At 33.2% G+C, this 72,089-nt stretch overlaps 7 protein-coding genes and 1 long non-coding RNA gene across 8 annotated transcripts; 4 read left to right on the forward strand and 4 right to left on the reverse strand.

The window, feature by feature from the left end:
- Positions 1-6,867: 6,867 nt before the first annotated feature.
- On the forward strand, positions 6,868-7,536 carry LOC102663790 (secreted RxLR effector protein 161-like). Its single transcript, XM_006593210.1, has one exon. The coding sequence runs from the start codon at positions 6,868-6,870 to the stop codon at positions 7,534-7,536; it is 669 nt and encodes a 222-aa protein (XP_006593273.1).
- A 3,539-nt stretch (positions 7,537-11,075) lies between these two features.
- LOC112998570 (uncharacterized) lies at positions 11,076-11,576 on the reverse strand. Its single transcript, XM_026124687.1, has one exon. The coding sequence runs from the start codon at positions 11,574-11,576 to the stop codon at positions 11,076-11,078; it is 501 nt and encodes a 166-aa protein (XP_025980472.1).
- A 3,251-nt stretch (positions 11,577-14,827) lies between these two features.
- LOC100806306 (protein HIRA) lies at positions 14,828-22,206 on the reverse strand. The gene is made up of 12 exons (XM_041007570.1): positions 22,045-22,206; positions 21,366-21,536; positions 20,355-20,630; positions 19,898-20,149; positions 19,425-19,822; positions 18,290-19,298; positions 17,264-17,474; positions 16,846-17,086; positions 16,462-16,584; positions 15,927-16,044; positions 15,083-15,430; positions 14,828-15,051 (listed from the first exon to the last, which is right to left on the reverse strand). The coding sequence occupies exons 2-12, from the start codon at positions 21,471-21,473 to the stop codon at positions 15,004-15,006; spliced, it is 3,132 nt and encodes a 1,043-aa protein (XP_040863504.1). The 5' UTR covers positions 21,474-21,536; positions 22,045-22,206; the 3' UTR covers positions 14,828-15,003.
- Positions 22,207-24,141: 1,935 nt separating this feature from the next.
- On the forward strand, positions 24,142-28,366 carry LOC100818767 (pentatricopeptide repeat-containing protein At2g27610). The gene has a single exon (XM_003539417.4). The coding sequence runs from the start codon at positions 24,406-24,408 to the stop codon at positions 27,034-27,036; it is 2,631 nt and encodes an 876-aa protein (XP_003539465.1). The 5' UTR covers positions 24,142-24,405; the 3' UTR covers positions 27,037-28,366.
- A 1,230-nt stretch (positions 28,367-29,596) lies between these two features.
- LOC100806836 (protein SUPPRESSOR OF K(+) TRANSPORT GROWTH DEFECT 1) lies at positions 29,597-36,561 on the reverse strand. The gene is made up of 8 exons (XM_003540192.5): positions 35,857-36,561; positions 35,633-35,738; positions 32,505-32,703; positions 30,712-30,780; positions 30,554-30,628; positions 30,352-30,450; positions 30,107-30,262; positions 29,597-29,949 (listed from the first exon to the last, which is right to left on the reverse strand). The coding sequence occupies exons 1-8, from the start codon at positions 36,335-36,337 to the stop codon at positions 29,824-29,826; spliced, it is 1,311 nt and encodes a 436-aa protein (XP_003540240.1). The 5' UTR covers positions 36,338-36,561; the 3' UTR covers positions 29,597-29,823.
- A 9,056-nt stretch (positions 36,562-45,617) lies between these two features.
- LOC100807363 (zinc finger A20 and AN1 domain-containing stress-associated protein 3) lies at positions 45,618-47,793 on the forward strand. The gene is made up of 2 exons (XM_003540193.5): positions 45,618-46,973; positions 47,087-47,793. Exon 2 carries the CDS (start codon positions 47,103-47,105, stop codon positions 47,577-47,579), a length of 477 nt encoding a protein of 158 aa, XP_003540241.1. The 5' UTR covers positions 45,618-46,973; positions 47,087-47,102; the 3' UTR covers positions 47,580-47,793.
- A 952-nt stretch (positions 47,794-48,745) lies between these two features.
- LOC121173208 (uncharacterized) lies at positions 48,746-51,259 on the forward strand. Its single transcript, XR_005887625.1, has 2 exons — positions 48,746-50,086; positions 50,174-51,259. It is a non-coding gene; the product is annotated as an uncharacterized lncRNA (long non-coding RNA).
- Positions 51,260-66,267: 15,008 nt separating this feature from the next.
- LOC100819306 (zinc finger protein WIP3) lies at positions 66,268-70,583 on the reverse strand. The gene is made up of 2 exons (XM_003539418.5): positions 69,552-70,583; positions 66,268-67,153 (listed from the first exon to the last, which is right to left on the reverse strand). The coding sequence occupies exons 1-2, from the start codon at positions 70,068-70,070 to the stop codon at positions 66,707-66,709; spliced, it is 966 nt and encodes a 321-aa protein (XP_003539466.1). The 5' UTR covers positions 70,071-70,583; the 3' UTR covers positions 66,268-66,706.
- Between the last annotated feature and the right edge of the window lie 1,506 nt (positions 70,584-72,089).

Consider the following 72,089-nt stretch of genomic DNA (forward strand, 5'->3'; position numbering starts at 1 on the left):
TCATCCTCTCTTGATAAAAGTGATTTCACTTAATAGTATGCGTGATCTCTATCTCTATATATACCTCACACATATTAGCAAAACAATTTTACACATCATTATAAAGCTGACATGATGGTTGATTTACAACTCTTATTCTTATATCCCTTTGTATTGATTTACACTTTGGTTTTAGGTTTAACAAAGTTATGTTAGTAATTGTAAATTAACTTTTTATCCCTCTATATTATGACTAGTCAAAACTCAAAATACATAAAATAACAATTTTAATGTTAAAAATGTATAGGTGTGGATACGTATATGAAGCTATCTGAAATACACATTTAATTCAGTTTTGAGTTTGTCATCTTCTCTTTAATATTTTTTTCCAACCGACAAAGACACTAAGTGGCCAAGAGTAAAACAAGTTAAACAATATGTTTTCTTTTTTCAACTGTACATGTAGTGAGCCTTTTTTTTTTCAAATAAAGCATCACATATAATATTTTCATTTATTATAATTAAGTTTATCTTTAATTTCATTTTATAATTGTAATTTATAAGAATAGTTATTAATAGAAGGAAATAGAATATATATATATATATATATATATATATATATATATATATATATATATATGAGACATGTCATATCAACTCTTCTTGCTTCTTGATATGAGAAATGAAAATTATTAATGAGTCATACGTATTTAGTGGTCACATTAACTCATAAAAATGTCATGAGCATTTATCAATCTTGACTATACAAATAAAACCTAATAATTTATATTTACATTTCCCTTTTATTGATAAGAAAAATTCTTATTTGATATATACACATATCTCTCGGTAAGTAAATGTTCTTAGTTGATCAATATGCTAAACCACAAGACCACAGGCACAGCACACACACACGTTTAATCTGCGAATTGTGTAGGCGCATTTTATTTAATTGACTGAAAATTATGAACCTACGACCCGCGCTGACCATATAGATCAAACGGATCACCCGTGCGCCACAACCCTTCTACGTACTCACCCTTTAATAATAACTACACTATGCCACAACAACAGATAAAAAAGAAACAGATATTGTTGAAAGAGTTAATTTATATGAAACGAAAAAAAAGAAAGAAAGAAAATCATGAAGTGATGGATTGATCCGAAAGTACAACACCTAACAAAGTATCGTGAAAACATTAAAAAAGGTCGGTTTCTTTGTGAAGGCTGGAGCGTGAAATTGTTTTGTGATGGGGTATGTACGAGTGTTCCCATCAGACAATCGACATTGTCCCTTCTCACTTTCAATTTGGATTTGTCCAGCAAATTCCATTGCATATGATCAGCGCTAGTCGCTATTAATTAAGAAGTTCCAATATAAACGTTAATGATCATCAAATACTCGAATTCAAATTTTGAGTATACAAATGCATTAAATATTCGAAACAATTAAAATTTGTTATCTATAGCAGTTTCTCCCCGCTCAAAGCAAGATTCCCTTCTGCGGAAAGATACACACATATATGTATAACCGTGTAAATGGCATGAACGTGTAGAGTGTATGCTTCAAATTTAATACTAATGCCATCATGCAATGTTGAGAAATAGATAAGCACACACGTATAGCGGAGATCGACTTCATATTTAGATGTTGGGTTTAGTTCAGTGGGCAAATTGTCATCGTATATTGGCATTATATATTAATAAAACAGTTGGAAGTTACATTAGATGCATATATATTGAACTGGTCTAGTTGAGGATCATTACTTGTCTCTGTACCCTACCCTTAGTCAAGTGTCATAAAAGAAACTTGTTGGGATATAAACCTGTTTGCCAGATATAGGCGAGCGGTCATTTTGGGCTTTAATTGTGGAAATGAATATCAATATCAACTTTTGCATGACAACACAGCCATATTTTTGTTGATTATCATTAGAATAATATTAATCTAGCATCTACCCGTTAGTTTAATCAATGAGTTTAAATACGTTTGCTTTTACTTATAATATATATTTTGTTATATATAAAAATGATTGAAAAATTTAAGCTATCCAAATAATATTTGGGAAGAAATAAATACCTGGATAAGCAGCCAGCAACAATGGTTTGCTTGTCGTTTTAGGAATAATGAAATGTGGTCTATGATCCATGTGCCCTTAAAAGGGGCTAAATGATAAGAAGGTCCTTGAGCAAGCTGGATTTGGAGTTTGGACAATGATAGATGTTTACTCTTGGGTTGTTGCCGGCACATTAATGTTAAAAACTACCCTAGTTACCAATTGTAAAAGGATATTATTAATCTATATTACAAATTAAATTTAAATGTTATATTTATTCAATATATCAGATGATATATATATATATATATATATATATATATATATATATATATATATATATATATATATATATACACACACACACACGTTAAATGTGTATGGCTTTTTATGTTAATAAATTTTATCAGAAAAATATAAAAAAATTGTTGGTTTTTATTATTATTTTGAAAAAAAAATTATAAAACATGTTTTAAATAAAAAAATATCTAAATCAATATTAATATATTACATATAAATTAGTAAGTATATTTAATAATTCAACTCTTAATTTCTAATGTTAATTTTTATTTTTCATAAAACATATTTTAAATAAAGTAACAAAATTCTTACCTTTTACTCCCTCCCGTTTCAAGTACAAGAAAAAAAACTCATATATTTTACTCTTAAATATATATAAATCTCAACTAATTTTACTTTATTTTTTTATGTCAATCTCTAAAATACATTTTATTTTATTGGGGTTTTATTTTAATATATGACTCTTTTCATTCTTGATATCAAATTTTAATGAAAAATAATTCAAAAAATATATCTTTTAATTGAGATTAATGTATAATTAGATGATGTTAACTAGTCTTTTTATTAGTCTAAATTAGTTTTTCTTTAGCTTATTTTCGAGATTGGATGAAGTATTTATATTTATTCACTACTATATTTATTAAGCCATTACTATTCTCGGAAGAAAAAATAACTTGAGTGAGGAACGTAGATTTTGGACAAAACCATGCGAGATGTGAGATTTTGTGTTCTGACATATGCTGGGCAAGATGAGTTTTAGGTTAAAGATGGTTACACAACCTTTGCTGTCATGTGCAGGTGTAATTATTGGCAGATAACTGGATTGCCATGTAATCATGGACGTGCCTGCATAACTGATTAACATAGAGAATGTGAATATATAAATGCTGTCGCCAAGACTATATATTCAAATACTATGTAAATATTGCTCATGCTAAAATAACTCATCCTACGCCTTATATTGATGTTAACAATAGAGGAAATTATCCTCATATTGACCCCTTAATTACTCTGAAGAGGATGCTAGGTGTGGAAGATTAATCTAGATGTAGATATATAACTGGTGGTCCATTATCTAGAGAATTCTATATCTATGGAGATGTTGTAGTGTGTAAAAACTTCTTGATGGATGTAGAAAAATATTTTATAGAAGCACCTAGAACATTATAGAGATGGATGATAGATGAGTCTAAAAGACTCTAGGACTAAGTAGTATAGAAGTGTGTAAAAATCACCTATGTAACCTATATAAATGCATAAGTTGTAGCAAGTCATAGAATGTAAGTCAAGAAGTTAATAAGCACAATTCAAGTTAAGGTGTCAATTTTCTGAAAACTCATCCTCTTCCTACTCCTATCATTTCTATCATACATTTCTACCATATTCTTCCATAAAAAAAAGAAGCATAACCACGTCCCATATCCTAACAGTGGCATCAGAGCAGTGTTGATCCTATGGCCTTTGCTACATCACCTAGCCCACCAACCTTCAACTATAACCAAACCTTATTTCTCATATTTAATGGGGAAGCATATGATTATTGGAGCATCCAAATGCAAACTTTATTCATCTCACAAGACTTGTGGGATGTTATAGAGAATGACTATCCAGTCCCAGAAAGCCAAGAAGAATTGGCTACGTGGACAGCAGCAAAGCAAAAGGAGTACAAGTAAAACAAGCAACATGATGCTAAGGCTATGCTATTCATCCAACAAGGAGTTAGTAGAGAGATCTTTCCAAGAATCATGCAAGCAAAAAATGCAAAGGAGGTGTGGGAGACTCTGAAAAATGAATTTCAAGGCACATATAAGATAATTTCTATTAAACTTCAATCTTTGTGGAAGGATTTGGATACATTAATAATGCGGGAAGATGAATCTATACAATCTTTCTTCTCTCGTGTCTCTAATATCTTCAATCAAATTAGAAGTTACGGGGACACGATTGAAGACAAGAAAATAATACTAAAAATATTAAGAAGTCTTCCCGTAAAATATGATCATATTGTGGTTGCCATAGAAGAATCAAAAGATTTATCTAAACTCGCTCTAGTAGAATTAATGGGCTCTTTAGAAGCTCATGAAGCTAGAATGAAAAGATTTGAGCAGCCACTAGAGCAAGCATTCAAATATAAAATTAATATCTCTAAAAATGATGGGGATAAGAAAAATAACCACGATAATTTTCCTCAAAAAAGAGGAGGAGCATTTACTAATCGTGGTAAAAGGAGCAAAAAGCAATGGAGTAATAATGCTTCAAGCTCCTATTGCAAATTATGCAAGAAAAACAATCATGATACAAATGATTGTCGGTACAAATGCAAAAAGTGCAAAAGGCACCTACACTACGAAAAAGATTGTTTTTACTGACAAAAAGAAGAAGCAAATTTTCTAGAAAATGAAGAATCCCTTGATCATACTTTGTACTCCGTTTTATCTTCTCAAGAATCAAGGAATGTATGGTATGTTTATAGTGGTTGTTCAAACCACATGACAAAAAACAAAAGTTGCTTTGTGTAACTCGATGAGACAATAAAATCCAAAGTTACACTTGGTGATGGAAATGTTCAAACAGTTGAAGGAAAAGGCACCATTGTTGTTAAAACTCAAAATGGTAGCCAAAAATATATCCATGATGTTTTTTATGTGTCAGGTCTTACTCAAAATCTTCTAAGTGTTGGTCAACTTATTCATAAAAATTATAAAGTCATCTTTGATGATGATAAATGTAATATCATTGATAAAAGAAAGGGCCAAATTATTTCTATCAAAATGGCTCCTAATAAAGTATTTCCTCTATTTATGCCATTTGGGCAAAACAATGCATTGAAATGTGAGAATATGGATGAGTCCATACTGTGGCACTTGAGGTATGGTCATCTAAACTTTAATGGCCTCAAATTATTAAAACAAAAAAAATATGGTGCTTGGGTTTCCTTTTATTTCATCTAACCTTAAAGTTTGTGAAGGCTGCATTTATGGCAAGATGCACAGGTTACCATTTCCAAAAACATCTTGGAGAGCTAAAGCTCCACTTCAATTGGTGCATGCTGATATCTGGGGACCATCAAGTACCCCCAGCTTTAGTGGAAGAAGATATTTTCTCCTCTTCGTTGACGACTACACTCAAATGATGTGGGTGTACTTCATCCAACAAAAATCCAATGCATTCTCTTGCTTCAAGGAATTCAAGGCCCTAGTGGAAAAGCAAAGTGGACATTCCCTCAAAATCTTAAGAACAGATTGCGGGGGAGAATTCAATGGGCACATATTCATCAATTTTTGCAATGATCATGGCATCAAGAAGGAGCTAACTGTTTGTCACACTCCACAAAAAAATGGTATCGCTGAAAAGAAAAACAGAACCATTGTGGAAATGGCTCGACCGATGCTACAACACAAGAACTTGCCAAAGAATCTATGGGCAAAAGCTGTTAGCACAACAGTATACATCCTCAACTGTTCTCCAACTAAAGCAGTCTTAAAGATGACGCCATATGAAGCTTGGTTCAACAGAAAACCAATAGTTGATCATTTTAAAGTTTTTGGATGTGTTGCTTATTTGCACATTCCAAAGAAGAACCGAGAAAAGCTCGATGAAAAAGGAGAAAAGTGCATTTTTGTCGACTATAGTGACCAATCTAAAGGTTACCGATTATTCAAACCAATTGATCATTTCAAGAGATGTCATCTTTGACGAAGGAGCAAGCTGGCAATGGAGTACTAAAGTCAATGAGACGCAAGAAGCAACCAATCCAAGCCCATGCACACTGCCACCATCACTAACACAGCATGACCAACATCACCAGCAAGAGGAAGTAGAAGAAGTCCCACAACAACAACTTCAAAGATCAAGAAGGCCACACAAACCGAATCCAAAGTACGCAAATGTTGGATTTTTTGCCTGTGAACCTCAAAAGTTTGAGGAAGCATCGAAAGAAGAAGTTTGGAGAAAATCCATGGTCGAGGAAATCAAAATGATAGAGAAAAATCATACATGGGAGCTCATGCAAAAACCAAAAGACAAGGAGATCATTGGCCTGAAATAGGTTTACAAAATTAAATATAATGAGGATGGAACAATCCAGAAACACAAAGCACTACTTGTCGCTAAAGGCTATTCACAACTTACGGGAGTTGATTTCAATGAGACATTTGCTTTCGTTGTGCGCATGGAAACAATCAGAATTGTACTAGCCTTAGCTGCACAGTTGAAGCTACATGTCTACCAGCTAGATGTAAAATCAGCTTTCTTGAATGGAGAGATTGAAGAAGAAGTCTATGTGGAGCAACCACAAGGATACAAAGTTCAAGGAGAAGAAGACAAAGCATATCGCTTGAAAAAGGCGCTTTATGGTCTCAAACAAGCTCCCTGAGCATGGAACAACAAAATAGACAAATACCTTGTCGAGCACAGATTCCTCAAAAGTCCAAGTAAGCCATCACTATATGTGAAGATGCAAGGTAATCATTTCTTGATTTTGTGCCTATACGTAGATGATTTAATCTACACCGGCAACAACTCACAGATGATGGAAGAATTCAAAAAGGCTATGATGCAAGAGTATGAAATGATCGATCTTGGACTCATGAGATATTTTCTCGGCATGCAAGTCAAGCAAAGACCTGGACAAATATTTATCTCGCAAGAAAAATATGCGGATGACTTACTAAAGAAGTTCAACATGCAAGATTGCAAACCACTTGCCACACCTATGGCGATGAATGAGAAGCTTTCAAAAGATGTTGGGAAAAACAAAGTTGATGCAACAATTTATAGAAGCCTAGTTGGTTCGCTAATCTACTTAACCAACTCAAGGCCAGACATCGTACATGCAGTTAGCATCGTGTCTAGATTCATGAGTAACCCAAGAAAAGCACACTTTGCAGCAGCCAAGAGAATCCTAAGATATGTCAAAGGCACAAAGGATTTTGGCATTTTGTACAAGGCAGATAAAGACTTTAACTTGATAGGTTATACAGATAGCGACTGGGCAGGAAGCACAAATGATAGAAAAAGCACAAGTGGATATGTGTTTCTTCTAGGCAACAAAGCAATATCATGGGCGTCAAAGAAGCAAACGACAGTTGCTCTATCATCAGCAGAAGCAGAATACATGACTGCAACAAGCGCTGCGTGTGAAGCGACATGGCTCAGAAAAATTCTGCAAGACTCCAAGACTCCAACAGTTATTCATTGATAATATGTTAGCTACTGAAATGACTAAGAATCCAGTATTCCACAGCCGTACAAAGCACATTAAGATTAAATACCACTTCATCAGAGAGCTCGTGGAACATGGAGAAATCAAAATGGAGTTCTGCAAGACTGAAAAACAATTAGCAGACATCTTCACCAAGCCAATTGTAACAGAGAAGTTCATCAAATTCAGAGACGTGCTTGGAGTTCAAGACTTTTCTAGATTAAGGGGGAGTGTTGAAGATTAATCTAGAAAAGTGTAGATGTATAATTGGTGGTCCATTATCTAGAGAGTTCTACACCTATGGAGATGTTGTAGTGTGTAGAAACTTCTTGATGGATGTAGAAAAATATCTCATAGAAGCACCTAGAACATTATAGAGATAGATGATAGATGAGTCTAAAAGACTCTAGGACTAAGTAGTATAGAAGTGTGTAGAAATCACCTATGTAATCTATATAAAGGCATAAGTTGTAGCAAGCCATGGAATGTAAGTCAAGAAGCTAATAAGCACAAATTAAGTTAAGGTGTCTATTTTTTGAAAACGCATCCTCTTCCTACTCCCATCATTTCTATCATACATTTCTATCATATCCTTTCATAGAAAAAAAAGCATAACCACGTTCCATATCCTAACACTAGAAAGGCCTTAAGGCTAGGAGGAATTAAGGATCATCAAGATCGCAAGAAGTAAAAAGGTCTAACAACATTAGGTGTTCCACTTGTAAACAGTTTGGTCATAATTATATAACTTGTCAAAGGGTTGGAGTGAGGAAACAAGCTAGGGTAACAAAACTAGGTTTATACATATATTAACGACTTGTATATATATAATATTCTGAACATTAATCTTTAATATTTTTTTTTGTTAGAAAAAATGTACCTATTTCACAATAGTTTTCAATCACCTATCAGGTATACTAAACTTATTATAATCTATTTTTAATCTCTACTTTCTTGGCTTCACAAATTGATATCATCCACCTATGTTTAAAATATCAGGAATACAACTGAATTCACAGGTGCCAATTGTATCTTGCAACAAATAAGGGAACATTGGAACACTGACAATGATGCAGGGGATTACAGTAATAAAAAGACCAAAGGCAAATGAAAAACTATACCATAGGAACTTTTAGGGAACAATTGATATTGGAAAACAATTTTGTGACTCTTTTTTGGGTATATAGACAGATATTTCTAATGCATAGGCATTTTTCTTGTATATGCACATCTTATTAAGTATAAGGCCAATTAATTTTGGGTATATGGCTATCATTAGTAAACTTTGTGCAGTTGTATAAGGGCTATTTTGTTTTAGAACAAATATGATATTAGAACACTTGTACTTTTTTTAGAACAAGCATGTCATTAGTTCATAGTGTACAAGGACTGTTTATCTTTGGTATAGAACGATGTTATTTTGAATATGTATACATAGGATGTTGTTATATTTATGTACGAACATTGTTATCAACTTAATGTAATTAAGTTTTTATTTTATTGTAATTTGTGGGTTTATTAATTTATTTGACAACTGATTTACATAATTTGGTATAAAAATGGCAAGTTCATATGCCAAGCAAAATTTGATACAAGGAGCAATTCATATAACCAATGTTATTTACATATGTGTGATTACTTGAGACAAAAGTGGCAAATCCAAATGCACGAATGCTAGTTTTCATATAAATGAAATTAGTTTACAGAATTATTTGATAAGTGAATTTGAGAACAAAATGGCAACTTAATATGGTAAGAATGGATATAAGGAGAAGTTGCTATAATTTCAAAAGAGATGGAATGTTTACAATAATAAGAAATGGTTACAATTAAGAACCAATTACAAATAACATCTTTTGGGTCACTTATCAAAATAATGATAAGCTATCAATCTATTAGTACAAATGAGTGAATTTGGATTGATTTTCATTCTATCATATATAATTTTCGTGGGTCTTTCATGATATCTTAAGTGATATCTCACTCTTAGTTCATTGTCACTAACGCTAAAAGAAGATGTTATTTTTGGTTGTATCAGATTTTTCACACAACTTTGGGGGGACACAAATAAAATTCATGATAGAAAAAGGAATCCATAGAAAGCACAAAATTGTTATTAAGGAAAGTTTACTTTTATTTTTATTTCCTACTTTTATTTTTTATTTTATCTTTTAATTAATAAAACTACTGGCCACCTTATTTTTTTAAAGTTTTTTTTTATGTTTTCAAAGATTTGTACAATAAATAGAGGGACAAAATTGATTTCATTATTCCCTGTATAAATATTTAAAACAAAATAATAATTTTGTAAATTAAAAATGAAAACACAAAATAAAAACAAAAGTGAATAGAAATTTCAGAAGGCTATTGGTTTGATTCCTCACCCAAAACCAAATGTTTGAAAACAAGGCACAACAGCCCATTATGGGCTATTGAAAGAAATCGGTTTATAGCCATCCCTCTTAATTGTATTATAGAACCCAACTTATTCATATTAGCGTCGTGTGGACCACCAAGTCCCCATAAAGGATTTCCAGATGGATCAGCATGCTGTTTCATAAAGCTAAGCATGTTTTGGTCCTAAACCCATTCTCTCCTTGAGTTTTGTGATTAGAAGCTACTAGTAGTAGCTGACTGAGATGGATATCTTATCTCACCATCTGGCCCTAAACCCAAGATAATGGGGAAAGGAAAAAGACGAAACCAAAAAAAAAAAAAAGATTGAGTTTCTTTTGATTTGGTTTTCAAATTAGTTTTCGAAAAACAAAATACTAAAATTGTGCAAAGAAAATGTACAAGAATAAAGAAATTATCGAGAATGGAGCTCGTGGATTAATTGCCTGGACACATAAATGTTTTAATTTCCTATACTGTGAATTCGAATACTAAATATATAATTACATTAAATATTTAAAAGGAAAATTTATTGTGTTTCTAGATTAAAAAAAAAAACAAAAAGTAACTCATTTTTTTAGATGACTTATTCTAATTGCTGTTATAGAGTAGGTCAACTCAATTTAACATCAGTCCAACACCATTGTAGTATATCCAAGTAGGAGGTAAATAAATAGTTAAAAATTTATTCTGTTAATTTCTTGATTAGTAGTATTTAAATTATATTAAAAACACCGGTAGGCAGTAAAATGCTTGATGCTGATGGGTACGATCGAGAGTAATGCTATTAAAAATAATGATGATCAATTTTAACCAAAAGAGGGTTGTGATTGAGGCATATCATGAACAACCTTGTGTGATGGTTCAGAGGAGGAAGAAGATTGCTTCTTGACCTATGAGGAATATTCATTCTTCTTATAATTTGGAGGATAGTCATCCAACTTGAAACAATGATCCTAAGTATGACCCAACATATCACAATGAGCACACAAGGGGCGGTTCTTGGGAGAGTCTTTGGAGCGATTGTCAGAATTATTTCTTGCATCAGAAGAATTCTTGAATGCAAAAGCATGTGAAACCTCACTAGCAGAAGTTCCAGACATGGATGCACCAACCTCTTTTTGTTTTTCTTCTTGAACAATTTAGGCAAAAACCTCAGTAACTGAGGGAAAGGGATCCATGGATAGAATTTGACCTCTGATAGTAGAGAAAGATTTGTTCAGCCCCATCAAGAACTGCATAGCATACTTCGGCTGCTCAAAATCGCACCATGGTTTAATTCCTTCATAGCTGCAGCTATGTGATGGTTTCAGTTCTGATAGCGACTCCCAGAGAGAACGAAGCTTGGAGTAAAAGGAAGAAATAGACATGGACCCTTGTTGCAAAGTGATCAATTCATGCTTAAGTTGAAAAATCAAAGGACCATTACGTTGTTCGAAACGTTCTTTGAGATCATCACAAATTGCTTTGGCAAAAGAACAGTGTAAGATATTCACTTGCATCTCCTTTGATAACGAATTAAGGAGCCAGGATGAGACAATGTTATCATTGCGATGCCATAAAGCATGGGTGGAGTGACCCAAAGTAGGTTCAGGAATTAAACCATCGACAAACTCATATTTGTTCTTCCCGTGAAGTGCCATGCGCATTGCTTTCTTTCAAGAATTGTAGTTTTCACTTGTAAGGGGGTGTGAAACTAGAGCAATGCCAGGATTATTGGATGAATGAAGAATTAAGGGATTAGAATCATCAATGGCAGCCATGACCAAGGAGAGAAGGAAAGAAACGATTTAGAAGAAAACAATCGTAAAAAAGAAGGTAATACACCGAGAGAAGCTTCAAGAAGAAGCAATAGACACGGAATGAGTAACTTCTGATACCATGTCAGATATCAAAGTAAAGAATGAAAACAAATTGAAATTCATTGGTGAATGTGCTACAAGAAATGGTTTATATACAAAGGATCCAGAACAGAAAAAGAATAACTAACAAACTGCATAATAACTAACTAACAGTATATATATCATAACAGTTTGACAGCTAATTATAACTGACTAAAGCTATATTTACAACAAAATCTTGATAATGATCAATTTTAACCCTTTAGTGGAAGAGTTTGAACTTGCTAATTAATGTGGCTTGGTCTTTGCATGTGCGTGTTAGATTTTGTGCAGATCAGCGATAATTGAAAATTTTAAGCAAAGGTATATAATATTTGGGAAGAAATAAATGCTTGGAGAAGTAGCTAGCCAGCAAACCCGGTTAATTTTTTGCTGTTTCTGGAAAATCTCAGTCTTTGAGTCTGAAGCATGTGCCCTTAAAGGAACAACATGCCATGCAAGAGATACGAGGGTCCTTGAGCAAGCTGGATTTGGACAATGATTCGTGACAGCTCTAGGATTGTGGCCAGCGCATACATGTTAAATGTCTTGTCCTGTGTTTCATATTGATGCAGACTTTCGATATATGTCATTGGGAAGCAAAAAGTGTAAAAGGTGGTCAAGAAAGGTGTATATATAGGATTTAAAAGTTGATAAGCAAAAAATGAAAAAAAAAAAAAAAAAAAGAAGCAGGACCACAACAACTAGCAAGTGTACCCCTTGACTCAGTTTCTTTCTCTTGAGCAGTGATAACTTTCATTACAGAAGGATGATTTGTGCCTCAGTTTATGACAAAGTCTTAGTCAGTTACTTGTTATTCATCTTTTGCTACGTTATAGTTTGAGAACAAAAGCAAAATTTGTGTGGAGTTTCAACACCTGGAGAATTGACTTTTGAAGATGATACATTTAGAAGAGTTTTAGTGAAACTTATTGGAACTTATCAAAATGACTAGTGAGTTGTAATTTTTGTAAGTTTTTTTTCTTATTTTATTTCACTAAGTTTGGTGAAATTAATTCTTTTTAACTAAGTCAGTCTAACATTAAGTTAAAAGTAGACTTTAAAATTATTCTTTTTTACCGATGAAAACATTTTATTATAATTTTTACAATTTGAAATTTGTTATATACTTTTATAATACCAAATAGCTTATTAAAGTATATTAAATTTGATTTAATATTTATTTTTCAGCCGATTAATTTTTTTGAGACATTAGTAAAGGTTGAAGAGAGTAAAGGATACATGGAGGAGATGAGGTCGTTTTATGAAGAAAAAAAAACAAAAACAAAGTCTGAATAAGGTGAGAGACTTTTGTTTAGAAAGGAAGATATTTAGTTATTCTAAATAAATTAAGAGTTTAATTTATTGTTATAGTAAAAAAAATATAGCGTTAATTAAGTAGAATTATGTTATTATAATATTTAAAGTAGTTATTATGAAAGTTAACAATGTAGATAAAAAGGTTGGCCTAGACCATTCAAGGCTCATATGTATTGACCCAAGTCCACAAAATAAATGAATTATAGAGATTAAAGATGAAAAAATAGTTTTAAAAATATATTATTAAAAATAATATGGTAAATATATTAATAAAATTTAAACCAAAAAATTAAATATTAAAAATAACTAAAAAAAACTAAATTGTGATTATTCTTTACTTGTTAATAATTAATTAAATTTAATAACATGATAAATATATTAATAAAATTTAAATAAAAAAATTAAAAAAAAAATCCAAATAATTATATGAGACAATAAAAGAGAAAGAAAATGACACTATCATTTACCAATAACTAACATTACCAAATATCTCCAGCACCTCAACCAAATATTAAAAAGTCTACTAAAATAAACTATCATTAAAATTAATTTTTATTTTTGTAAGAAATACAATGGTTTCTAGATTGACCCATTTAACTATAACCCAAACCCACTAAATACATGGGTTATGCATGCTAGGGGTGTTCACGGGTATGGGTCATCCGCGAACTCAAATTGACTCAAACCGATCTGAATAGTTTGGATTGGATCATTTATATATTTGGGTCAAAATCGAACCGAATCAATCAAATCCGTTCATGTACGAGTTGTGTCATGGATTTAGATTTATAAATCCAATCAAAATCGAACTGAACTAATCAAAATCGATCAAAATTTTTAGAATTGTTTGGTTTGACTCTAGATACGGTTAATATTAGGACTCCAAGTGTTGAAACTACAAATGTTGGGACTACTAGTGTTGAAATTGCTTAAAATATTACTTTTAGTACCTTGTTATTTGTTCTACATTTTTTTCATATTTATTTTGTCTGTCATGTTTATAATATTAATTAATCATATTTTGTTCATTTGTTTCAGTAAATCTAGTCACAACAAAATTTATTACAAGAAATTAGTTTATAGAAAATAGTTGTGCTTCAGACTATTATAGTAAATCTCGTTGAAAAATATCTTGTTTTAATTTGTGTTAGTCTAATTTAGAATATAATGTTGATTATATTAAATGAATCAATTTTACTACTTTCAGATATTTGATAATATTATGATAATTATATTGAATATTTGAATGAATCATTATATAAAATAATAAATTTAAGAAAAAAATTAAATTTCAATGGGTAACCTATTGGCCCAAACGAAAATCGGTCAAATTAGATTTAAAAAAAAACTGTGAAAATCGAACCAAGCCAAACCAATTAAATTTGATTAGATTAGATCCTGAATTTGATGAAAATCGACTTAAACCAACCCGCAAACACCCCTAATCTAGACTGACCTGAAAAACTTGTGTTATAATGGCCTTAATTCAAGAAAATGCTTCAGGCTGTAGGGCTCGTTTCGTTTTGGAACTTATGCAGCGGCTCAAAAAAGACTGGTGCTTACATTCCAGATTGGACTGCCTGTTGCTTACATTCCAGAGTGGACTTTCCGGAATGTAATGGAGTGCTGGAAGCAATTCATAAAGGTGCATGAAAGTCATAGCCATAAAAAAGTCTCAACTAACACACCAAGAAGAAAGAAACTCTAATTTCCTTTACTAGACATTTTACAAAAAGCAAGCTCCAAGTTGATGGGAGAAGCTACAAATCATACAACTTGTGATACCTTTGAAGAAGTGTGTGTTAGTGAGATCAACTTTAAAGGAGAGGTATCATCATAAAAGAAAAACGTGAAATTGGATTCATCCATGTCACTTGAACATCCTTTGTTGATACACTTCTACCCTTAATACTGCCTCCTACAGTAAGATACACAAGTTAGGCACTTTCCTTAACTTGTGCATCCTGGTTAGCTTGATCTGTCATAGGGGTATCTGCACTAGCTTCATTTGCGAGTGCTGGAGGGAAATTTATTTGCTCTTTTTCCAGTGGAGTATTGTGTTCCAATTTTGGTGGAGCAGTGTGCTCCCGATCTGTTGCTAGTGAACTGCTCTCAATTGGATTGGTTTCTGGTAAGGATGAATTTGGTACTGTGGGGTTTGTTTGCTCTTGATTAGCATCAATGATCTCATATTCGGATAAAAGATCCATGAATTCGTTAAGCAATCTCTGGACTTTTCTGTTTGATGCCATGGATGGAAGAATGTCTTCCCTAAGGAGCTTGTGTTTCCTCATTCCCTGCAAAGATTCAGTTGGAACATTTGAGAAACAGAAAAGATAAAGTGATCATTTGATTTGACAATCATATAAGCTGTGTTGGTCAATAAAAGTTCCAGCATCCTCTTGTTAGGGTTTGTCATTTTTTTAAAATAAATAAATCAGTGTAATCAGCCAATTAATGTCTTTCATGCACTTTTCCTCTATCTAGTTTTCCAATTATAATAAGAGCTCTTCTTTTCCCCCGGTTTTTGTATTAAAAATCACTTTTATTTTGAAAAGGAAAATCAAAATCTAAAATAATTCATTTTCTACGCAACCTTAAAATCTCTTTTTTCAAAAGCTTAAAAAAAACAGCCCCTAAATTTCAGTAATCGTCTATTTCTGTACAGGAAAATTTAAGCGTGCTTATGTACTATTTTACCATTCCTAGCTTGACACACTCTTAATAAATAGTAAAAACAACCGGGTAAGCAAAACATGAATTTATTAGATATGTAGATAGAGAAAAGCTTACAAGCACAAAAGGATCCCATGCTAAGTTCTTTGAATCTGAAGATGTTTCCTCAACCATCCCTGTTGGAGGTCCAAGGAAACTCTCACACACTTCACGTAAACGAGATTCATCTGCTTCTCTGCAATAATTTTATCATCCTTTAGTCTGCAATTGTCCAAAATCACGAAGACAACAGAACATGCATATATAATTACATAGCATCTTCCTAATAAAATAAATTTTTGGAAGACAGTTTAAATAAGTTACATGCCATTCATCTTAAGAATAGTTATCATGCAAATTAAATAGTTAAGTCACATCATCAAAAGATTTTTAGCAGAAGAATTGAGTTTTAAGTGTAAACAGCTGGGAGACAGACAGCAAGTGAGCAAGAGGGTTAGTAGCTGGGGGTAGTGACTAGTGAGAAACAATATGTAACTTACACTTTTATAGAAAACTAAATATGTATACAAGCATACATGTTTTATGCAAGGTCATCAAAGTGTTAAAGTTGTATTTGAAGAATATCTCAAAGAAAAATAGAAGAGAATAACACCTTGCAAGAAAGCGTACGTATGACAATAGGCATTGGCGATATTCATTAGGGGATCCCAAAGCCAAGGAAGAAGCCAATTGTGTTTCCAAATGAGCACGTGTCTGTACTCCATCATCAGTAACTCTGCATTAAGGTAGTCAAGTTTAGAAAGTGTTCTTTTAAAACATCAGAATTCTAACAAAAAGGGGGAGGGGGAAAATTATGAAACACGAGATCTGGAGCCTACGTAACGAGCACACTCCATCCTTCTAGGCAAGAGTATAAGTATACAGAAAATAATTGTAGATTGTTCAATTTCATATTCATATGGTATCCAACAATATTTCAAATCGAGGATCCAGACCAACTACAAGCTATGTAAAAAATACATTAATCAATACACACCTAGTCCAACCAGGCTTCCGAGCCAAATATTTTCTAAGATCAACCTGCAATGCTGCCAGCTCACCACTTTGAATCGAACCCAAACTCCATGAACTGGAAAAATTTGATGCAGGAAAGCAATCATCAGCAACCCTCAGCCAACACTTGACATTCATGTCAAATAAGAAAGCATGGCGAGTAGCCAACACAACAAGAGGGGAGCCCGATTTTGATAGTTTCACAGATATAACTTTAATAGTTCCTGAAAAGAAACAGTAAATTTTAAGATAACGTAGAGCCACTGAAAAAAGACAAATTGTTGGAAAACCAGGACAAGTTGTCTAAATACAAAGAAAAAATGATAAACTGTGAGGCAGAGGCCATAGTTAAAGACCAAGCATCTCCAATATCAAACAAATGTAGATAATATATATGATACCTGCATCTTTACCATATGAGTTAGGACTTGAAGCAACTAGAGAAGTCAACGAATCTTGAAGAAGACAGGTTTGGTTGAATAAATCCCACATGTACAGGGATCCTTTTCTTGTCACCAGCAGTAATGTCCAGCATTCATCACAGTCTACAAATGTTGTTGCAGAACCCATCATCATGGTAGGCATTGCTCGTCTCCCACACTTTGTGTAAATCTTCTCGGAAGCAAGCAAAAGTCAAAAAACAGAGATTTCAAAAGCATAAGACCTACTACATCTTGCCCAATGCCCATATGTTTAACTAGTTTATGCCCATAGTTTTACAAGCTTAAAAAAAGTTTGAGCCATGTATCTCACACTACATACAAATTAGTCATTTGTCACATAGTACTTAAGCACTTATCTCCTAATTAAAACTTAAATAATTTTTCTGAAATTTGAATACCAAAAGATTATTAGCTAAGTTTGATATTGGAGTAAAGTAGTAACATAGATAGTTTTCTTCAATCAATTAGTTTACATGGTAAATTATTATGTGACAAATGTCAAGTAGTAAAGTATTAACATAGATAGCTTTCTTCAATCAATTAGTTTACAGTTACAAACAATGTTTTAAATTTATGGGATATTTTAAGTGTAAGGCTGTAAGCAACTTTTCTAATCAATTATTAGTTATACAGCTACAATGTTTAAGTTTATGCCAGTGGTATGTATGCAAAGAATGCACACATTAACTCGAATGGACTTGATCGATGCACAAGAGATGCTACCAAGATACCAAAAGGTAGAAAACATGTGAGAAAGGTATAGAAGAAATAAATTTTCATAACATTAAAACATGAGGATAAAAGTCTTAAGGAAAACACAACAAAGCTCAATAATACCACGAAAAAAATATTATAAAGGATGTTGGGTACAACTACTACAGCTCAACATACAATCATAACCCATGTCCCACAATATATCAGAAATGTTAACAAAAAAGAGTACTGAAAGAAAACAATGCATATACATGTAGAAAAGCAATTTACCTGCAGACATCCATCTTCACATCCAACTGCCCAAAAATTTCCATTACCAGCTAAAACAGTGACTTTTCCTGATATCCTATCAGACCAAAGTGTCTGAGGACCCTTAGAGCACACAATTTCTGTTTCTTTCATTATGGATGTATTTCCCAGCCCTACAATGTCATTTACAGCATGTTCTCTTGGGCGTGCTTCCAAATGAATAGGAGAAGAATCTTCTCCACTTTTCTTGTCAAATACTCTAATGGAAAGTGTACCACTACAAGCAGCTAAAGAACTGGAAGACATCAAATTGCCTGACTGCTCAACATTGACACTTCCATCACCAGCAGAAGCTGGAACCTTCTCAATCATCAGGCTCTCTGAAATTGTGGCCCTAGCAGTAACCCCAGAACGCTCTTTTAAATCAGTATTTCTGCCATGTGCTCCTCCCAAGGTGCTTACTCTTGCACCATCATCACTGGATAAAGCTCGTTCAGTATCCTTTCTGTGATCAGAAGAAACTATAGGAAAATCGAGTGCTTGCTGAACTGCACCAGAAATGTTTTCCTGCTGAACAGGCATTCCTACTGCTTCTGGAATAATTCTTTTACGCCCATCAGGTCGTCTATATTCTCTTTGCTTAACAGGACTAGAAATCCGGCCAGCGGTTGCAGCTTTGTTTGACACATCACCTACTGGACCTCCACTTTTCTTGCCATCATCATTTTGAGGCTCAGCATTCTTTGCATTAACCACTGCATCAACATAAGCTGCCTTAGTTTGGTTTTGTTGAACATCAGAAACCACTTTTTTGCTAGGTGTTTGCTTGGCAGAAGCAGCTTCTAGCAGTAACTGTGCTGGACTTTCAGCTAAGTTTGCTTTACGACCTCTCACATCACCATAACGACTTCTCTTCAACTCATCTAGCTCAGCATCACCTAATCTCTGACCAAGTTCTTTTACCTCAAAATGAAATGTAGCCACAGATCCATCCAAGGAACATGCAAAAAGTGAATATCCATCAGGGCTCCTATTTGAAAAGGCAAAAGAAAGAATAATAAGGAGGGGTCACTCAGAAATGATAAAGTCAAAATATTAATTAAAAATATAACATTCACAAAATAAATCAACCATGGCTAGAGATGAAGAGGAATACCAGGACAAATCCACAACACTTTGAGTAAAAAAATGCTTAGCCACAAATAGAGGACGAGGACTTGCAGTAGTCCAAACTGTTATAGTTCGATCCTGACTTCCAATGGCAATAACATTATAAGGCTGTGGTTCTTTACTTCCAGTCTTGGAAGCACCATTGGTCCACCCAACAGGCACAGGCTTCACTTCCTGAGCATTAGTCAAATTTCTTCTGAACATAGAATGGTTGAACTTCACCACAATAATTGGAGCATTGTGTCCTAGAAAATCAAATGTTGCAGACCATTCCCCTCTCTCTAGCACAGGGGCAGAATGCCTTGGCTTCTGGAAACCATGAGTAGTGGTGATAAAATGACCACAAGGAGACCAACCAAGACGCCTGAAAAAGGTCGATCCAAGCTGATGGGAAGACAGGTTAATTAGGAAATAGAGCTTGTTATTCAATCAGAAAAATTTTCAAAATAAGAAACTTACTGATTTTGCCCAGTGACCATCTGTCCTATGAGCAAGACTCCAATCACTAGTTCGCCAAATAATTACAGTTTTATCATCAGATTGACTTGCTATAAAGGAGCCAATAGGATCCCAAGCAACTCCCTTAACCAAGCTAGAGTGGCCCCTTAGAACAGCAGTGCAAATGCCATTGCTCATATTCCATACGTGGATAGTGTTGTCCAAACTCCCACTAGCTAACGCAGAATCATCAGGAGACCAATTAAGATCCACCTACTTTAAGCACGGAGAAATAGATCCCAAGTTAATGATGATCATTGAAAATGTAAAAGCATTTGGATAAGCAGCTAGAGATCCATTTAGATGACAAGTTGGTACATTCAATTCTCAGAGCAAATGTCAACATGGAATTAAATGGTTGAAACTAGAAAATATTTTTGAAAAAGACAAGATTGAAAAATAAAAGCAATAGCATTACCACATCTGCAGTGTGCCCTCTCAAAGTCATTGCAACTTTCCAGTTTTCAATATCTGGTGGCTCTCCACTGCCAAATTCAGTGGTTCCTGAACCAGGCTTTCTCTCATGAATTAATATCACCTGATCATCAGAGCCTGATGCAACATACCTTCCATGCTTAGCCCACCTAACACAGTTGACAGACCCAAAGTGATCCCGTAGAGTTGCAAGAAGCCTTTGAGAAGAGGCATCATTTTCTATGTCAGTACTAACAGACTTCATATTCCATATGCGAACCTGCATAGTACATAGTTGAGAATGTGGATGTATGAAAATTAATTCAAGTGACTTAAACAAATCAAGAAACTAAAGTTGAAAATAACGACCCACTCTAATCCTACCCTGAAGGCCAGAAGTCGTATACAGCCAGATTTCTCAGACACAGGAACAGGAAAGTTATGAAAACAAAATAAGTGAAGAGAAACAAGAAATTTCAGCACAACTTATATTTCTTAGATGTTTAGCTGAACCTGACACTAGGCAACATATTAACGTCAGATCTTTACTACTTCTTACTTTTTAATATGAAAAGTGATTCACTAGAAGGCACCGAGGAAATTTGGTTTCCTGAGCTAAGTTGTGTCCCTAGAAAATACAATTGACAAGCTCACTAGGAAGCTATTCTTAAAAATATGAAACACATAAAGATGCTCTCTGCCCTGGCAAACCAATGTTTAACCAGAAAGTCAGCATGAAGTGCAGTCTATATTGAATCAAGAAAAATGGCAACAATTTCTACTCTTCATAAGAAACTGTGAAAATTTCAATTAATTGAAAATATATAGAATGCAATATTCCTCTGATAAAAAAAAAGAGAGGTGGGAAGACAATTAAATCCCATATTCAAGAATTACAGGACTTAAAATCTTAAATCAAATTGGGGTGCCACTTCCTAAATACCATATAACTAAACGCCCAAAATTCAAAATTATCCACAAATTTGAGCCTCAAAGACAGAAAAAAATTCCATACCTTGTGGTCACCACCTCCGGTAGCGAACCTAAGCCCTCCGGGTTGAACATCAATGGAGAAAATTTGCATGCCCTCATGCCTAACCCAACTAGGTTTCTCGGCTATCATCTTCCCCAAAAAATAAAATCTCTTCTTTCACACCAAAAAACAATCTTTCTTCCACACTGCTTGCTGCAAATTCATAAAAAAAAAAAAAAAAAGGGTTTGAATTTGGGGAAGTGGAAGGAGCTGAAAACTTCACCCACTATGCTCAAAACCTACGCAAATTGCTTGTTCTGAATCCCCCAAAGCACTGTGAAACCGAATCAGTAAAAAAGAAAAAAAGAAAACACTGAAATTTGACATGTACCCTTAAGGGTTTAGCAATTTTTCATGAAAGGGGGAAACACCTAAATTGATGAACAACCATGAAAAAAAAAAGGAATAATCTTTTTTTTTTATTTTAAAAAAAAGAGGTTAAAAGGAGAACAACAAGGGCCTAAGCTTTGGTGGGTAAATAAGCAAAAACCCTAAAATGTGATGCTGTAGTTGGTGAAGAAGATCGAGGGGTTAACTTCCTCGTTAACGGTCAAATCTAGCTAAAATACCGATGAATAGAAAATAAATAGTAATATTTTAAGGTTATTAATAATAAAAGGAAGAAGCAATAACATAACAGAGTTGAAAAAAGATAACTTACTTTATGTTTATGAGTGTGGCTTCTGCAATATGCAGATATGTTAGCTAGTATGGTAAGCGGTAAGTAGCAAGAGTATACAAGAATTGTTTCAGCGGAAACAAATACACAGATTTCTTCATTGTTTTTCCAAAATATGTACGTGTGTGTGATGTGATGCTGTTGTTCATACTGTTTCTGGATTTAGTTTAATCCTTACTTGTATATGAATTTAACCTAATTAAAATTTGATAATACAAGAGATAAGATTAAATTAAACTAATTTATGAATATTATTATATAAATGTTAACAACATATATATAATTAAAAGAATATACACTTAAATTAATATATATTTTATGATCATTGTATCAATATAAATATATAATATAAAATATCATTGCTTAAATTTTTTTTTAAAAATATTTTTATTTATTAATTATTAAAAATATGTTATAATAAAATATCGACATTATTAGGTCAAGTTAGAATGAACCAAAATCAACTCAAAATATAATTTAAATTCATTTTCAAAACACTTTAAATTTAACTTTTTTTAACATTTAAATTTGTCAAAATTAATTTCAAATTAAATTAATGGGATAAGATTAAAACATATACTGATTCACTGAACACCTCCAATATTGTATAGTACTCAAAACAAAGAGAAAGTAGAAAGCATTTTATTTAATATATTAGGCTAATGTATGCAGATTAGGCTTTATATAACTGCAGCAGCACAACTTCGATAAGGCCAAAAAAATCAAATGAATCATAATCAGGTTATTAATATATTGACACTGCCACTAAAAATCCAAAATCTGCCGTGACATATCTTCGTCAAAAGCATTTTTAAAAAAGAAAATGTTTTTTATTACAACCAAGTTGCAAGTTGGGAATAAAATAAAGAAAAAAGGGACCACTTCGGTTTGGTATAAAAGTTGAGACAAAACAAGCAGTGATGATTAATCAGCGGCGAATTTTATTTTGCAATATAAAATGCTGTATGGTTTTATTTAGAAAATAATCGAAAAAATTATTTTAAAATAATTATTTATTAATTCTTATTTTTTATTTTTAAATAAATTAAATTAGGACCAAACATGTAATAATTTATTTGATATTTGATATAATAATACAAGTTGCCCAGTAGGGACCAATTTTAGAATACCATTTTTTTTTAATTTTTATTTAGTCCAATTGAAAACAATATAAATGGACCATATAAGATAGAAAGAAATACTCCTTAACTTTACTCTTTATTCGCATCTTATACTTTTCAATATACAAATTAAAATAATTATCAATATTTTTAGTTATCATTCTTTAACAGAAATTGGGACCGAACAAAGAACAAACTCATTTACTTCGGTCCAAGAAGAGGTTGAAAAATCACTACTTCACAAGGATTTTTTTAAAATTTCTTTTTAGTTCATTAAAAGTAATATATAAAATTCCGTTAAATATTTTTTTTTCCTCTAAAAATATATCTTTAGTTATTTTTCTTAACTTGTTAAGAGGTAGAAAAACACTGGGGTAAGCGGATTCATTAGGAATTATAGCTGAATGAGATGAATTTTATTTTAATTTTATTTTTACTATTTTATTTATCAGTGTTTCTCAAAAGTTGTTATGCAAGACTGAGATTCAAATTCTTAACCACTTGACTTGATTTGATTAAGAAACATTTACAACTTGTGTAAATTATTGTTGATAATTAATTTTAAATTTTTATTAGTTAATTTAACTTTTTTAATTAATCATATGGCATGTTTTCCTGGAATGACTATGTGATCATATTTAATTGTAGTAGCAAAACATAGTTAGTAAAAATACTAAAATATGATATTTCAAAAAATTTGTAGATCAAATGCATATTTTTTAAAAAATTAAATTCAAATGCGATGTATTTTTGGAGTACTAAAAATATATTTAACCTGTAAAATTTAAGAGATGAACTAATTTTTTTTAATCATTAGAGATGAAGTAATTTGAGACGATATTTCCTATTTTTATTATTAATTTTACAAACATTTTTTTTATTTTCATCTTTTAACCTAAAAAATTACTATAAAAACAGAAGAAAAAAAAACACTTTAACTTTTCCTTTTCAAAATTTTTTATACAAGATAAAATAAAATAAAAGATAATAATTATATTCTGAAAGCTATGAACTCTGAAGTTTGGAACATAAAAATATCCTGCTTGCTTGTGAGTCACAGAATTTAAACAGGTGAACATGACACGTCGCACGTGCAATTCATCTTATCCCTTCAAATGTCACTGTCTCCTTACTAGAGTACCCAACAACAGAAAAACAAAACATCGTACCTTATTTGAAACGAACACCGCCCTTTTAAAAAGTACTAATTTTCCAACAGAGCATGACTCTGAATATGACTTTAAGGGCACTCACCAACACTTCAACCAACCCAATTCTCAGAATTAGACGTTACCAACTTCACTGCCACGCTAACCCTCTTCTGCAATCCCATGTTGTTGCCCTCAATGCAAGGACCCTTTTACGTGACAGTGATCCTCGCTTTGCACAACAACTGTTCGACCAAACTCCCCTTAGAGACCTCAAACAGCATAATCAGTTGCTTTTCCGTTACTCTCGCTGTGACCAAACCCAAGAAGCCCTCCACCTCTTTGTCTCACTTTATCGTTCTGGTTTATCCCCTGATAGCTATACCATGTCTTGTGTTTTGAGTGTTTGTGCCGGTTCCTTTAATGGGACGGTGGGTGAACAAGTGCATTGTCAGTGTGTCAAGTGTGGACTTGTGCACCATCTTAGCGTAGGAAACTCTCTTGTCGATATGTACACGAAAACGGGGAATGTTAGAGATGGGAGGAGAGTTTTTGATGAAATGGGTGACAGAGACGTGGTGTCTTGGAATTCCTTGCTCACGGGTTATTCATGGAATAGATTTAATGATCAGGTGTGGGAATTGTTCTGTCTGATGCAAGTTGAGGGATACAGACCTGACTATTATACTGTTTCTACTGTAATTGCAGCTTTGGCCAATCAGGGTGCGGTGGCTATAGGAATGCAAATCCATGCCTTGGTTGTAAAGCTCGGTTTTGAGACAGAAAGACTTGTGTGCAACTCTCTAATTAGTATGCTTTCAAAGTCAGGGATGTTAAGAGATGCTAGAGTTGTTTTTGATAACATGGAGAACAAGGATTCAGTTTCTTGGAATAGTATGATTGCTGGACATGTGATAAATGGACAAGATTTGGAAGCTTTTGAAACGTTTAACAACATGCAACTTGCAGGGGCTAAGCCCACGCATGCGACATTTGCATCTGTTATCAAGTCATGTGCCAGCCTTAAAGAGTTGGGGTTGGTAAGAGTGCTGCACTGTAAGACTCTGAAGAGTGGGCTTTCCACTAACCAAAACGTCCTAACTGCACTCATGGTAGCATTGACTAAGTGCAAGGAAATAGACGATGCCTTTAGTTTATTCTCCTTGATGCACGGGGTTCAAAGTGTGGTTTCTTGGACTGCTATGATCAGTGGGTACTTGCAGAATGGTGACACTGATCAGGCTGTGAATTTGTTTTCCCTAATGAGAAGGGAAGGTGTCAAACCAAATCATTTCACTTATTCTACTATCCTGACTGTGCAACATGCTGTTTTCATTTCTGAAATACATGCAGAAGTCATCAAAACTAATTATGAGAAGTCATCTTCGGTGGGAACTGCACTTTTAGATGCCTTTGTTAAGATAGGAAATATTAGTGATGCTGTTAAAGTTTTTGAGCTAATTGAAACCAAGGACGTAATAGCCTGGTCTGCAATGCTAGCGGGATATGCCCAAGCAGGAGAAACTGAAGAAGCTGCTAAAATCTTCCACCAATTAACAAGGGAAGGTATTAAACCAAATGAATTTACCTTTTGCAGCATCATTAATGCCTGTACTGCTCCTACAGCATCAGTAGAGCAGGGAAAACAATTCCATGCCTATGCAATTAAACTGAGATTGAACAATGCTCTGTGTGTAAGTAGTTCTCTTGTTACCTTGTATGCAAAGAGAGGCAATATTGAAAGTGCACATGAAATTTTCAAAAGGCAGAAGGAGAGGGACTTGGTTTCTTGGAACTCAATGATCTCTGGATATGCACAGCATGGCCAGGCGAAGAAAGCATTAGAGGTATTTGAGGAAATGCAGAAACGAAACTTAGAAGTGGATGCTATAACATTCATTGGTGTCATTTCTGCTTGTGCTCATGCTGGCTTAGTGGGAAAAGGTCAAAACTACTTCAATATAATGATCAATGATCATCACATTAATCCAACAATGGAGCACTACTCCTGTATGATTGATCTATATAGCCGTGCTGGGATGCTGGGAAAAGCTATGGATATCATAAATGGGATGCCATTTCCCCCGGCTGCAACTGTGTGGCGCATTGTCTTGGCAGCTTCTCGAGTACACCGCAATATAGAGCTTGGGAAACTTGCAGCTGAAAAAATTATTTCACTTGAGCCACAACACTCAGCCGCATATGTCTTATTATCCAATATATATGCTGCAGCAGGAAATTGGCATGAGAAAGTCAATGTGAGAAAACTTATGGATAAGAGAAGAGTGAAAAAGGAACCTGGGTACAGTTGGATTGAGGTGAAAAACAAGACGTACTCCTTCCTGGCTGGTGATTTGTCACATCCTTTGTCAGACCATATTTACTCAAAACTTTCAGAGTTAAATACCCGGTTGAGGGATGTTGGTTATCAGCCTGATACAAATTATGTGTTTCATGATATTGAAGATGAACAAAAAGAAACTATTCTTTCTCATCATAGTGAAAGGCTTGCCATTGCCTTTGGCTTAATAGCTACACTTCCTGAAATTCCCCTTCAGATTGTGAAGAATCTCAGAGTCTGCGGAGATTGCCACAGCTTTATTAAGTTAGTATCACTCGTTGAAAAGAGATACATTGTTGTTAGAGATTCAAACCGATTTCACCACTTTAAAGGTGGTTTGTGTTCATGTGGGGACTACTGGTGATGTTTGGGCTAATATGCTCTTTTTTTGTTTTGAAGATTCTCTAGTGGATCTGACCTTTGTTTTCCAAAGAATCCATCAACTCTCTCCAAGGCATAAATTCTCGTGGAAACTTTAAGGAAAGAATGTCATAGGAATTGAAAGCCTAAACACATCATAACATTAGGCTACTTATGGGTACTTTTAACGCTGATTATGGCAGTGACCGGTGAGTATGATGATGTTGGCTCTCCACTCTTGGATAGACCATTGTAGATATTATTCAACTCAGAAAGGATGATCCATCAACACTCAACAGAAAGTCTCAGGAAATATACATTTAACATTGCTATGGAAAATTGTTGATAGGATTGCTGAAATTTGCTGGGTGATTCCAGAAATCCTGAAAGCCTGTTAGGAGCCAAGAAACAGAATGGGAAATAAAAGATAGATTTTATTGAATAGTAAGAAAAGAACAAAACATATGAGAAAAAACTCTTCTCCAAGAGTTTCCCTTTCACAAAGAGCTAATGCTCAATTTACAATGACAACAAATCTCCCTCTTTCCTATCCTTCCCCTATTTATATCTAATAAACCCCTCCAACTAACTAACTAACTCGTTAATAGTCTAACTATCATAACTAACTCTCCCTTCTTATAACCTAACAAAGTCCCTGTCAATTTGCTGCTGAACTGGTTCCAGGCTATGATTAGTTTAGGTATTTGCTGAAATGGCTCAGGAAACCGAAAATGCTTCTTGCCAATAACTCCTCTTCCCCTTAATCAGCTGTTACTTATTAAAGTAACAAATTTTGTAATGTTGAAGCTATCTATTTTAGTCATTAGCCGAATAAATAACTTAATTAGAAGCACTGTTGAGATTGATGCATTTAATTATGGAGAAACTCTTTACTCCATGACTTGGAAATTGGAATACAAATTGAGAACACATAATTTTATCCAAGGTAAATATAATTGAAGAACTAAATTTGCTTACTCACTGCCGAATTGGATTTTGAATCCTTTGCATTGCTTATCACGATCAATGAAAGATTAGTTGCCGACTAGTAGTATAATGCTTATGGCTACAAGATGTGATGAGGGTGTAGTATATGGTGCGAAATGGTATCTTGAAGGAGATAGTTAGCCTTTTGGTTTATCTGAGGTGCTGGTGTCGGGCTGTGCTGCTGTAGTTTTAGAATGGTGACTATGTTGTTGTGGCAATTGATTCATGATGCAGATTTTTATGTTCTTTTTTGTTTACAGAATGTACTTTTGATTGGATCCATACCGGTACAACTTGTACCTGAGTATGGGCTTTTGAATAAAATCTATTTTGCTTTGTTCATAAAACTTCAAAAAGGCTAATTTATTTATTTTTGTAGCTATTTCTACAAAGTGCTAAAATTAAAATTTAAAAATTAATAATCAAAAGTAATTAGCACAGGTTGTTAACTAGATCAGGGTTACGATTAGTTTGGTATTTGCTCAGAAAACAGAAAATGGTTCTTGCCAATAAACTTTTTTTCCTCTTAGTTCTTAGATAAGTATAACTTAATGAGAACTACTATTGACATCGATGCATTTATTTATGGAGAAAATCTCTACTCCGTCAGTAGGAATATGTTCACCACAAAATGTGATAGTAATTGTTTGATATTTTTGTCTAGGGTGTAAGCAAGTTGACTTAACCCGATATTTAAAGTTCAAATTTGGCTTGTGAATCCTGAAAAAAAATAATTGGCTTGTGAAAAAAAAAAGATTTCAAAATTGGACTCATGTATTTAAACAAATCACATAAAAGCTTGATGTTGACTTGCTAAAAAAAATTATTCTTAATGTACTTTACTAGCTTGTATTTGAAATATGTGGTCAACAATATCATGTATGTTAAATTCAAAATTTCTAGGCTATTACATTTTCATAATACAATAAATAAAAAACTTAAATTATTTTTATTACTACAAAACAAACTACAAATTAACTTAATGTTATCAACAAAGTTTTACATGAGTAAATAACAAAGACTAGACAAATTCTCATCAATTTAAATATAAAAACATTAAGCTGTTAATGTTGAACTTGTAAAATTTTGGCAAAACTTAAATGTCAAGATTAAATTTATTTATTTAGTTCAAATAACTCTGGAATAGCTTAAGTTCATTTGCACTCTTTTTTCTGCCGTTGAATTATATAATTACAGTGAACATGACAATATATAAATTTGATACTTGTTTGAGAATTTGTTATACGGAAATTCTGATAACGACCCAGTAAAAAAATATAAAACAATAATTGTGCTTAAAATGTAATCGCAATAATATTGAGACAATTAATGAAGAATCTGGAGTAACTTAGCAGTTGAATAAAAAAACCATTCTATTATCACATTTACTAAACACTTTTTTATGTTAAGTCGAATACCCTAATCTGCGAGGCATATTTTATGATGAGTCTCGTTTGTCCCATCCGCAGTAGCTTAGTGCTACACATTTGCTGAGTATCTGATCCATCTCGAAACTAAAAAGCACCCAAATCTATGGCTATCCTAAATCCAAAGGAGGCAAAAATAAGAACCCAGCATCACACAAGTTATTTTTTCAAATCATTTCAGATTCTGTTATACACAATTTAGAAGAAAAATGAGTATCGACCTTTATAAATCCACCTCGATACAAAAGGGGACTTTACATCCCCAAAACAAAATGAAATAGATGCATTTCATTTGATCCAACAGCTAAACAAATTACAAATTATAACAATATATTTGAAACCAGTGTGGACCTTCAAAGTGAAAATTCCATCAGTATTTAACCTTCCTCTCCAAATTCCTTTGTGAATCTCTCGTGAACATCAAGGTCGGCTTTGCTTACTGTAGGCCTTTGTCTAGCGAGTACCTTCTCAAAATCTGTCCTCGTAATAGGGGGCGGAAGGATCTGCAATAAGTTTTATAGGTTAGCATTCCCCAGTTTCAGTTAGAGATGTAACAACCTAGTCCAAAGAAATCACAACACTACTTCTCCAATTATCATTATTAAAAAATAAGGACACTCGGTACAGTCCTATTACCATCAAAAACTACACATTAAATACCTTAGAAGCAAGTCCTTTTGCAGCAAGCTCTTGCATTGAGGTTTGTACTGCACCCTGTTGCTTTGGTCCACACGGGATCCACATACCCTCGGGATTCTTCAAGAAGAACATTGCATCTTGGGTTTTGCGAACAGGTTCAAATAACACATCCTTTACCTGAAGAGGAGGTCCAAAAACTTTTTACTTAAGATTCATTAAGTATAAGATTAATGAAACCAGTAATTCCATATAGAAGTAAAACTTACACAGACAGATATGTCTGAACCAGAAAACCCCTCTGTCCTGCTAGCCAAGTATTCAAAATCGCTTTCAGTCAAGTTATGGGGAGTATCTCCTAGATGCACCTGCTCAATTTATTAAGCCAGAAAATAGCATGGTAAAACCATTCGCTAGGTTTATATAGCACAACAAAATCCATCATTCAACAATCAAGTATATTGTCCTTGCCTTGAACATGTGTTGGCGAGCCTTCAAATCTGGTAGTGGAATATATATGCGCTTATCAAAACGACGCCTTATTGCCTGCAATTACAAATTGATTAGTGAAAAACAACATAGTATTAATTCTATATGGGATTGTATAAACAAAATCATTTCTGTCTGACCTGGTCTAAAGCATAGGGCGTATTTGTTGCTGCAAGAACAAGAACTTTCTGATCATTGTGTCCTACACCCTACAAAGTAGATAAACTACATTAAAATAAAGAGAATTAAAAAAAAAAAAGAGAGAATATATACTAAAAATGTTGGAAACTGCCCTCATGTTAATAGCAAAAAAGTGAATCAAAATGAGAGAATAAAATATAGATGAGCAAGCCATATTCTGACAATATTATACAAACAAGTAACTGCTGGGTTCAATTTAAAATAAAGCAGTAAAACAGAAAACGGGATTACTTATGAGGGAGAAATATTTTGATATGCAACTCAAATATCAAATACCACATGCAACTTTGTATATGACTAAAAACCATTAACCAAGTTACTTAACAAATTTTGACAGGTCAAGGACAGACAATAACACTTAAGTGCTTTGGGGAGTTCGGCTACCAGTAAAAAACATGCTTCCGTAGTTTAGTTACATATAACAAATAAATATCCTGTTGAAAATACATATTAAAAAAGTCAAATATGATGACTTAATCAAATAACAATTCACATACAAACATGAAAAACTGAAGGACCACCGCAAATCAGTGATTGACACAGACCTAGCATTCCTTTTCTGAGACATAGATATAGGGTGAGTTTGTTTAAACTTAAAAAAAGCAACTTTAAAATAAGCACTTTTTATATAACACTTTCTTTAATAAGCAGATAAGATTTGCTTCTTAAAAAAAGCAGAAAACTGCTTATTTTAAGTAAAAGCAGTTTAGACAATCACATCAGAAAACCATAAAGTTCTTATTTATTTAAAAAAGCACTTATTTTAAAAAAAATAAGCTTAAACAAACTAGCCCATTAGATACAGAACAATTGAAAGGATTTTGGCTCTTCTAAAGTGAGGGAAATGCAATAGAGGATAAAGTGAAATTATGACCATCAATTAGAAAACTAATGAATAAGATTAAAATAAATTTTTGATTTTGTTAAACAGGGATTAGATTTATCACAACTTTCAACCATTGATTTTCTAATCAACAATTGTAAGTATACTTTATCCTCTAAAGTGCACTCCCTCACTTTAGAGGAGCCAAATCCCAATTGAAAATATGCAACTTTGTTTGTGAAGTATGAACATCTCATCAAACAAGCACAGGACAGGACAGGACATGCTGCGTACACTGAAAGAGGGACTTTAAATCTAAGGTGAATGTAATTATTAGCAATCATGACTTGGAATTGTTTAAACAACAGAGACAAATGCTGATTAGAGGTTTAAGAAAAGCATTGAACTAAGCTAGTTTCAAGTGTTGCCATTATTGTACACTCAAACATGACTTGAAGACCCAAAAAACCAATAAGTAAGACGGACCAGCATGAATTAGCTCAATCATGATCTGCTATTCAACCACCATAGCCTCCTCACATGCTGAAACAAGAAAAATTTAGCTGAATTGTTTTAAATGAAGGTTTACTGGTTTAGCTTCTCTACTTTCCAACCATAAAAAATGAAGTACGAAAGATGTCTTAATATGCACCCAACCACTGAGGAGATAGCCCTTGGAAGGAAACCTTCTTTTGAAAATGAATCATACATTCTTAAGCCTAAATGGGTTTATATCAAAGAAATTAAGAAATTGGTTACATCTTTTCTCCATGATTTGAAACTAAATTAATAACAGATCCACATTCATATAGGGCTATACAACTGGGACTAAGGCGTCTTGACAACTTGATGTGCATATGCTATATATTGCAATTCAAATGTAAACTAACAAACTATTAAAACTATTACCTGCATCTGCACCAGAAGCTCTGTTTTAATCCGTCTTGAAGCTTCACTCTCATTGCCTTCTCCACGCTGACCACACAGGGAATCAATTTCGTCAATAAATATGATAGAAGGGGCACTTTCTCGAGCCATTTCGAAAAGGTTTGAAACCAGCTTTTCACTTTCACCCATCCACTTTGAAACAAGGTCTGATGAAGAAACACTGATGAAGAATTCAAAAGTTAAAAATGCTTGCAAGAACATGTCCACTTATGGACCTACATTCATAACAATACAAAAGACCTTTTTTAATAGATATCAAGCGTATCTCAAATTCTGAATAGAAACATAATTATTGTCAAGAAAAGGCAGAGAAAATTGGATGAAGTGGAAGAAAATTATAATCATGCACATATCATCTTCAGAAGGTATTGCACCATATATCATAATTCTAGAAATTTAAGTGTTATGTTTTAAATCAAGTCAAACCAAACGTGGAACTACTTTCATTTTACTTCCTTTAATTATCTTAAGCAAACATTAGATTCAGAAAATGAAAGAGGACAAGAAAGATAGCTATAAATGTTGCAGTTTTTAATGATTTTACACTTATTCTCATTTGAATTATTATTAACGCAATTGCAATTATGGTAGAACCAGAATCCTATTGAGATACTAAATGGATGCAGAATGTCTTAAAAGATTGCTTACCAGGAATTCAAGCATGGTAATTAAAATTAAAATCAGGGTTCAAAATGTAAAATCGTGTGATTATGCAATTTTACGATTTTAAGCCCTTTGATTGATTTAAATCGCACATAAAATCCAAGAGGTAAAATTGTGTTTTAAAACTCAATCACAAAAACCGTAGGATTTTACCAATTTTACAATGTTGCCGGACTGACCCATTTGGATGCTTTGAACGGGATTGTTTCTGCCGACCCGCTTTTAACTTTAGTCATCCCCAACAGTGTTCAAAGTGTTTTCTTCTTCAAGTGTATGAAAACAGATCTTATTTAGGAATTCTTCTCCCCTGACCCAGCACCAGGGTGGTGGCAGAGTAGAGGAAAACAGAAATGAACAGTACAATGTACTGGTATTCAAGAGACCAGTACTCTCCCCAACAGTTCCCTCATATAATTGTTGATGCCCCCTTCCCCTTTTCATTCTATTTAATATTCCCTCATATAATTTTTCACCATATTTTATAACTAACTACTGTTAGTCTGTTATATGGTTATGATCTATTCTATGGTTATTTATGATCTATTTTAAGGGAATGATCCTATGTTGTGCCTCTATTCCTCCTCACATAAGCCTTCTTAATAGGGGTTCATAGTCAATCAGGCAGGTCATGGCTCTAGTGAGGCTGGTCAAAGCTCAAGTGTTGGTAGTAATCCTGGTGCTGGCAGCTCCAGAGCTAGCTCAAGGGAGGCTTCAAAATTTGTTCGCTGGAATGCCCATGGAAGCAGGTATGATGTGGGATGGAAATATGCAGTTTCAGTTGAAGGCAACTACAAAGCTTCAACGCAAGCTTAGTCAAAAAGTATTTAATGAAAGTGTTTATAGGATAAAGCATCACTTGGCTCAAACAAATCAGAATGTGAAAAGCTACTCCTGAAGATGAAAAATGGAGATATTGGAGGTTGTGGCTGGTTTAAAAAAAATGATGAAAAAACCAGGGATGACAAAGGAGTCTATAGGAGCTGAAAAGAGAAAAGGCAATGAAGTGGATGACATTGATAATGTTGGAATTGGAAACATTTTCAAGAGAAGGGCAGTTAGCTCCCAAGACACAAACAACCCCATGTTTAAGAAGGGTATAAGAGAGGATGCATGTCAAGCAATTGCAAGGTTTTTCTACAATAATGCCATTACTCAGTGTGGCAAGTGAAGAATTCTATATTAAGGATGACTTAATTGTGCAACATTGCAAGGGATTTAAGCCACCATCCATCCTATCATGACATTAGAGTGACGTATTTGAAACAAATGAAATTAACAATGAAGGCTATTGAAGAACATAAAGTTGTTTAGAAGTCTTTGCTCAATAATGACTAATTGATGGACTGACGAGATGACGAGGACAATTTGTAATTTCTTGGTTAACAGACCCAAAGGAACGGTCTATTAGAAGTACATTGATGCATCCCACATATCCAAAACAGTAGACAAAATCTTTAAGATGCTTGATGAACATCCAGAGCTCAAAAGATTAGCCATTCGCATATTAAGCTTGATACACAGTTCTTCTAGGTGAGAACAACTAGAGTGCCTTCGAGATGGTAATATTTCTATAATGAGGAATATTTAATGTACCTTTTAAACTTACCTACTAACCTATCTTGATTGTATTTGCATGCATTCATGTCCTCACCAAGAGAAGAAACTGCTTAAAGCAAAAGATGATGAATGATGGTTTTGTCATGACTAATTCAAAATTGGGCAAACAGAAGCAAGCAAGAGGGCTCCTTAGCTAGATCTTCATGATGTTTTCTCTGATAATGAGTGGACCATGGAGAATAATGATGGAATTGAAGGTTTGGATGTGGCCAACTTGGATTTGGATGCTCCAATTCAAGATGAGAACTTGGTTGAAGACCAAGAGATAGAGGATAGAGATGAAGACTTAGTTCAAGACCAAGTTGGAGAGGAAACACTTGGTGATCATGATATGATATGAAGATAAGGATCAAATAGTAGATCCTTATGATTATAATACGGCAAATTTGTTAGACTAGACATCTATATTCTAGCATTAGAATATTACTATTTGCTTTTGGTGTTTAAGTTGTATGCCTTCATGTGTTGTGTACTTTTGTTTTGAAATCGTTGTGTTTTGACTACTTTATGGGTTATGACATCTGAATATGATGTACATTTATGGAGATTTTGAATTCCCTACTACCCCCCCCCCCCCCCCCCCAAATCCTGATTTAAGGTAAATTCCCGTTTATAACTACCTTGAATTCAAGTTTTAATGCCTATAAACGGGTATGCTATGCAGAAATTGAGACACATACATATTTCAGCTTATGAATCAGAATTCATTCCAATGATTTCCCATGCAATCTGGTAAACTCCAGACCCATAGGTTTCTCAATTCCATAAACTTTTATTCCTTTCCTAAACCATAGAATCAACAAGTTTACCTGAAAAACGTGGACTCAGCTTCTGTTGCAACTGCCTTGGCTAAATATGATTTTCCCGTTCCAGGAGGTCCATACAACAAGAAAGCTCTCCAGGGTCGTCTTTTCCCTGAAAATAAGATCACAAGAAAACAAACATATCAAACATTCAACCAAATTTCACAGAAGAAAAAAATATCTTCACACTAGTCAGGCACAACAAAATGCAACTCATGATCCTCACTCACCAGTAAAGAACTGAGGGAACTTCACAGGCAAAATCACAGCCTCCTGCAAGGCCTGTTTGGCGCTCTCCAACCCTGCGACGTCGTTCCACTTCACGTTGGGCTTTTCCCTTATGATGGCCGAGTTGAGCCCGGCCCGGAGCTTGGCCTGCTCGGGGTCCTCGCCGTCACCACCGCCACCGCTTTCCCCGTCCTTCGGCTTGGTCTTGGGCCTTGCAGCCACCGCCGCGTCCCCGTTGGAGGCTGGGCCGGGGCCGCCATCGTCGAGCACGGCCCGAATCTCCTCGGCCCGGCGCAGGTACTCGGTGAATTTCTGCGTGATGGCTTCCTTGATCTTAGGGTTCTTCTCGTACTTGAGATGCGTCTTGAAGTACTCCAAGGCGTTCATGTAGAGAGGGAACGCTTTCGCGTAGTTTCCCGCATTGTCTTCCTGCACGGCCTGCTTCACGTACTCTATGGCTTGCTCCTTGAAATTGCTATACATCGTCTTGCTCCTCCGGTCACCACCGATGGCATGTACGAGAATCGAAATTTCGAACCAGGGAGAGGGAGAAACCCTAGAGATGCATCGCGATCGTGTGTGTTGGGGAAAGAGGGAGAAGGTGTGATCGATTTCGAAACCCTAGTTGTTGGAATCGGAATTGATCGGAAATTCGAGGACAAAAGCGGAAAAGAGAAAACAAAAACAATGCATTTTCTATCCATAGGGTGGTGGCTAAGGCTATCACCTAATGCGTTGTGTTTTGATTTGATTTTTTAAAATGCATTTTCTACTTTATCAATCACTTTAAAAAGAAAAAAAAATGACAAACTTACTAGGACTGATCAGTGCTAAGAAATTTGGATACTTTGCATAAAATATTTTAAGTTCTAATTTCATTATTGTAAAAATAACAATAACATGTTTTTATTCAATATAAAATTAAAAAAATCTTCATGTATTATTTATTAATTAAATTTATGCTAAATATAATATTTAAAATCATTATTATAAAATTGATAAATTTAATATATATTATAACATGTTATTAAATAATAATAATAATAATACAAAAATATTTATATTATTAATACATTTAATTAAATTCAAAAGTAAAATCATTCCTTTTTTGACATATGCCAAAGTGACGAACTGTGTAATCCATGTCTTACAACTATGCTTAGGCTTAATCAGGCAATTATATGCTTTAATGTAATTCATTTAATTTAACATATTTAAAACTTATTTTTATTTAAATAATAATTTAAATTAGTCTATAAATTTATAGTATTAAATTAATTTGGAAGTAAATAATATATGTAGTGCAAAAAAATTATATTATTATTTAATCATAAATAACTATACATGTAATTGATTTTTATAATAATTATTCTAAAAACTATATTAAAGATTAATTTTTATTGATTGGTCATAAAAAAATATTGACAGTCCACATTAATTACACTTTTAATTTAGATTCTAAATGTATGAATATTGCTATAATTCTTAAAACTGATAAACGTTAATTATTTTAGTTTTTGTAATTTTAAATATTACAATAATTGTTATCATCTGATAACATTTTCAAATAAATAGTGAGTTGATATACTGTTTGTTTGGTTGCATAAGTTTGCCATTATAATTGTGACACACTAGTGACATTAGATGTAAAGCTAAAAAGGTGGACCGCAATAATTTTGTGACGCTATTAAGTTTGTTAAAGAGGAGAGGACAAGTTTATTTATTCCTTTCCACACCGCAATAATTTCATTGAAGACAAGATCACCATAACTCAGATTTAACTATAGTTTGGTTGTGTAAAATAAATTAAAAAATATTCAAAAGAAATATAAGATTAAAATAATAATAATAAAAGTGTAAAACACCTAAAATTTTGAAAATACACATAAAGGATTTTAAAATTTTCCTCTCAATTCTCTTCTATTTGAATATAGCCAAATCACCCAAGAATTAAACTAGTGGAACGGGTGAGAATTTGACTAAAAGGGGACAATTCCATTTAAAATTTATCAAATAAAGATAATTTGTGAATTAATAACTAACTAGGAGGTAGTCATAAAAATTGATGACTTCGACCTTTTTTTATTTTATGTGAAGTCGTAAAAATTTCAATGACTTTAGTGTTTTTTTAAAAAAATTATATGAAGTTATAAAATTTATAACGATTTCAAAGTTTTTTTTTATTTTTTTATTTTAAATTAATTTCTAAACACTTTAAAGTCGTTTTAATTTCTAGGCATTTTTGTTTCAATATTTGTAATATTTTTGTTATTGATATTAACAAATAATATTAACTTAAAATTTATCAAATAATATTAAATTCTTTTTAAATATTTTTTAATTAGTTTTTACATTTACCATTAAGTAAACTAATAATTTTGTACAATATTATTAATTAATTTTATTTGATAAAATGATTTTAATATTAACAACATAAAATAATTTAGTAATAAAAGTAGTTAAAATAAAAACAACATAATAAGTTAATATAAAATGAATAATACAAATTAAATACAAACATAAAATTGAAAAGTATAAATAACATTAGTCATTAATTTGCTTGTATGGATATTTAATATGATCATGTCCTTCAATTCTACACAATGAGTATTTCTTAAGTTTATTTGGAATTGATTTATCCATTTCATTATGTATACAACTAGTAGGGGCGGGAATAGGTCAGGCCGGCTTACAGGGACCTACGACCTGGCCTGAACTAGCCTATTTAATTAAAAGGTTAGGCTTAGTCTTTTCTAAAAGTCTATTAAATTAAATAGACCAGGCTTAGACTTATTAATAAGCCTGATAGGCCGGCCTATATATATATATATTATTTTTTGGGTACTAATATATAATATTATTAATATTATTTTTTGGATACAATTAATTTTTTTTTGAAACTATCAGACTTTGATTATACATTACTGCTCCATAACTTCTATTCCTATAATTAAGGACTTTAATTACAATTTAGGTGTGAGTCATGTGTCTTTTTATATTTCTTATTATTTTGATTGACTTTCTTTTTTCTTTAACTTTCCTATTACGTTCATACTCCATATAAATATTAAATATTTGTTGTGAAGAAGGTTTTTAAAAAGGCTATCAGGCCAGACCAGGCTTTTAAAAAGGCTAGGCCGAGCCAAAATAAAAGCCTTTGATAGGCTATAGGCCAGACTCAGGCCTCAAAGATTCATCATAGGTTAGACTCAGGCCTTTCAAAGCCTGGTCTGGCCTGGCCTATTCCCACCCTTAACGACTAGTGATTAGCCTTTCCATTGTGTCTCACTGCTTCGAAGGATCAGACATAAAATATAGATCAAAATATTGAGACCATTTATCTTCGCTCCCAAGGGAATCAAATTAATGTTGACAAACTTTGTAAATGTTTTGCAACTTATATACAGGGTCAACAAAGTCATTACATTTGAAATTGCAAGAAGCACATGTTGCAATTGCATGCGAGTAAGGAATTCGAAATGCCTAAAATTCCCCACAATCACACCACCATTCGTTTTGACAGTGCATGTCATTGCTCGTCACCCTATTCGAGTATTTGCGATCTCTTGAACCTTAAACTCCCCTGCCTCCCAAACATACATCCGAACATAATGTGAGATAGCAATGCATCGATTTTCTTGCATCACGACATATACCTTTTTGGAGTACCTATGTCATGCCTTTATCATATTCATGATTTTCATCCCATTAGTAACAAACGAGTCATTTATTTTATTAAATGTTTCCTTGACTGAGGCAATAATAGGCAATGCCCAAGCTCCTTTCAAAACAAAATTCATACACTCAGCAAAGTTGATAGCAATATGCTCATACCATTTTTCTTTATCATAGGTCTGAGCCCATTTACACTTGAGGATTTGGTATAACCAATCTGCTGCTCGCAAAACTCTGATCGCATTGCAAGCAACTTTACCTCAAATTGTTATTTCCTCATCTCATATCCTATGACAAAAAATAAAACATGATGAGTAGTAAATATGTTGAACACATAATAAATAAATTATTTGAGGCATGAAGTGCTTAGAAGTTTACCCGTATTGATGACTTATTTTTTTAAGTCGACATTTTTAAATTATTTGTTAAAATTTGATGCAATATGGCAAATGCAATACACAAAAGTTACATCCGACCTAGTCCACCCAAAATTGTTTTGATCACAAAGCTGCTAGCAAACTGGTTCCCCTATTTGATATAATACATAAATTTGGTTGAGGTGGACATATTTCCTCAAATAATGCAAGAACCACATCCAAGAATCTTTGTTCTCACTCTCAACAATTGTGAAAGTGAGTGGAAAATTGTTTCAATTATCATCTTGTACAATGGCAGTCAACAAAGTACCACGATATTTTTTTGTTACAAATGTGTCATCTACTTGCACAATCAGCTTGCAATATTGAAATTCTTAAATGCATGGCTTAAAATCCCAAAACACACGATTAAAAATCACCTTAGAAGTGTCATCCTCACCATCCTCCATTGAATTGGATGTTTTGTATCTAACAATTGTACCTTGTACAAAGTGTTGACCAGCTCTCATCCATATAGACAAATAACTTTATGATTCTTCCCAACCTCCAAATGCAATTTTGAGTGCTTTCTGTTTAGATGTCCATGCCTCTTGTATGTCACAATATAACCAAAGCATTATAGCATGTCTGCAATCAAGATTTTGATTGGGATACTAGGATTTGTGTTCACTAAGTCAACAATATTATGAGCAGTTAAAGATGAGTCTAACCTAACATGATCTTGAGATATGAGTGAAGTTGTGCAAGTGTGAATACCATTTATTTTATTTATCTCCCACCTCATGTGTATTTTGCTAAAGGATGTCCTCACCCTCCAATGACATCCATTATCATATTGTATACACTTAACAACATATTTGTCACCTCATATTGTATACACTTAACAACATAATTAAATGAATGTAGAAAATGAAATTACTTAATGACATGCACAGTTGCTTGTTTTGATTCAAACTTCATGCCTTCATCAAGATCATGAGACTTTTGTACTACCACTCTCTCTATTCTGATAAGGATTTGAGAATTGTAGATCTTTTGAAAGTTGGCTATTAATAGTTTTAAAATATGAAGATGCCCCACATTGACTTTGATTGCTTGGTTCTCCACTTTTGTGAGCTTTGTGCTCCTGATCCTCATCACTAAAGTCACTAACATTATCCTTTATTATGGATTCTTCACCAAACATTTGTGAACAAATAAAAATGTAATTTAGCAGTAAAAGTATGAATAATTTATGGACATCTAATGTTAAATAGAAACATACCAGGAAAATGGTAAAAATATGTATAATGGCTTGTATGGAAAATGTGCCTAGATAGAAGATTGAGAAGATTACGAGTGCAAGCTCAAATGCTAGGAAATATGTTTTATAATGGAGATGAAAGTCCTAGGGTTAGCACAACTTGAAAGTAATTAAATCCCCCCACAAATTATAGCCCTAAAGTCGTGGCTTATCTCAACTTTAAAGTCCCGGTCTATCTTACGACTTTTGTGTTGAAGTCGTGACCTTCCTTACGACTTTAAAGTCGTGTGGCATCAAAGACTTCTATGGTGTGACTTTAAAGTCGTGACCTATATGCTATGACTTTGAAGTCGTGTAACCTTAAGGAACATGCAATGAAATGTGCAAAATCATCTTGTAGAACATGGATAATGCAGGCTCATGCGCAAATATTTCCAAGCTCATGTATGAAGAATTTCAGCTTGCATGATATGAAATATAGAAATGACAATACATATTAGATTTCAGAATCCTGCACCTTGAAGAATCTTCCTTCGTTCAATGGTGAAGCTCGTGAAAACCATGTTGAAGAACACTAAACCTACACGTTCAAGAAAGACCAAATCGACACGTTCAACTTACCATGTGACATGAGATTCTTTATGTGAAGTCCAATCAAGTACAACACTGAAGAAGTGAGATTCTTTCACATGTGAACACAAAAGCATGAGATTCCCTCTATCAAATGACAAATGCATGACATATTTGCCATCACGTGAATGAATCACTTCACTACCAAAGGCTACTTCTTTCATGTTGGACCTTCTTTCTCACATCCCACCTCTTTCATTCTTCTTTTGCTGTTGTGGAGCTTGTTTCTCTTTCTCACATCCCACTTTTTTCATCCTTCTTGCAATCTCTTGTTCTTTTTAAGCAATGACACATGCACAACCTGGACCTATTGATGGTTCATTATTGCGCTTACAACACAATCATATTTCCAATCAAGTGTGGGAAGGCGAAGAAAGAATGGTTCGTCCAAAGTGTAATTTTGTTTGGGTTTTACGCATATGGACTAGATAGATAATTGCGAGAAAAACTTAATAAATGAAGCTGGTTTTGGTCGTGTTATAACTATTGGGCAGATTGATATTAATCAACATTTGGTCAATGCATTGGTTGAATGTTGAAGGCCTGAAACACACACATTTTCATTTTTCACATGGGGAGACAACCATAACTTAAGATGTGGTCTTGTAGCTAGGCCTCAAGATAGATGAACTGCCTGTAGCTGGTGTTAGTACTGATGATGTACGTCTTACTTGTTAGGCCTTATTAGGGGACATTCCACCTGATAAGTATATCAAAGGAAAAATGATTTATTTAACCTGGTTGTGGCAAAATTTTCAAGAACTTCCTGTTAATGTCGATGATGTTGTCATTGCACAACATGCTAGAGCTCATATCATGATGTCCATAGGCGGATGTTTGATGTCAGATACATCAGAGGTAAGAGATCATTTTATGTATCTCCTTTTGTTAGCAAATTTTATAGAGACAAGTCATTATAGTTGGGATACAGTAGTATTAGCTTCTCTTTTTTGAGTTCTAGATCGAGCCGTAAAGCCATTACAAATTGATATCGAAGGATGCTTGTTGTTGCTACAATCACGGGCACGAGACCACATTAAACATATTGTCCCACACATAGATGACCTATATGATGAAGAAGTACAACAAGGACTTGGATTTCCTCTTGCACGAAGGTGGTCTCAATCAACGAGCCAAAGAAACATTCTTACCCATGCAGTCATACTTATACAATCATATTTGATAGACTACATATGAATGAGGTTTTTTTTATATTATTTATATTAAGTATTTCTTTGGGTTTCTTATTCATTAATAAATATGTGACAATAATAATATATATCTTGCAATTCTTGTGGACACCTTATGAGGCACCCTACATAGGGCGATTAATTAATAATGTTGAGGTATCAATGATTGTTTGTGCAAAAGTACCTCTCATATGTTTTGCAATTTTGGAATGGCATGCAATATATAAGGTCATGAGACAATTTGGATTTTCAACAAAATATTTCAGATGACCCACCAAACCAAACCTAGATGAACTCCATGACATAGATATTAGAGGGAGAATAAATATTTTTTTAGTCTTACCATCATCGTCATTGGATTAACAAATGGAATCATTGGAATGATTATATTGTTCAATGTGATGTTCACCATGGTATTTTGCAAGAAAATTTAGAATACATGCAATGGTATATACGTCGAGTTAGACGATATATATTGCGTGAAGGGACACCATTTATTGAGATTGTAAGTTTACTTAAGAATTTTCATAAATTATTGTTATTATTATTCATTATTATTTCTAACATGATATTTTCAGTATTATCCTGCCCATCATCATCATCAATCGCATGTTGAACCTAGTATACCTCTAGTACATGTTTTTGGATATATGTCCCAACATCATCAATCACATGCGCAATCTATTTATCAATCAACAAGCTTTTCTGGATATATGCCTCAAGAATGTGAACAAAGTTTTCAAACACCGGGAGTCTCATTATATGTGCCTCAATACTCATTTGAAGTTTCTTTTACCTCAAATGTTTTTGAAGGACACTCACAAATGTTTGCTACCACTTTCAACACTCTGCCATTTGTATACAACCCACCACCATCGAGTTGTTGTTATCATCCATCATTACCTACCATATGCATAACATGGGTCATGAGAATGAGGAGGAAGATGATGATAACACCAATAATGATAATGGCGATGATGATGGTTATGGTGGTGATGATGTTTCTCAACAACAACAAACGGTTATACGTGATCATCCTAGAACAATAAGAGGAAGATGTCATAAAATAAGAGAACAACAACCACTAACAAATCAAGTGCAACAAGATAGAAGACCACAACATATATCCAGAAGAACTTGTTGCGGGACATCATCCCACTATTAATATTTTTCTTAAACAAATATGTGTAGTATTTTTTTATTTAAATTTTAAGCCTTTTGTTTACATTATTTTTTTTAATTTAAAAAACAAATAATAATCCTTAACATTAGTAACAAAAACATAGAAAATATTAAATAAAACAATATACAAAATTATAAATCAAAATTAACTTAAAGTCGCTTAAAACTAATTTAATTTTTTTTTAAAAGATTTAACACGACTTTGAAGTCATTAATCATTTTACGACTTCGAATAAATAATTAAAAAAATTTGAACAACTCTGAAGTCGTTATAAATTTTACAATTTAATACAAAAAAATTTAAAAAAATTAAAGTCGTTAGAGTTTTTATGACTCCACTTAAAAAAAAGGCCAAAGTCATCAATTTTTTACTATTTCATATCCAAACGTTGTAAAAATCCCTATGACTTACCCTTACTTGGGTATTAATTCAAAAATTACCCACATTAATGGAATTACCCCTTTTGATCAAACCCCCGATAGATATCATTGATTGAAGTTTTAAATATAATATCTCAAATTATAATGTTTCAACCATAATGTGATCAAATCCCCTAGCTCTCGCCAAAGCAATCCCTTTCCTGATACCCCATTTATTCTTCTAGTGAATTTGCTTCTTCTTCCACTTTCGTTTCATTTTTTTCATGTTTGTCGATCGAGCAAAAACCTCTTTTTGTTATGTAACAAGACTTTTATTTATGTATTTACTTATGTATTATGTAATACCTCAATTATAATATTCCTTTACTGTATTATATATGCCACTAGAAAAATTATTTTTATATTATTACTTAAATATTTTGAAAAAGGAACAAACGTTTTTGTAATTAAATGTTCTAAATAAAATAAAATAAAGATTCTAAGAATTGTTGCGTTGGATTTTTGGGTTGTTGCATTTCTGTTATAAGTCAAGCCTTGTTTGTGCCTATTGCCCAAATGTGGTGAGAAACCATAATAGTCAACCACTTAGGGTGGAGGTCGACTAAAAAATAAATCAGTTATTGAAACTCAAAAGTTATTAAAAATTAATAAAGTCATGTAAATCTTGAAGAGTGTGTTTATTTTCTTTTTTAAAATGCTCAAACTAAAAGTTAACCCCAAAAGAAGAAGATACAAGTCCGTTGAGGTGTTTTGAATGTTTTGTCGACTATAAATCAAACCCACATTAAATATATAACTTTCTACTACTAATAGTTAAAAGAAAAACATAATTAAATAAAAAAAGGCATGGTTAAAAATTTAAAATTCACCTCATGTACTATATCGGTTAAATTTATACCTAGTCTCTAGTATTGTTGGTAGCACCTCTTTTGTATTTTGTCACCTCTTTTGTTTGCTCGTTTGAGTGTGTAAAATGGGGTCACATCACCCAGTTGACAATAATGATATGTTTAAGAACCATTTTCCGAGGCAAACAACATTCGACTTGTCAATTTCAAATGACTTGTATACACTATACAATGCATCCGTAATGTCAAACCATTTTCTTTTTTTTATTTTTTAATAAAGAAATGAACGAATCCACGGCTCAGAACGCTTATGCTTCATATCCGGTGGATTCTGACTTTATCCGCGCGGCGCCGTATGTTTCACCGTCCAACCGGTCCAAATTGGCCTGCTGCTTAATTATTTCAATTTTAAAATAAAGAACAAATAATTTTAAGACAAATCATTGATTAATGTCGCTACCTAATTACAACAATTAGGAAAAGCAAAAAGGTTCAGAATGTATTTAATTATGATTTTAAAGAATTTTTTTAAAAGATCTTTCTGCTAAAAGTTTTGAGATATTCAATTATTTTTAAATAATAAAAATAAATTCATGATGACCTTTCAAATTGTATGAATTTATATTTTATGAATTCATTAAATCTAAACTACAAAATCATAATTATAAAAGTCTTTTAAAAGAAATCTTAAAAGTTATTATATTTTTACAATTTTTTAAAAATTCACAAGAAATTTTTTTATACTAAAACAATCTTTTTAAAATCCTAATCTAATAGATCCCTTACTCTCAATCCTAGGAATACAAACCATGTTTCCTTTCTTTTATTTGAAACACTTGTTTTTAATTATTAAAATATATTTTTACATTTCAGATTATATGATTCTTTTGAAAAAAAAAATTTAAAATATATATTGTTTTAAAAATTTAATACTGCATTAGATATTTTTTCTCAAGATTACTTTTAATCCATGCTTAGTGATGAGTATAATATACAGAAAGAATAAATGATTCATTAATTTTCATTTGAGCGATATTAGTAAAAAAAAATATATCACAAAATTATTCAATATTTTCTTTAAAATTCAACAAATAAATAATTTTTACTTTGTCTAAACAATAACCGAGGAGCATAATAGAGTGATTAATAAATAACAATTAATAATGTGAGAAAAAGAAGTAGCGTAGCGTAAACGGCTTCGAGAAGATACCGAATCAAGACCCCATACGGCTAACCTAGAGAGAGAAAGAGCGTCCTTAAAAAGACCGTTTCGCTAACGCGTAACAATAGACGCGTTGTTGCGCTCCGTTTGGTTACAGAATACAAACAAACAAATAGAAAACCCAAAATAACCGAGAAAAGAAAATTAGATAGAGAGAAGAAGAAAGCGTATCTGGAATTTTCGTTTCGTTGGTGTGTCGTGTGCGTGTGGAGGTTCTTTTCTTTGAGACTTTCCTTCAAATTCTAGATTGCTTCCCTTTCTTTTCTTTCCCTTATAACCACCAACCTCTCCCTTTCCCCCTTTTCATTTCTTCCTCGATTTTCCATTTCCATAACCTTAGTCATCCTCTTCTTTCATCTTTCTCCCTAACGGTAATAACAATACAAATCTCAATCTTTCTTTCTTTTTTCTGTTTTCTCTGCTTTTATTTTAGGGTTTTGAAATTTGTGATCTCACCGGTGGATCGCTTCCGGTCTCGTTTCAGGTATCGAGGGAAAAATATGGCGGAAGAACACAGATGCCAGGCACCGCGCTTCTGCGCCAACAATTGCGGTTTCTTTGGCAGCCCTGCCACGCAGAATATGTGCTCCAAGTGCTACCGCGATTTCCAGCTCAAGGAGCAGCAATCTTCCAACGCCAAGATGGTTCTCAATCAGTCGCTGGTTCCTTCACCGCCACCGGCGGTGATTTCTCAGCCGTCGTCTTCTTCTTCGGCCGCGGTAGATCCGTCATCGGCGGTGGTTGATGACGCGCCACGCGAGTCGGAGGAGGTTAAGGCGCCGCAGCAGAACCGGTGTATGACGTGCAGGCGGCGCGTGGGGCTCACAGGGTTCAAGTGTCGGTGCGGGATGATGCTGTGCGGGACCCACCGTTACCCGGAGCAGCACGCGTGCGAGTTCGACTTCAAGGGGATGGGGAGAGAGCAGATCGCGAAGGCGAATCCGGTGGTGAAGGGCGAGAAGCTCGACAAGATCTGAAACGAATGAACGAAGGGTGTTATGGTAATTTCGTGTTTATCAAGTTGGTGGTGATGGATAACGGATGCGAAACGCGGGTCGGATCATTGACCCGTAAAAGGCGGTGGGTGAGTGGGTGAGTTTGGTGGGTCATTGTTATGTGGTTGCGTTGTCATTGTAAATTAAAAAATTTGAAAAACATTTCAATTGTCATTCACCTTCTTTCTGGTTGAAAGCTGCTACTATTTCTAATTCTTTAATTTCTTTTGCACAATATTGATGTTAATAAATGATAGGAAGAATAATAATTGCAACATCGCAGGCCGGTGACCGGTGGCTTTGCCTTCACGTTAGAAAAGTGAAAAGCTATAAAAAAATCAAGTAGGGTTCACAAACTTTAATTATTGATAAACACATTCACGTAAGAGCAAAATTCGTATGTTCCAGTCTTAATTTCATTAGTTCTAGTTTTCTAAAAACTATCATAATATTTACATCGTCAAAGCGCATAATTTTGTGTAAAAATGTTACAAAATCCATGAGTAATGTGAAGAGTGAACATACATAAACTCAGAAAGTACGCTTTATAATAAACTGATAATATCATTTAGTAAATAAATTTATTTTTTAAAGACTTTTTCTCTCATTCACTCAAATGTAACAATTATTCTAATAGATAATGTTATCATCAGATTTTGTTAAGTCTAGGTCTGCGAGTAGTCTATTTCCGTCCTTCCGACCTCCTTTTTCAATGGTGGGTAGAGTATCTAAAAAGAGATACAGTGCTTGTTTTGGGTGAGTATGGTGAATAGGATGTGTCTTCCATCTACATACATTCGTGGTCTATCCTCTTATAGGAGAAGGCAGCATCGCAGCATCCGAGGTAGTAATTGCCCATGACATTCACGAGGATGTTGTGTGGACGACGTTCATGAAGATGAAAGAGCTTAAAGACAACATGAGTTATGCCAGCGAGGCGACATGAAGTCATTAGTCGGGTGTTGTTTGGCATTAGGACTTTGAGTACGAGATTAATATGTGGTCGATCAGGATGGTCTATCACACACACATATCCAAAGAAATGAGTTGGACCGACTTTGGTTGATCCTTACATGGGGGGTTTTTTAATTGATGTCTTTGAGCCATTTAGGAAAATGGATGAGGCTGCCAGAGGTGGTGACGGGGAGGGGGGGGGGGGGGGGGATAGATATTGTAGGTCCTCTTGTAAAAGTAAAAGACTAAAAAAACCAAAAAGAATAAAGATAAAGATGATTCTAAGCATCGGGGACAAAAAGGAGTTCCCTCTATCACTCTTCTTGAGTACACGGTCACTTGTGAGGTTGAGATTTATTTTTCTATCCTTCAAAATATCAAATCCATTACATACCTTAAATATAGGATAAACCTAACTTATCACAATAATTTTGACTATGTTATTGGTGATCATTGTCTTCTGAGTAAACGAGTTTTTCTCGGTGCTAGTAAAGGCCAACCCGACTTTACTTATGTGTGTGAAGATATGTTCAAGGATTTGGACATATCTTTACTTTTTATTTATTTTGAGTGTGAGGTTTTAACCAAGATGAATGTTACTCCTACTCTACTCCATCCAAATAGTTGGACCTTTACAAAGGCATTTTTAACTCTTTGCTATTATTTTAATATCACTTCCATTGTCAACAAATTTTTGTACTTTTATTGGGTTTAGGCAAGTCAGGGAAGGTTGGGTGGGTTTCCATGACAGGTGCACATGGGTCTTTGTTCACCTTGTTCAACTCCTCTAAGAAGAAATTCAAGACTCGTTTTCATAAGATTAAATTGAACCCAATTTATCCCGACCGCACAAGTCTTTTCAATAAATTTGATGGAGAAACTAGGAGATTTCCCTTTTATTGGCAAGAATTCTGTAAAGGTTTAAATCTTAGGAAAGGCTATTACTATCTCCCAAGGATAGGTGAGATATTAACATAATTATGGAGTTTCCAAGGAGAATGAATATCAAGGTAGTCCTTAACTTGCCTTATAGTGGCGATGTTGAAAAAGCTTTAGAGGGTAAGCTTTTATTAAGTTTTGAATATTGGTGTAGATTAGAGTTGTTACTAACTTATTTTTTTTAAAAAAATCTTTTTGCAATGCACAGGAATCATGAAAGGTTTCAATTTCAAGATGATTCAGGCTTCTGGAATCTTAGAATCCCAACATACCACCAACACTTGTTGACCTAGTGAAGCCTAAGAAGAGGAAGACAATTGCTATTGAGGTCGATCAACCAAGTGACAAAATCAAACAACAGTCTAAAACTGCCAAGGTCGTAGTGATGGATAAGTGATGTTCTCTAGAAAAAGAGAAAGGTAGAAAACAACAAGAGGTTTGCAAGAAGAAGACTTTGAATGTGGAAGAGCCTACTACTAAAGGTAGGAATGTTGATGTGATCCACCCACAAAACAATGAGGAGCCGATCACTAATGTTGATGTTAGTAACAAGCACATGGAGAAGTCAACTACTACAACTCCACCTAATCCATAAGGTAGTGAGTTTTTAATCATGTTACTTTTGCATACATTTACTTTTATACCTTGCATGTTTGTTTTTGAAAGTAGAATCATGTCCTTAGGTGAAAAAAATGTTCCTCAAAATACTTCGTCTGAAAAGCGAAGTGGAGGTATGTGATCCAACATCATCAAGGCCCTCTACATATGGTTGATCATGTAACTGTAACTCATGATCTTCCTTCGTTATGGGATGTCAACATCAAGGGATCTGAGTTCATCATCACTGATAGACTACTTACAAAGATTGACTCTGAGATGATGGACTTCATTGGAGCCGACAACAACTTGGATTCTATATAAGTCTTTCTTTACAGATCTGTTGTTGCCATCTATCATTGGAGGAACAAATATGTTGACATGGAAACAAAGTTCATGGCTAGTTTGGAGGATAAGAGGAAATTGGTCAAAGCCCTCAATGAGAAAAACTCATTTATGATTAGAAAGATTGAGATCATTAAGGGTCTTCAAAATAAAATTATTGACCATGAGAAGATGGTTTCCATGAAGGTTGTAGAAAACGAAAAGCTTGTTAAGGAAATTAAAAGTATGAACATGAATTTCTATTTTGCAGTTAAGGACTTAGCAGAAACCAAGAACATTGTCAAGGCCTTAAATGATTAACTAACTGCTTAGGAAGAAAAGAAGAAAGCTTTGGAGTTAGAGAGAGAATAATATGCTAAAAGAGAGAGATTTGGTCGATCAATAGACTTCCAAACTACAAACACAACTTGTTGATCAAAAGAAAGAAACAAAAAAGATTAGTGTTGAGCATGTGTTGCAGCTGCAACAAGCATTCATGATAGGTCATGAAGATGGCTTCAAAAACGCTCTCCGCCAACTTGGTTTATTCACCTCTAATATAAATTTAGAGAAATTCAATGTATTGAAAGATGTAAAGGATGAGGAGTTAGTGAGAGAGTCTCAAATGGAAAGTTCTGAGGAGGCTTCTAATAATGAGATGATTTCTAAAGCAGATGATGTTGAGGCGACCTCAAACTTTGTTCTACCTTTAAATCCTCTAATGACTTAGTTTTTATAAGATAATCAGGGCTTTCGGTTTTATGTTGTAATGAGATGTTTTATATTTCAAATTATCTTGTACCAAGATATTAGAGTATGAAATATATTGTATTAAGTTTAATGTTTAATGAGATCAGTGTTTGACAAAGTTTTTACGTGCTTAAGTTATGTTTAACTTAAGTGTTAACAATAAAGTAATAGAGAGTAAACCCAATCTTTCTAAAGCATTTAAGCAATAACAAAAAAAAGTATAAATATAAGCTGTTAACTCGTTGGCAAGTGTACCAAATCGTCACAAGTAGTAAAATTCTCGGAAGTCCGAGTGTCGAATCCACATGGACTTTATTTGTACTTAGATTAATACAAACCCAATTTAAAAGCAAGAGATAAGAATTTAAAATAAAAGATAAAGATAATAGATAAGATAAGGTAAAGAAAAGATAAGATATTTAAAGATAAAATTAGAAGATAAAAGAAAAGATAAGATATTTAAAGATAAAATTCGAAGATAAAAGAAAAAGATAAAAGATTGAAAGATCAAAATAGAAGATAAAATATTTAAATTGAGATATGATAAAGATAAGAATAACTACTTCCAAGAAAATCCAACAGTAAAATAAGGAATAACTACTTCTAAGAAAAGCCAACAGTAAAATAAGGAATACAATCTATATATTAAAATCGCTAAAACCTAACAAGCCTAATTAGCCTAGATATATGGATTCAGGATTTGTCTGTTATCAATACCAGTGAACTAATTCTGCCCCACATCTATTCATCTACTTGCCCTTGATCTCTCATGATGACAAGCCTACCTTAATTACCTATCTTCCAAATGCCCTTTGCGAAGACTCAATAACTAAGATGCATTAAGATTACATTCTAGATGTTTGCTAAAACATGAGCATTGGGTCATGCAAATCCTATGATTTCTTTCTTTTATTGTTCTATTAAGCGTTACCCTCTCCCGAGTGGCCTAACCCTTAAAACCGATTCACGCATTCATTTCTTATCCCTAATTAGGCTTTACCCTCTCCCGAGTGGACTAAAGACTAACAGAAAATAAAGTCCGAGATGCAGAATAAATAAGAAAGAAAAGCAGATAAAAGAACCTAGAAGGAAAACCCTCTAATGATAACCTGATCATTTCTTCCTTTTAGTGTTCTATTAAGCGTTACCCTCTCCCGAGTGGACTAACCCTTAAAACAGTTTCAAGTATTCATTCCTTACCCCTAATTAGGCTTTACTCTCTCCCAAGTGGACTAAACCCTAATAGAAAGTAAGGTCCGAGATACAAGATGAAAAAGAAAGAACGGTAAATAAAAGAACCTGGAAGGAAATCCTCTTTTTATTGATAACTCTTGAAATGCTCCATACATCATTGGCTTTTTAGGCCTGCCAGGCCCTAGCTAGGGGGTTTAGCCACTCATCGTCATGAAAGCTTTACAATGAGACGGAGGGTGAAAGAAAGAAAATGAGTAAATGAAACCCCTAGGAGAGGGGGTTCTGTTGTGGTGTTCTCTTTCTCTTGAACTGAATTTCTATTTATAGCTGCTGAAGTGGACTTTGGGCCTTCGTAGGCGCGCTTAGCGCGACACCCCGTGCTTAGCGCGTGTACTTCCTGGCCCGCTTAGCCCGTGACGGGCGCTGAGCGCGCGTATTGGGCTGAGCCTTCTTCAAATTTTCTTCTTTTCTTCAATTTTTCTGCCCTCTTTGCTTGTTACACCTCCAATTTTTATATTTGCAACCAAAAATTCAATTTAATTAATTTCCTAACTTTTAATCACAAATAACTACTAAATAATTAATTTCAGGCCAATATTTGACTAATTTTCTACTATCAAAATACAATTATTTAGCAGTTATCTTAAGCTGAGTTGTACAAGACATGAGATCATGTGGTGAAAAGAAAATATGACTTCATACTTCAACCTTTATGTAGATGTGCTCAACATGCTCGATTTTAAAGGTCACTATGTGTTTTCATAACAATGTAAGGTCAATACATAGTTTTGTGCAAGACATAGATAGGTCGATACACAATTTTTTGCAAGACATTAATAGGTCAGTACACATTTTTGTGTAAGACATTTCTCAACGATTGATTTAAGGAATGAATAAGTTATCAACGGTTAATGGAAGATAAAAAGATGTTGTGTGTAAAATATTTCATTCAATGATAATGATACTATATTCCTTTTACAATGTGGCCTTGGTTCTCCTCGTTAAAACCTCTTAAGGCAAAACCCATTACTTTTTGCTTGGGAAAAAGACTAAAGTAGGAAAAAGAGTACGACACTTGGTTTTCTCAATTGAAGTAGGGATTTAAGTGTGTTGCATTCTAGGTCTTTGACATGACCTTTCTAGCAAGCTCTTCAAGTCGATATGCCCCATTTTCTAGTGTTGCAGCGATTTTAAAAAGTCCTTCCTAGTTTGGAGCAAGTTTTCCTTTGGTGTGATCCTTCCTTGTTTCAGCCCTTATCCACTATACAAGATCTCTATCTTGGAATTCCTTTATCTTCAATTTTGACTCAGGCTTCCAAGCTGCTCTTTGTTTGCAAGCTTTTTCCTGAATTTGAGCATGATATCTCACCTTGTTGATCATGTCAAGCTCCCTGACCAGGTTCTTATTGTTAAGTGTTTCTTCAAATTGAGTTCTTCTTGTAGAAGGTTTGTCGACCTCCACAGGGATCATAGCATTGGTACCATAAGTGATCCTGGAATGGGTTTCTTTTGTTGTAGATTGTGTAGTGCAGTGGTATGCCTACAATATGCTAGGCAACTCCTCCACCTAAACATCCTTTGCTTTTCTTAATTTTTTTCTCTTCTCGCGCTTAGTGCACCCAGTCTCGCTAAGCCAAAATTCACTTACTCTCGCTTAGTGAGACTCGCTTAGCGAGCCTTCGGAAGCTGAAAGGTCCAAGAGCCTTTAAAACACTAAAGTTGGCGGAAATAAAAGGAGAGTTGGAGGGAGCGCAAAAAAGGAAGCAGAAGAGATAGAAAGAGAGCAACAGAGAGAGCTTAGGTTAGAAGGAGTGAAGTTTAGGGTTTAGAGGTTGTAGGAGACATCCTCAACCATCTTTTGCCATTTTCTTTCACTCAAAGCTATTCTTTCCATGTATTGTGAGATTCCATTGCTTGTAATGGAAGGCTAAACCTCTTTGTTGGGGAGTTATGCTGAAACCTTGATGCAACACTCTTTCACTATCCATTTAAGGTTATTTTTATGTGTTCATTCCTTATACCTATGCTTCTTTTACACGCTTGTGGCTTGATCACCCATTTGTATGTACAGTTAGGATTTTTAGCATTGGGAAATGCTTTAAAGCCTTAGAACTTGGTAGAGCAAGCTAGAAATCTGTATGTCTAGGAATGAAGTGCAGTGATCTAGTCCATATTATGTTGTAGGCTTAATGCAACTCTTTTAGACTAAGTTAGTTGAGGGATCAAGGATGAAGTTTAAAGAGAGTTAAGCTCATTTACTAGAAGGATCTTGGTTTGAGTAGTTTCTCAGCATAAGAACACTAGGATAACGTTAAATAGAGAAAAATACATATTAGACATCAAGAGAAATTCAGTAGAACAACCCAACTCTTTTTACTTGATAGTTTTCACCTTCATAGTTTAGATATTTTGTTTATGTTCAAATAAGTTTTCTAGTACAGAACTTAACATTTACCTTGCTTTTAATCCATACAAATGTTTACATATTGAATGTACGTGGTCTGAGTGAAACAAATTCCCTGAGAATACTATACTCGGTCTTACCGTTTTATACTACTTGTGCGAATCGGTACACTTATCGACGTAATCGAACACTTGGCTTTTTGAAACTTGCTAGCTTTGATAACACATCTGCTCTATCATTATTGTCTTTGAAAATATGATTGACCTCATACTTGTCAAAGCAATTAAGTAAGCATATCGTAAGGTGAGAGTATATATCTCTGCATTTGTGTGTCCTTGGCTTGAAAATCTTTGTTCACTTAGCCAGTAACAAGTTTGGAGTCACTTTTGCATTTGATTTTCCTCACTCCAACTTCTTTTGCTAATTTTAATCCTACAATCAGAGCCTCATACTTAGCTTGATTGTTAGAAGTTTTGAAATCAAACCTCAATGATTGCTTAAGCGAGATATCTCCAGGTTCCTCAAGGGTGATTCATGCTCCGCTACCCTTGGGGTTACAAGTTCCATGAACATAAAGCATCCACCAATTGCTTGCATCACTACTGCTCGGTTTAGGGGGATGATCTGCCACAAAATCAGCTAAGCATTGAACTTTAATGGGTTCTCGTAGCTCAAATTTCAATCCAAATTTAGATAGCTCCATGGACCATACCACCATCCTTCTTGTGAGCTCCAACTTTCAAAGAACCCATCTGATAGGGTGATTGGTCTTAACCTTAATATGATGACTCTGGAAGTATGGGCATAGCCTTCTCTCTGAGTTCACCAATGATAATGCCAACTTCTCAATCATTTGGTACCTTTGTTTAACCCCTTGTAAGACTATACTTGTAGAGTAGATCAACAATTGTATTTTATCTACTTCCTACATCAATATTGAACTAATAGTTGTATTAAAGACAAATAAATAAAGTAGGAGATTAGCACTTGGTGTGGGTCAAGTTAGAACGGGAGGGGTTGCCAAGAAATTCTTGAATTCTTCTCACAATCCTTGTCCTAAGCAAAGTCATTCTATGATTTCTTCAAAATATTGAAGAATGGTCCTGCCTTCTCTGCCATCTTGGGTAAGAAAAGAGAGAGAAAGGTTAGTTTTGTCGTCAAATTTTGGACTTCATTATTTTGGGCTCCTCGTTGCTATAACAACTTCAAATTTGTCTGGGTATTCCTCTATTCCCTTATAGGTTAACATAAAACCCAAAAACTTACCACCTCCAACCCCAAAATTGCATTTTTCAGGATTCAACCTCATTTTATGTTTTATAAGTTATGAAAAAATATCAACCAAGTCCCGAGCATGTTGATCAGAGGAAAGTAACTTTACTACTTTACTACCATATCACCTACGTAGAATTTTACATTCTTTTTTATTTGCTCTTTGAAAACTTTATCTATGAGCCTTTGGTAAGTGACACATGCATTTTTAAAGTCAAACGACATTACCTTGTAACAAAAGTTGGCTCCTTCAATAATGAATGTTGTTTTTTCTTGATCAAGCAAGAACATTTTGATCTGATTGTAGCCTAAGTAGGTGTCTAAAAAATTGAGTAATCTAAACCCACATGCTCCATCGATCAACTTGTCGATGCTAAGCAAAGGATAAGCATCTTTGGGGTAGGCTTTTTTGAGGTTGGTGTAGTCCACATATATCCTCTATTTACCGGTTGCTTTTTTCACCATCACCATATTAGCTAACCAAGCGGTATAGTCTACTTCACAAATGAAATTGACTTTTAATAGTTTCTTAGTTTTTGCTTTCATAGTTTTTTTCCTTTCTTCATCGAGTTTGCGCTTTCTCTAAGCTACATGTTTTGCATAAGAGAAAATTGTAAGCTTATGGGAAATGAAGTTGGGGTTGATGCCTGACATATCAGACACACTCCAAGCAAACAGGTTAGTGTTGCTCATGATCACTTGCTCTACTTCTTGTCGCATTGCATCTTCTTTTTGCTTGTTGATTTGTGTGCATTGATGCACATCCTTGTCGATTGAGAAGGTGTTAACATCCTCAATGGGTGTTGGTCGTCGATCTTCAGAATTTGATTGGGGTCTAGATCCTCCAGGGTGGTGACAATTGCGTTGATACTGGAAATCAATGCTTTCCCTTTGTCTGTCTCTTTCATCACATTGTACAGTTCAATTTTGTAGCTTTTCACATAGCATTCATGAGCATCAACCTGATTGACCTTAATAACGACGATTTCTCAGATACAATGACTCCTAGTTTGTTCAAAGTAAGCTTGTCGAGTAAGACGTTATATGATGTATTTGTATTCACCAATAGTAAGGAACCCTTAATGACTAGGAAAGCTTTCCCAAGCCAAAAGTGATCAACAAGTCTATTTTTCCTCTAGCATACACTCGCTCGTCTGCAAAACCTATTACAGGTTTCTCATGAGGTTATATATAACCACGAGAGGCATCTAATTTTTCAAAGATAAACCAATATTAAAAGTTAGCAAAACTTCTCTGATCAATTATATTCTTTTTGACCAACTAGCCGACTATTACGATTGTAACCATCATTGGGTTGTCTTGAGTTGGGTCATTTCCTATGAAATATGCATCTCCAAATGTGATTAATGGTAGAGATTAGGTGAGGTGTCGTTTGTTCTCCCTACATTGACGCTCTTGAGGGCTTGGACATGTCGTTTTATGGTGGAGTTTGTGTAGCCTCCTCCAGTAAAACCGCTGACAATGGTATTGATCACACCTCGAACAACACCAGGAGAATTTTTCTGTTGCCTTTGCTCGCCTTCTCTTACAACCTTTTGGTTATTGTTGCCCCGGCTTCCAATGTATCCACCTCTGCCTCCTCCTCTATAACTGCCATGGTTATAGTTAATTTCTTTGACGAAATTGTTTATACATCCCCTTTGAACCAACTCTTCAATCTTATCCTTTAAAGTAATGCATTCTTTTGTTGTATGACCATAGTTCTAGTGGTATCTGCATTATTTGGTATGGTTGACTTAACTATGAGAGTTCGCCAATAGTGGTAGTGCAAGTATTTTCTTGTTGAATGCTTCTTCCAAGATGCGTGCTCGGGTTTCAATGAGAAGGGTATATGTTGCATACTTCGACTGTCGTGGCCGTCTTTTGAAACCTTCTCTTTGACAGGCTTCAGCTTTTCTTTGATGGAATCGAGCTTTTTTTTTTTTATCTCCTCTCACTCTATCGTGAAACTCAGACAACTCCTCCATGTGAATAGAACTAGCTGCATAACGTCTCAGCTCATTCATGCTAGTCAACCTTTTCTTGCACAGGCTATCTACGAATGCTCCCAACTTCAATGTTGTTATCATGGCATGAACGGATACTTTGGGCTCTAAGTCTCGGATTCTGATCGTGATTTATGAGAATTGGGCCATGAAATCGTTATTGGCTTGTTGTAGGTTGATCAGTGCCCCTGATGTCATGTGGTGAGGTTGGGATGTGGCATATTGGGCACTAAATTGTTCAAAAAGTGTATCAAACAAGTCAATCATTTGAAGGGGAAGTTAATGCGACCTTGTTAGTGCGGGTGCCTTTAGGGAACTTGGAAAGATCCATCATAAAATGACATCGTCATTAGTGTATAAATTTACCTGGGTAGTGTACGCCTCCAAGTGTTCATCGGGGTCCGTGCTTCCATCATATCAGTCGATGTTCAGAGGCTTCCATCCCCGAGGAAAGGGAGCATCAATAATTTCGTCAACCAAAGGATGTCGTTGACGAATCTCAGCTGGTTGGCTCTGGGATCTTTGAAGGGATCGTCCCACCACATTCGTATGGCGGTTTGTATCATGTGAATAATGCTCTCTTTTTGTTGGCACGTTGTGGTTTGGGATTATTTGTAGTGTGTTTGCTTGTGACAGTTGCATTTGCACTCGGATGACCTCATTTTCCTCGCACAGTGCTTACAGGTTTGCTTCTTGCTTTTGTTGTAATGCAACCATTTCCTCTGCATTCTTCTTTTCTAGAGCTTCCAACTATTATTTATATCACAAAATTTTCTTCCATGGCAGTTGACCTTAAGTTGAATTTCTGGTCACTACCATATACTCTTGTGACCGAAGGAAATTTCACTTCATCTCCATGATGGGCGTCGAATTTTCTCACTAAACTATGCCGAGTCTGATATGTGAGTAGCCATCTTTCAGTCATTTCGAACTCATTTTCCAATGGTGGGTGGAATACCTAAAAAGGAACTCCAACGCTAAAGTTAGTGTTTGTTTTGGGTGAGTATAGTGAATAAAATGTGTCTTACATGTACATACGTCGTGTGTCCTCTTATAAAGGGAGACAACGCCCAAGGTAGTAATTACCCATAATGTCCACGAGGACATTGTGTGGGTGAGTGGTAGTCGTCTAGCGGAGTCAGATGGTGGGTATTGACACGGACACCTGTAATAACGCACATATTAGATAATTATGTCTCTCTTAATTAACAAATATGTGGACTCATTCTAATTATTTATGCCTTCTGAGTTAACGAATTGAAAGTTGAACATCCTTAACAAGATCATTGATTAGCTTTGGGATCATATGTAAAGGGTGCGTGGATGGTTAAGGGTTGTCATTTGGACCAAACCCAAACATAGTCCTCGAGCTTCAAGCTATAAGGAGTGGAAGAGCTTGATGAGTTGAGATGGGTTCCACATAAGACACTACTAGCCCATGAACATTTTATTAAGTTTCATTATTTGTTTGAGAAGAGACATTATATAGCATTGACAGAGTTATAAGTATTTTTGTTCGTCAAGTTTATTTTGTGTTTCTTTTTGTAGAGGAAAATAACCATGAAACAAGTAAAATTGTGTATTGTCCTTGAATTTTATTGAACAAGGTTTAATTTGTTTCATCGGGGAATTGATCACTTTAACGATACATTAAGCCACGTATGATTTTATTGAAGCTGGGGCATGCACCGGATAAATACCATCTTCTACCCGTTTTGTCCTTGACATGTGTAGTGAACGGAGGGTCTTTAAGTGCTTGCTACGTCCTTCTTCTGTGGTGCATAACAAATTGACCACTATCCATGATTGCTCTTTAGTTTGATAAGTTTTCGGTCACAAGTTAAAAGTAATGCTTTTTCTTAATTCTTTTGGAGGAACCAATTGGTGTTCTTTTGATTTTTATAAAAATATTTTTGCAGTAGACAGTACAATGGACAGGATAAAAATTAAATAGTGTATGATGTTAATTATGATGCAAAGTTTATTATTCGAATAATTATCTTTTTAAAATTTTAAGTAATTTCACCCTCTTATAAAATTACATTTTTTTTACATTATTATTAAGGCTTAGAGTAATTTTTTAATTACCAAATATTCAATTATTATTATTATTATTTGATTTATCAAAAAAATTAACAATAATTTAATTTATTGACAATGCTCTTCACTGTCTCATTTGAAATTGATTCTCTAATGTGGATAAATGGTATGAGAGTATTTTTAATTTTTTATTCTCCCAAATAGACAGTGATGACGAGTTAAATATAAGGACTTTGACATTTAAGTTAGTGATAGTAAGAGTTGGAGACGATGAAAAATAAAGAAGATTATATATCTCTTATGCATATCACCTTCGATCTTGTTTGTATACATTTTCCTCTTTTAAATGAGATGCTATATTTGTACAATAACAAATGATACATAATCATTTTCGTCTATGATTCCCGCGAGTTGTTATTTGATATTTTAGTAAGAATGTTACTGTGTAAAATAGGTGTATGATGCATTTTATATACTTCAGTTTTGGTTGGATCAAATTTGTGTATTTTTTCTTGTCAAATCCAAACTAAACTAGTTTGATTACGACAGGTTGGATGGGTCTATTAGGTAAAAAAAACTTAAAAATTGTTTACAAATTTCTAAAAAATTGTAAAAAAATAAAAAATAAAAGCAAAAAATATAAATAAACGAGTTGGGTCATTAGGTTTGTAAATTTTTTAACATAAAAACATATTATCCAGATGAAAGGGTCACTAAAATTGAATGGTTAAGTTAGACTAAACTCAAATATATGAAGTTATTGAAGTTCATGGATTATTCTATTGGATCCTTTCTAAATGGGTCTATATTCAAAATAACTAATTCATTTAGGGCATTTGTTTCTTGCATTACATTTTAGATTAGCCATTTTAAAATATAAAAATTTGTATTCCAAATTACATTTCGAAAAGACTAATCTAAAACGTAAAATTACATTTTGAATAAGACTTTGTGGAAGGCTAAAAATGTACTAGAAACAATTGTGAAGGTGCAGAAAGCAATTACCTTCATTTAGGCCTAAATCATTATATAAAATGAATAATGTTTATATAGTTTTTCTAAAAAAAAGTTGTTACTATATAGTTAGCTAGTGACTTTCAACTAATTTATAACATTAATTTAATTAACTTACAAATCTTATTTAACTAAAATGAAAGTGTTTGATAACCAAGTTTATTTAGTGAACTTGTAGCATTTGTTTATACATTATTTGATCTAAGCTAATTAACAGTTTATAAGTCATTTTTATTAGTAATGTTTTTAATAAAATTTCTCCTTTACCCTCTCCCCTAAGAGAATCCTAACTTTTTTTTATTAATCATTATACCATTTTTACTATTTTTTGGGTTACTTTTTTTAATATTATAGTATTTCTTTTAATTATTACACCATTTATTTTCATTTTTTAAATATTTGATATTTAAATAAAAAATGATAAGATTTCAACATTAATTAAAAAACTTAAAACTATAATTATTTAAAAATATTTTTTATATATTAAATCAAAATAAAAGTCATATAAGAAAATATAAACATATCCTTTTATATCATTTTATATTCATTAGTTTAATAACAAAAAAAAAACTTCTAACTTGATGAATTAACTTAAAAACTTTCAACTTTAGGCTAAATGTTTTTAGTTTAAAAATATAAACATATCCTTTAGTTCTTTTTAAATTAGTTATGAATTAATTTTTTCAATGATCCTATACATAATTAAATCTAAAATCCTTCAACTATTATAAGTATTACTAATTTGATTCTTTAATTAGTTTGAGGCAACTATTCCTCCTGAAGGAAGTTTTACCAAACAATGTACTCAGATTCATCTGTTTTCTAATTCCTAGTGTTGGCCCCCCCATTGATAATGATTCCAACCATTCTTCTGTTTGGTGTCCTGTCTATCATGCAAAGCGAAGTGCAATAATAATGTTATAGTAATTGTTTAAAAGCATATATATGAAGTGTTTATAGAGACATTTCCGGTCTCAAAACAGCAACTCTTGGCTGCTCAGAAAGAAAAGGCACTGAATCACTTAACATACAGTAGTTTATATAGTCATATCAATGATCAATCTTGAAGCTCACATATTCACATATCACAAATAACAACATTCTGAACTGCCACGCTCATGAAATTCTATCTGCTGTCCCCACAATGATAATTTTTTGCCTGATCCAACGACTGAAATTAAAGTAACACATTTAAGGAGTCACGAATGATTTGATTATTCTTCGCTGATAATTATAGTAAATATAATGATATATATGACCAAAAGTTGTCAACACAAATATCATTTGATATTTGATACTTGGATTCCTTAATTAAGATTTGGAATTCAATTTCCAATTTAATATAAAATCACAACCGGAGATATTTTACATCAAAATGGGCCAATTAAGAGAAGAATAATTAATTACCAAACTTATGACAAGTTAGTTTGTGGACACATGATTACTTAAAAAAAGTCATGCACATTTGATTTACTTAATTATTAAACAAGTTGACACTCAACTCCCAGTGAGACCTAGGAGAGTGCTTTAATGACCTTGCATTCATAGTATAAAGTTTTTTATTTTTTATTTTAATTTTTAGTATATTTTTAAACTTAAATTTCATAATGCATCTAGTATATGTAATACATATAAATTTCACATTGTGGACTTTCTGAGAGCTCATGTAAGAAACAATTTATACAAAATAATGTATATGATTCCTCATTTTCCAGATATACAATTACCGTGGAATTTTTGTTCATATGTCTGCCTCATGCATACTGGGTCGTATAATCTCCATCCTCAACTAGTTCATTTTCAGCCTTTTGTTTTTTTTTTTCTTTTTTTCTCACGTTGCCTTTAAGAAATATTTATATCTTCAATGTTCTTTATTTCTTTATCTACTCGTGCTCTCTGCTATAAACTTAGGCCTTTCATTTTGGGCAGGTGTACTTTTCATTAAATTCACAGAGAAGGGACCTATGTTTGTTGCTTCTACTGGTTAACATTTATAAACTCACTTTTGCATTAATATAGCATTGTTTCTATTTTATTGAAATATTGTTAATATTAAGAAGACTCATGAGATAGACATGTTAAGGAACATGCGAAGTTTCCCGGACTACAGATATTTGTGTGTGATACCATTTTGGGTTTCAACCTAATACAATTTGAAAAGTTAGTTGATGAGATAGACCCCCTTCTTACACTAAGAAATGAACAATGTGAAGTTTATATGATTCAACATCCAGCAAAGGAGATCCAATTATAACTCGATAAGTCTAACAAAAATCATTAAGATAAAATTTGACAAGGATTAGACAATGTGAACTTTACTAGATTAACCTCCCCAGAAGATCCAATTACAACCCATTGAGTCTAACAACAACCACTAGCTAGCATATATATCATTTTAGAATTTGAATTTGAGCCTAATACAATTACAAAAAATTGGCTCATGAGATAAACACCCTTTTCACACTAAGGATTGGACAACACATGAAGTTTGCAGGACTAAACATCTACAGATGATTTGAGTATGACTTGATCTAATGAGAATTCATAAAAAAGTGGTATCAAAGGAACCAAAATCTATTACAGATAGACATCCTTTATACGTCAAGGACTAGACAACACATAAAATTTGCATTCGTGACATTTATGAGTGATCTAATTATGATAAATAGATCTAAATGATCTGATTACGACTTAAAAGGTCTAAAAACAATCACTAGGATTATTCTAATGTCATTTTAGAATTTAAGTTTAAACCTAACTCAATTTTAAAAGTTAAAATTTACTAAAAATTATAAAATTCAGTGAATTTTATATCTTATTTAATGATTATCTCTCCTAATTTTATATTTTTAATACATTTTAATCAATAAATATATATATATATATATATATATATATATATATATATATATATATATATATATATATATATATATATATATATAATAGTAAGTTAAAAGAGTGTGTTGGTAACACTTTTCACAATCTTACAAACATATTCTTGATATTGGGTTATAGGGGACAAGATTGGATCAATAAGCACCCCATTTGCATTTGGATGCAGAGGATGATGTCATATATAGACAAGATTTTGGTTAACATAGTTGGCTAGCTAGCTAATGGCTTTAGAGTGAGCCACAGAGGGGCTGACACTTTTGAGTATGAAAGCGAACTGCTAGTAAATTTAGCTAGGTTGGTGCAGTTAAAAGATGGTTGCTGTGTTCTTTCTACCTCTAACGTTTTACCCGACAAAGCATGGTGGAGATCCCTTATAACCTTATCTTCAAAAACAAAATACAACCTCCCATTTTCTCTACTACTTTTTTGCTTTGGTCAATCCTAGCTACCTCAAAAGAATCCAAATCCCAAACCCTTTTATTGTTTGCACTCTCCCCTTTCTCTCTCTTCCTCAAGTGTATTAAGGATCACCATGTCTTGTGTAAGAAAAAGAGTCGTCGATCTCTTGTAACTTACAACACAAGATCATAAATCTCTTTTTCAAACACACTTGCGTAATTAAACACCGTTTTGGTTGCTTTTCTTAGCAGATCATCTAAGTATGCGACCAAAAGAATCAGGCTTATAAATTAGTAGTTCTAATTTTATATTGGGCAATTGATGTCGAGCTCGTAGCTACTTCATATAGTGGCGTATGAGTTTGGTGAGCCCAAAATAGACTCTTCCAAAGACCAGAATTTATGGGAGCAGGTACCAGAAAAAAGAAAGAAAGAAAGAAAGAAAGAAAATCTAGCTGGATACTTGAATTTGATTACACCGTTTTTCCATTGAGCAAGTTTGCGGCTGAATCCATCTTTCTTTTTGACAAAAAATTATTATCCTAATAATTCTATATGTTACCCACTCTTAATTTTACAAGTTTTTTTTCAGTATTTTTTTTCTTTTTCCCTCTCTAGAATTGTTTATAGGTTATAGGAATGATAGATGCAGTTTTTATTGTTCCTTACACGAGGGTCAATTAGTAATCATATTCGTAAAAGTAGCTAGGATTGTGAAAATCCTTTACAGATGAGGACGGTACTACCTTTTGCTTGACAATAATTATAAATGATTCTCTGTATCATCTTTTCCGTTTCGTGAATACCGTGACTTGGTTAATGTGACTTGTGAACTACTACAATTTACCCAAACATTTTATTAAGAGTGCCAAAATACATAACATGATGAATAAATTATAAAGCCTTTTGCACTTCTGTAAACACCGCATGTACTCAGTCCTCCTTGGTCTCACATCTGGCAAATTTGCTAATTGTGTATTTGTAACAGTTTTTTTTTTTTTGTAACTTATTGTCTAAAAATATATTGGTTGAAGAACTAATTAAAATTGATTTTTATTCATAATATAACAAAAAAATCATTTACTAATGGAAAAATGTTAGGTGCTAAGATTTATAACCTCTATCTGATGATAGGAGTACTAATATTTAATGTAATAATATATGCATTGAATTTCTGTATATTGAAGACTTATTTATTAGAACAATATTATACTGTTAATTAATGTAAAATGATCAAATATATATATATATATATATATATATATATATATATATATATATATATATAATTAATTTAATTTTTTTATTATACAACTTTATTGTCTATTAGTGTTATATCACGATAATAATTCTAATCCATGTTCTAACTATTAATGTATGACTTTTTTTAATAGTAAAAGTAACATTTCATGCTATAATAATACACTAAATACTCTGATTTCGTAAAAAGTATTTCTTTTAATTGTTTAATCAATAAAAAAACTGTTTTTATACATAGTTTTTTTAAGAGAAAAAATATACATTAATGTTATAAAACCGTTTTATATTATCAAATAATTACAAACAACCATGTATTTAATTGTGGGTGCACAACTATTAATTAAATTATTTTTTTCAATCCTTTGTATTTGATATATGAAAAAGATAGAGTGTTAGAATATTTTTATTGTCTTATGGCCAGAGTCGAACATAATTTTTTATATGGTAATTATTTTTAAACATTTTTTAGTTTTTAATTATTTCCTTATCTGCTAGCTACTAGGGAAGAAGTTGGGAAATCATCTAGTAGTCTAGCTTAAATTAATAATCCATACAGAATAAATTACTATCAAATTGGTGTTAAAAAGATTTATCTACATTACTAGTGTCTTGATATAGGATTACCTTTTGGTAATGAAGCGGATAAATTTTCTCCACTGAAAAGGTATGCAAAAGCTTCAAGTTCAACATGATATACATCTGTTCTGCTGCTATACATGAGAAAAAGAATTGAGATGCTTCATCACTCTAGGTAATCATAATGTGCTATATTAATATATTAATAAACCACAAAGAAAATTCGTCCACACATATTTCTTCCTGCTAGCACATATCACACCCTGCAAGTGCTCGGTAGCAAACCGCTCCCTATTTTCATCCCTCAATAATTGTCGAGAATTTTTTGTTACTGAGCACAAGCGCATGCATGCACTGACATCTGCTACACTTACTAGTTACGTACTACTACTCTTTAAGGAAGCTATATATATATATATAGAGAGAGAGAGAGAGAGAGAGAGAGAGAGAGAGAGAGAGAGAGTGTTATGTTGCATATCATGATCATGTATGAGCAACATCATCTTCATCATCAGAACCGGTAACACATTCCTTCTCATCCTCGACGAAGCCTTCAAGAGAAGGATGTGGAGAGTGACCTTTTCCAAAGGATCTAATATGATCTTTAAGGGACCTTTTGTGCTTAAAATCTGAACCACAAGTGCAATACCACAACTTTCCACAGTTCTTCTCATGAGTCCTCCAATCCCCTTTAACTGCAAAGGATTTTGAACACTTTCGGCACATAAATGGTTTTGCACCGTGCTTTCTTTTGTAGTGGGTTTGGAGGGTTCTGAAGTCCTTCAAGGGCTTTGCTCTTGGATGATTGATGTTGTTCTTGCAACCCTGGGCACAACAGTAACATGGTAGCCTTAGCATTGCTGCTGGTTGTGTTCCTTTAAGTGAGTCTGGTCCTTTCCTAAATTCGGACCCGTGCCCCCACATATGCATCTGCAAATTTTTAATTCAGATTTGTTTTACTTTTTTTTCTTCTCTCTTAGATCATAATTAAGCAAAGCAAATAGAGTAATGACTAACTTACACCCCATTTTTTAATTTACAAGAATGGATAATACTCAACTACATGTCATGGAGATTAGCTTAGACTATATAGTAATTCTAAATCATATAATATTTTTTCAATTTTTGACTGGAACAAATATGGTTAGAATAAAAAATTCTAGCCAAAAGATAAAATACTATTAAAAGTGATGATGACCAGATTTTTTTTATAAAGTTTAATTATTTATAAAATTAATAAATATTTTACATCAATAATTCGGTAATTAAAAAAAGAATTCTTAATATTTGGGGTGTGTGGGTGAATAGAAGAGAAAAAACTTTAAATATAATAAATGATGTGATAGAAAATAAAAATTATGAAAAATGAGATATAAGTAGAATGAAAGAGAAGATGAATATATATGTTAAATATTTTTGCTGTTTTTTTTTTGTCTCACACTTCTTTTGTTTTAATATATATATCAAGTGTACTGTAGACTTATATTGGCATATCTTGTACTCATTTTAAGCTTTGACATCATTAATAAAAAAAACATTCTTATAAAAAAAATCCAAACAAATTTCACGAAGAGTACAAGACTACTCTAACCGGCTCATATACATAAGTTTGTTTAACAAGTTCATTTGTAAATGATCCCAAACTTGCTTCCAATTAGGCCATCAAATTAATTAATCCTTAATTAAGCCTGCTTATGTGAGATCCAACTCAGCTATATCCGTTTTCTTTATATTATTTTCTGCCTCTTTGATTAAAAACTAAAATGTAAATAAAAAAACTAAAAATCAAAAAAGAAAATATTACTTTCTAATCACATATGTTGCTTTTTAATTTGGAAGACAAAAAACGGAGAGCAAATGATTTCCATCCACTTATAACCTACCAATGTTGGCCTTTATTCAGACCAGCGGCTAGTGTCCATTGTCTTTAATTAATCGTTAATATAACTCATTTTTATAATTAAAGGAATAAAAAGGAAACGAGATGAAGTGATTTTTAGTAATCTAATTAATAGCTATATATAATGCCTCTTAAGAATGGGAGATTTGTGTGCATTCTCTCTCATATATGATGATATAGATTTTTTTTCTTCTTTTTATTTTAACAAAGGCGCAATTCTTATACTGAAGAATTTGCTAAGGTAGATATTGTGCTATACTGCATGCATGCCTCAAACACCGACGATTAGTTCCTAAGGTAATTGTATTCTGACGAGGTTTTCAACCCAAAAGGACAAAACACATGGAAAAATAAAAAGAAAAAGAAAATAAAAGCATGAAGATATGGAAGTGCAATTTCCCTTTGAAAGCCTATGGTATAAAGGGAGCCTTTTGCTAAAAGTTGAATAGCGGGGCAACAGGCCATAGCTCAAATTTCTTAAAGTGAAAAAGAAAGCAAAAGAAAAAGACCGTCATTAAGAGTCATGTTTATATAGCCATTAAAGTTCATTTAAATGTTTGTTTTCTTCTTGATGATTATCTTCTTCTTCAACATCATCATGTTAAAACACCTAGTTCAGGTTGGCTTGAATAAAGAAGAAATTCAAATTCTGAGGAATTAGTGCTAATTCCCTTAATTTAATTTGGACACATATTAGTCATCAGTAGTTACAAAAGATATAGATGACAGAGGGTTATACTATCAAATTAAACTGATTGTAACGAATTTAGATTTCATGATTTGGTATTAATTAAATAAAAAAATTCAAATTAAGTGACAGTACATATATGAAAGAAACACACTTATGTACTCATTTATATATACCAATTATGAACTAGATATCATAGTATACAGTTGCGTGAATTATGTGATATAACTAGATAATTTCTGTTTTTAAAAAAAAAACTACTAGATAACAATGATTTGAAAACCTATCACCAGAATGTTTATTGCAGTGATTGTGAAGAAAACTGATATCTGCACAACTTCTTTTATTTATTATCATTATATTGTAAATCTCAAACTGTAAAACGTTACAAAGACTTACAAATACAAAATCTAAGATTCCATTAATTTTCAAACTAACTGTGGTGTTAGATTCTATTTTGTTAATGATACTTATATAGCGATGAAATTGAAGTGTAAGCTATCTGTAGATAGGTTAGGCGTATTATATGAAAATCAAGCACGATTGTCTTTTCAAACAACAATAAGATGCTTAATTCTCAGTTCCCACTCTCTATTTTGAAAGGTTCTTCCTGGCATAATTGGTAGTTAAAAATATGTGTTTAGTTTAAAAACAAGTTAATTTAAGAGCAAATAGTTAATTAATAGAAAATCTTATCGTTTGTTTTTTGCACTAGAAGTTGAGAATTACCAATTGCTAACCTGCATATTGTTATATCTATTGAAGGTCTTGCTGCATATGGAGCAAGCAAACTGCATCGGTCCAACAAGGATCTGTGCAGGAGTTGGAATCCAAAATCTTCTCTCCTGATTGAAAGAACAATTACCCTGGAAGCCTTTCTTCAAGGGTTCTTCTTCTTCCTTAACATGGAAAACCTTCTTCTCATCATCAGCATCATGATCATTATCATCATCAGGGTCATGGCCTCCTGTGTTAGGCAATCCAATGTGCAAAGCCACAGTCACCTGTTCCACCTTCTTCTCTTCCTTTACTTCAAAACCTTCCTTTTGCACTCTTATATGCTGATCTTCCTTGAAGGGCAAAAACTGGATGGTTTCTTGGGCAAGTTGTTCATGCTGAGTCAAGGAATAAGAAGGAGGTGATGAAGAAATTAAACTAGTTAGAGAGGAAGATGATGATGGTTTGAGCCACTCAATAAAAGTTGGGGTTTGAAGACACAGATTCTTGTTTTCTACATTATTGCACTCCCTAAAACTCATGTTCTTTAGAGAGAGTCCCTGGATTTGTGAAATTCTCTGGCCTATTATCCAGACTTTATGAGAGAAAAGCCTGCACTCATTGATTAATGAATGAAATCAAGCTTTCTTTTCTTTTGCCTTTGAGGACTTTTTTTTTTCCTCTCTTCCTTTATTTTTTTTCCTCCTTTTTTACCCTTAACTTTTTCTCTTTCTCCTCTGTTGGCCTTTGTTTGTTTCTTTTTGGTGAGAGAAAAAGGGAGACTAATTGGTGGGGATGGAAAATAACATGCAAAACAGGAATCACCAATTTAGTAGAAAAGAATCCTAGAACAGTACTATGAACTCTCTGTGCTGAAACTACTACTACTTGGTAATTGGTACAATGCGTGAAGGGAATTAATGAGTTGATCCTTTTATATATATTCTCTTTCTAACATATAATGGAATTTGACCCATATGCCCACATTTTCTCACACATTGACCTTAAACAAATGATCTCAAATATGAGGATGAAAACATGTATAGACGCGTTAGGTCAATATATACCTAAACGGAGAAAAAGTATAAGAAATGACGAACATGTAACGAGAACCTAGACAGTATGTTGTCTAGCGTTTTATAATATATGTGCCATGTTGGTTAAGATTCGTACATCAATAATTAAAAGGGAATAATTTAGGCTTAATTGTTGGTATTGATGATGGCTGCTGCAAGTATATGCTAAATAACTATATATGAGGAAGATATTTCATCCAAACAATTTCTTATTAATTATATTTATCTCATAATTCTTTATTTATTCAAGAACATGGAGAGAAAAAATTCCCGATCAGGAAGCTTACTTTCAAAGCTTCAACTATTCAAGAGAAACAAATTCCTTTTAAAAACTTAACAGTTGTTAATTATAAATTTGAAATAAAGAACTATAATCTTGACAAATTTGATCTTTCTTATCAGAAGTTCGAATCATAAACTTCATCTGATCTCCACTTTCAATTAAAAAATTAAACTCGTAAATATTATAATGAATATTGTGAGACTAGGACATTACAATTGTTTAAAACACTTATAACGTGCTATAACACTTATATGGTTTGATCACACATGAATATTGTGAGCTGCTCGTGTAAAATATAAGAATATTCATCCCGGATTCACTGTAAGTTAATTTTCGTAAGTTCTTTTTTTTATATAAAAAAAATCAGATTCAGTGTATTATAAGAATTTAAGAATTTGTTGAAATTACATTTTGAATCATCTCGGTTTTACCTGATTTCCTATAGTGTGTGTGTATATATATATATATATATATATACACACACTTTTTTGAATTACATATTACATAACATAATATCATATTTATATTGATATAATATATTTTAAAAATATATACGGTAATGTATAACTTTATTTTAGTCTTATATTTCTTTAATTAATTTTATTATCTAGCGAGTTGTACTTTATGTTAATATTAATATATTGTGCCAAAAAATTGGCTCAAATCCTGTCCCATATTACCAGATTTTGTTCAGATCAGATTTGAATCCGAATAAATGAGTTCATTAAAATTACAGGTTAAATACAAGCCAAGATAAACTCGATCATTTTTAATCCGTCCTATGAATATCCAAATAAAAATTAGCAATTTTTTTTATAAAATTAGTTAGTTTGTAACTGAGAAGGTATTCATTTTTAAAATTTAGTGATCGTGAGTAATAATCTCAACGTACATTAAATTAAATAAAGAATAAATATTAAAAATTCTATGTCACTTTCAGAAATTTAAAAGTTTAATTTGGTATTGTTATTGAGAGTCTCTCTCCCTCTTCTCTTTCTTAGTATATATACTCAATCATTCAACTGTTGGTTCAGCATCAAATTAAACCCTTAAATTTTTAAAAGGTATCATAATTAACAACCCTTAAACTATACCCTTATTTAATAGCTTAAGCTTGTGTTAAACAAATCTTATCCGAAAACCAGATATCACAAGCATATCTTTCTTAGACAAATGCTCACCTTAGCTATTTAAGAATTAAT

Source organism: Glycine max, chromosome 12 (assembly GCF_000004515.6).
Source record: "Glycine max cultivar Williams 82 chromosome 12, Glycine_max_v4.0, whole genome shotgun sequence".
NCBI classification, from domain to species: Eukaryota; Viridiplantae; Streptophyta; class Magnoliopsida; order Fabales; family Fabaceae; genus Glycine; species Glycine max.

Coding starts and splice junctions, on each gene's coding strand:
- LOC100807363 (XM_003540193.5), top strand. CDS start 47,103: ATGGCGGAAGAACACAGATGCCAGGCACCGCGCTTCTGCGCCAACAAT.
- LOC102663790 (XM_006593210.1), top strand. CDS start 6,868: ATGGAAGAATTCAAAAAGGCTATGATGCAAGAGTATGAAATGATCGAT.
- LOC100818767 (XM_003539417.4), top strand. CDS start 24,406: ATGACTCTGAATATGACTTTAAGGGCACTCACCAACACTTCAACCAAC.
- LOC100819306 (XM_003539418.5), bottom strand. CDS start 70,070: ATGAGTTTTAGGGAGTGCAATAATGTAGAAAACAAGAATCTGTGTCTT. Junction 67,154..69,551: donor ATAGATATAACAATATGCAG/GTTAGCAATTGG, acceptor AAAAATTTGCAG/ATGCATATGTGGGGGCACGG.
- LOC112998570 (XM_026124687.1), bottom strand. CDS start 11,576: ATGGCACTTCACGGGAAGAACAAATATGAGTTTGTCGATGGTTTAATT.
- LOC100806836 (XM_003540192.5), bottom strand. CDS start 36,337: ATGTATAGCAATTTCAAGGAGCAAGCCATAGAGTACGTGAAGCAGGCC. Junction 35,739..35,856: donor GTTCCCTCAGTTCTTTACTG/GTGAGTGAGGAT, acceptor TCTTATTTTCAG/GGAAAAGACGACCCTGGAGA. Junction 32,704..35,632: donor GCTGAGTCCACGTTTTTCAG/GTAAACTTGTTG, acceptor ATTCTTCATCAG/TGTTTCTTCATCAGACCTTG.
- LOC100806306 (XM_041007570.1), bottom strand. CDS start 21,473: ATGATAGCCGAGAAACCTAGTTGGGTTAGGCATGAGGGCATGCAAATT. Junction 20,631..21,365: donor CCGGAGGTGGTGACCACAAG/GTATGGAATTTT, acceptor TGTACTATGCAG/GTTCGCATATGGAATATGAA. Junction 19,299..19,424: donor AGTGTTGTGGATTTGTCCTG/GTATTCCTCTTC, acceptor CTTTTCAAATAG/GAGCCCTGATGGATATTCAC.